Source organism: Syngnathoides biaculeatus, chromosome 2 (assembly GCF_019802595.1).
Source record: "Syngnathoides biaculeatus isolate LvHL_M chromosome 2, ASM1980259v1, whole genome shotgun sequence".
NCBI classification, from domain to species: domain Eukaryota; kingdom Metazoa; phylum Chordata; class Actinopteri; order Syngnathiformes; family Syngnathidae; genus Syngnathoides; species Syngnathoides biaculeatus.
In genome coordinates, this window is record NC_084641.1 from 6,577,139 (window position 1) to 6,649,227 (window position 72,089).

The window sequence follows — 72,089 nt, forward strand, 5'->3', positions numbered from 1 at the left end:
ATTCTTTTATTAATGACAGGAGGCCTTTTGTGGCCAGGCAGCATCGTTTGATGAATCATTATCATCCAGAAAATCAGTACAACTGATCATATGAAGAAGTTGTTTTGTGAAGCCGCTCTGGTGTCCATTGTGAGTTACTGTCATTCCCATTATCGGCAAATGAATCCTGGCATGTCAAAGGGGGGGGTTGACTGGGGGGTTATTTGCTCCAGTTAATGTATATTCATCTGTGGTTGGGCTACGAGCTTGTTCCGCCTGTAATGTGTAGCCACTTTGAAGTGCCCGACGACTGCGTGGCGGCAAGCATCAACCATGTTTACGTCAGTGTCTGTAGTCTGTTGCAGGTCCACTCAGAATGCATACAAATGTCTTTGGTTAGTAAATGCTGGTGACAACCTGTGGGAGAGTAGCATAAACAATACAAACATTTGTCTGACAATAACATCTATTGGGCGCTTCAGGAATTTCAATCCCTCTGCTGCCTTTAATGTCACTGTCTTGTTGCCTCGCCGATAGATGGCTGGGGGACACGATGCCCCATCAGGGCAGCATCTGCAGTCCGCCGACCGACCACTGGCCCTTCCGGCACTACCTGGGCCCTGGCATGGCCAGTAGCCATGATTTGGCAAAAGAGAGTGGGCTGGGGAAGGGAGAGGGGCATCTGCCATTGCTGTGATCCCACGTGTCCCCGGGCTGGACATTACAAATGAGTACAGACAGCTTTTTCATGGCCAACAGTCACATTTGCATGCATGCTTGTTTGAGGAGATTGGGACATCACAGTTTCATGAGGATGAAAATACTGAAGTTTCGTCACCTAGGAGGAGCAAATGCTTTGTGCTTGTTATTTCAACACAACACATTTGTAATGTCTTAAGCCAGCAATGTTCAAGTCCAATTTTAATTTAAAACAAACAAATGCAATATGAACTGTTCTTTCTGGCATTTCCTCATTAAGGCCTTTTTTCCAACAACCAATTTCGTTCAGTTGAGGTAGTGCACAATGTTTCACATTTTTGTTTTAAGAAGTTGGGAAAGTTACCTATACATCCATGCATCCATTTTCTGAGCTGCTTATCCTCACAAGGGTGGCGGGAGTCCTATCGCAGCTGGCAGGAGGCAGGGTACACCCTGAAATGGTTGCCAGCCAATCAGGGTACATGGAGACAGATAACAGTCGCACTCACAATCACACCTCGGGGCAATTTAGAGTCTCCAATTAATGCATGCATTCATGGGAGAAAACCCACGCAAGCACGAGGAGAACATACAAACTCCACACAGGCGGGCCTGGGATTGAACCCTGGAACAAAAAAAAAACAATAGCTGATGGATGGAAGTCAGTTACAGTATTTTCAACATTTTGAAAGCCATGTAAATTGTCAGACAACACGTGATGTAAACCTCCTGCTTTATAAAATCTAATATCCTTAAGTGGGTGAGCACAACTGCCAGTATGCAGTGAATTTTCTTAAAACTGTTGGAGAAATTATCCCGTTGGCTGACAACCAGTTCAAGGTGTACACCGCCTCTCACTCAGAGTTAGCTGGGAAGAGCTCCAGCATGCCTGTGACCCTGGTGAGGATAAGCAGTATGAAAAATTGATGGGTGGCCTGATGGAGACAAACTTTTAACAATCAAGCAATGAATATCTTCTTTGGACAGTTCTGAGATGAATTAATAGTCTTTAAATTTGAGCTACCTACTACCAAATTTTTGAGATGTCACTTTATGGTCAACAGTGAGCATGATGATGCGAAAACAGGATGAAAAGTTACTTTTTTGTAATTAAATGAACTGCTCAAAGGGTTGGGGTATTGAATTTTCTGTATTTTTGATATTAATCTTTTTTCTGCTTTTATCAATGGAAATATTGCTAAGTGTATGAATTATTGCCACAATGATTATTTCATCATCGTATTCTGTATTATATCTTCATCTAATTGTGTAGCCTACAACAGACCTTTATTAGAGTCCTACAATAACAAAACAAACATTGTCTATCAAACAAGTCTCTGGTCTTTAAAACCGATTACTGTATTTACTTTTTTAGTGGGTAGTTAAAGAGTTGCGTACAGTATCGTCAGCATGTGCTAGCGTCTATACTTTGGCCAGCTGCACACACACGCACACACACACACACACACACACACACACACACTCATGCATGGCCACCACCACCGCACCCTGGAGCTAGTGTGGCCGGGGGGTGAGGCACTAAGCAGGTCACATGTTGTCTTTCAGCCATATTTGGGTCAGGCCCGTGGCATTGGATGAAGCTTTATGCTCGCAAACACACAAGCCCAAAAGCCCCCTACAGTCACCCAACCTGCCCCCCACTCACACACACCTAAGCACATGCACAGATAGATGACACACATGGCTACTAGAAGCTTCACAGGGTGTGAAATTTCTAATTTCTACCAACTATGAACCTCAATCAGAATTAATTGAAATTCCCAAAAAGGTGCCAACGTTTGCCAAGCTAAAATCCAACATCCAATTCAATGTCACAGTTAAAATGGTCCAAAGTGTAAATGTATGTTGCACGGAATGTACATATGCTTGATTTAAAGATAATTTGATGAGGCTGTGGAACAAGGTAAAGTTGGAACAAAAGATCAGACTGTGAAGATGTTAAGCCTGTTTTTAAAAAGTCAACTTTCCCCAATTTTGGAAATGTATGCAAAACCAGGAGGCGATGCTCCCCTTCCTTAAAGATGAGGAGACCCACTCATCCATACACACACATTCATCTCACATGATGTGAAATTGGAATTGAACAAAATGCAGAAGTATACAGGAAAATAAAATGTGCTTTTTTTTTATCAGAAAGTCATTAAATGGAGAGGGGGCGGGGGACGAAGCGTACTGTGGCTATGAAATGTGATCAAATTTCAAATACATTTACACTCTTGGCAATTTCTACATTGCCTGGCAAAAGTGTGGTGACAAAACGGATTGTAGGTACGCTAAATGAGATGGCATATTTTATAGGTCACCAAAGGTCATCATGGTAACATCATGGTTCGGTTGACAAAAAAGGAGAACTAATACTTGCAGGTATGAAGAAATTAAACATGCACCTCTGTATGACCTCCGTGCCTCTCTACTTTTTCCTACTGCAGATAAAGCTGCTTCATCTGCATGCGGTGAGAGGGAGGCACTCTGCTGCTGTGAATTTCATCATCGGGAAGTTCAAAAACTTCTCCCCTGCGCCTGCTCTTTGCTTCTCCTTCCCATTCCGCAGCACATTCAAATGTGCAGGTTTGTTTTGGGGATAAAGTTGGCCGCTTTGATCAGGGCTAATTAGACAGCCTCGCCTCTCGTTCACTACCTATCGGGTTGCGCGGGTTATCGTCTTTGCCTGGCACTGGCCGAGGGTGCTGCGATCCTGGAGGAGCCTGCGCAAAGCCGTCTAAGGTGAGGAGTAAGCGTGATGAAAGGGCCACAGCCTTTCAAGCGCAGATCAATATGCTTCCCTCCTTTGCCAATGAGGGATCAAGAGTTTTAAACACAAAGGAGATTTTAGCATAAAGATCCAAACAATGATTCACGAAACCTTTCTCTCTGACAGCATTTTCCTTTTAAAACTACTCTCAAATTGGGCCTAGCACATATATATCTCCAAAATGCAATGCTCCTGTATTGCCACAACTGCTTCAATACCATCTAATGTCAGGCCTTATAATGCATGTAAAGATCACATAGGGACGATATTTTACAATTTTCTCTGCAATTCTGCGACCCTGTTTAGGCGAGTCATTTCTGATGGATTAGACCCAAGCAATCAAGAGCAAGAAGAAGTGAGAGGAAGTTGCAGGAGTATGTTTCCCTCTCCAGTAATTCATTTATGTGTTTAAAAGTCTTTGAGTGCACAGAGTAACTAAGCCTTTGTTGTGCTGTAAAAAAGCTCCGGCAGCTTCTGTGAGGAGACAAGCACTTTGCACAGAGCTACAAAGGCAGCGGCTGGGCCTCGGAAGAAAGGAAAAGTGAATGGCACCGCTGATAAAGTTGAGCAAATTAAGTCATTGACCTGCGGTGGAGATTAATAGCAAACAAGGTGCCCCAGCTTCACAAGTAATGAATATTCTTCAAACGACATGCAGAGGGGGACGGGTGAGTGTGGGGAGAGGGGCTGGGGGGTGGGGGTGGGGGGGGCTCGCAGTAGATAGCGTGGGTTTGATGGGGATGACATTGAAAGTTGCAGAGAACTGAGAATTCTGTCATTTTTCATTTGTATGCAAATTGGCTTGTTACACAAATTAACCCCTGAACCCCAGTGTCAGTCCTCATCTTAGGCAGAAGCTGGCACCCAACCGGGGCCCCTTGGCCACTGTGAACACCCACCAGCACATACCCTCTCAGGTCAGCTATAAACCTAGCAGAGTTACTGCTCTACAGCCCCAGTTACTCTTTTTTTTTTTTTTTTTACTCTTGTCGGAGGGATGATCTCAACTCAAACGCATCTGGGTGATCAGACTGATACCAGCAACATCACTTTGTGATTTTTTTTTTTTTTTAATCTTCTATGGCTTCATCACAAAAACACAATACTATGACTTGAATCCGAAAGAGGCAGCGGTGAAGACTTAAAAACCATCTCTAAGGACAAATGCGCAATTTACTGATCTCAATAGGTCATTGGTTATTGCAAGCAAGGATTTCACAACTCAATATGAAATATCTGTTCTGTGGAAATTCTCGTGTAACTGTTGACATTACATTTGCACCCTTTAAGATGAAGTTGAGGAAAACTTATTTCCACGTATCCACACACACACTCATGCACACGCTGCATCCTGGTGGCAAAAGCAGTGAGTAAATGGGTTTAAACAAACACGCAATCGTGCACATTGAGCGGCCACCGCCGGCTCTGCACTAAGTTTCCCTTCAAAGGAAACCCTCAGGATGGAGAAGTATAATCCACGCTCCTTTGAAGTACACGCTCCGAGTGTCTTTTGGCGAGCCCAATCTCAGCCCTTTGGCTTATTGGAGAGGAGTGGCGCCGCTCGGCCGGCTGGAGGTGGAGAGGCAGCACCTGGTGGTCCGCGCCGCATTGCACACATTTCATGGACTTGGGGAGCCCGGTTACCCGGGAGCATCGCCACCACAGCCGAGATGTAGAAATTGTGACTCGTAAAGACGACTTTAGAGTGGATTTTATAAAACCTGAGGGGAGGGAGGGCCAAGATGGAGTTGAACACGTTTATTTCCTTTAGGTTGGCTTTGTCTACCGTGTGTCATGATTGCTGTTTTTGTTCCATTTTGTTTTGATCGAGTTTAGATTGCCTCCATGTCTTTTTTTCCTGTCTGTTCATGTCTGCCCGTTATGCTTTGTCTACACCTGTTCTTGTCATTACTGGTCCCTAAGTATAAACTAATCAGCTCTTTCTAATGTGTTTCATTGTCTTGTCTGTTTTCGTTTTCTTCCTGGTTTCTGTTCTTTCTGTCTAAGTTAAATGTTCTACGCTGTCTGTCGTTCTGTGGTGGTCACTTCCCGTATGTTTATGTATCCAATTTGTAGCCTCTTTTTTTTTGGGCGGGGGGCTTTGTGAATCTTTTTTTTCCCCCCTTTGCTTTTGCCTTCTTGGCCACTTGGTTCCATCTGCCTTTTTATCTGAACTATACCATGACAACCCCCATCCCACCACCCTCCCCATAATGTGATATTTTAGATGAGATATTTAAACTTCCACTCAATGATGTTTTAATGTTGCAGAGACACTTTTAAATAATGCTTGCAAGTACCAGCCAGAGTGAAGTACTAAAATCAAAAGTAAGATTGCATGTAATGTACAATTCCATATGCTCCTTTGTACCAGAAAAAAAGTTGTAAACCACGAAGTGTGGACAGTGCCTCCCTATTGGTGTACTATTCTTTCAAAAAGATCAGAGAGGTTTTTTTTAAATCTATAAATAAGTCACAGCACCTTCCTTTAGGATAATGTTTTACACTGACCTGATGTCAAACCTGTGGCCAAGTCACGCTCAATTTAAACAAAGAATAAAGCAAGACGGTGCACACAAGTGCATTTGATGCAGCCGGCGGGAGATTAACAGTTTTCTGCAAATGATCCTCACCGACTGGCCAATCTGTTCAGCCAAGGCCTTGAATTCACGCAGACGGCGCCAATAGTGACACCAACTGCTGCGACAGAGAGGGAGAGTGCGCAGGAAGTTCCATGGCAAAGTGCCCGTCACGTGACCCATCTGTGTTTGGTGCTGGTCCAGCCATCTGGGGTTTCTTTCTCCCTCCTCAGCTTCCCCCTGACATAACTCGGTCCATCTTCCACCCGGGAGGTCACAAGTTGTCACTTATGGAAAAGCATAGAGTGAAATAACAGAACCAAATCTGGTTTGGTGGCAGGCCATTTGTACGCTCTGAGAAAAAAAAAAAAAACAACACAAATTAGTTTTTCCTTTCTGATTATGTTTGTGCAATCTTCAATAGTAATCGGATTTCCATACTGTATTCCACACTTTTTGTATGTTTTCAATATTTAATTTTGTGTGTTTTTTATTTTTTATTATTTTGATTTTATTTAATAATACTTTGTATTCCTCGTGTCAGTAACCTTATGAGCTGGACAGCTCTCATGGGATTTTTTACACACTGGCGTATTTGTAACTGTGATCTAGACAGCTTGATGACTGCAGATTGGCTACAATAGAGCATCAAATTTAAATGATTCAAGGGTCTTTGCAATGATTTCATAGCTCATGTTGTGAAGCCTACCTAACTTTGAAACATTTCTGTCAAATGGCGCTAATGCATTTAATTTAATGTTCGCATGCGCCATAATTGCTCTAATGCGCTCTCTCACTGAAGAAAACCTTAGCATTAGGCACAAAATTGAAATTTTGAAGTGAGCGGTAAAAATGACTGTGGGGGCAAAAAAAACCCATTAAATGTAATTTGTTCTGCATGGCAGTATGTGCGCGGAGGGGTGTGGCGAGACACGCTGTTATTAAGTCAGAAAGGTGGTGAGGTAAGCTATGACTTATCCAGATACACTCGCTGAGCAGGTGTACGCGCGCACACACGCGCACACAGACATCCTCTCATCCCTAAATACCAGTTTAATATCCAAAGAGGAGCTGGAGGCAGTGAGATGAGGAGGAGGACAGAGCAAAAGGACTAATGTGAAAAAGGATAGTGAGGAAAAGAAGAAACATGGTTAATCAAGATTTCAATGAGTGGCCTACTTCCTCTCCTGTGCCCTGTGACTTTCGTCTGTGTTATCTTATTATCCCTGGGTAAATAATAAAACTACGATACAATGTTACATGGTAGCAACATTCCAGAGAAACGATGTTACTGAGGAAGTAACGGAAGAAAGGACATGAGAAGATGGCAGTAAGAGGGGAGACAATGTAGGAAGCAGTGGGAGGAATGTGAGAGCCATCAGAAAACGGGAGGTAGAACAGCACGAGGGAAGAATGCGGCGAGGCCCCAGCAGACACAGGAAGATCAAACATTAAGTCCCACTCCTCTGAGGTATCTTAAAGCTGCTTTGTAATTGGAATTTAAAGACGTTCCTTCGGCGAGATGCCATCACGAGACGGAGCAAATGCAAGAAAACCATAAGCTCTGCGGTTGGGTGATGCAGATGCCTCTCGTTTTTGGGGATGTAACCGTGGGCACGACGGCATGCAGCATGTTGCTCAGAGCAGGAACAGATGGGGGACACTCGCCAGGGGGAGGATGAGTTCCGGTCAAAAAGAAGGCGAGAGGAGTAGCGTGACCGCCAACACGTCAGCCACATCCTCATCATCCAATTCCAGCTTTCCTTCCTCTGTGGTGGTTATTGCATTCAAAGGTGTTGCTGGACTGACTTCTTGGTTTTCTGTTGTCACAATCCTGAGGTTTTTGTTATTTCTGTAGATTCTTTGATTTATATATAATATATATATGGGCAACTGAGATACAACAATTAAAAGAAAACTATTTTTTTTAGACTATTTTACTCGCTGTACTTGTGTTAAAGCCTTTTTTTCAATCTCAATGACAATTTACAGGCAGTGGGCATTCTGATTTTTTTTTCAGAAGTGGACAATTCATCTGGTTATTAATCATTTTGTCAGATATTGCTATTCATATGTACAGTATATTGTATGTTTGAGTAAAATGAACATTTGCTTGAAATGATAAAAAACAACAGCGCTCCTAAACTCCACATACGAATCCTGTAAGGTCATTTGAAGGATTTATTTGCAGAAAATGGTCCATGGTCAAAGCTTTTTTTTTTTTTTGGAAAGAGATCCTATATATTTAGGCCAGCAGCACGGTGTGCGACAGGTTAGAGCGTCTGCCTCATGGTTCTGAGGACCCCAATTCAAGTCCTGGCCCCGCTTGTGTGGAGTGTGCATGTTCTCCCGGTGCCTGTGTGGGTTTTCTCCAGGTACTTTGGCTTCCTCTTACATCCCAAAAACATCCATTAATTGGAGACTCTAAATTCTTTGGTGTGATTGCATGTGCAAATGTTTGTTTCTATGTGCTCTGCGATTGGCTGGCAACCAACCAATGTACCTGCCCTTATGTCCAATGATAGCTAGTATAGGTTCCATCACTCCCATAACCCTTGTGAGGACAAGTGGCTCAGAAAATGGATGGATGGATCTGTTTTATATTAATTATATATTCATTCACTTTCTGTTACGCTTATCCTCATTAGGGTCACGGGCAAGCTGAAGTCTATCCCATCCATCTTTCGGTGAGAGGCGTGATAAACCCTGAACTGGTTGCTAGCCATGTGCAGGATACGTAGAAACAAACAACAATACAACACAGCTGTATATACAGTGAAGAAAATAAATATTTGAAAAACCCTCCCATATTCCTAGTTCTCCCACTTAGAAATCATGGAGGGTCTGAAATTTTCATTGTAGGTGCACGTCCACTGTGAAAGAGATAATCTAAAAAGAAAAATCCAGAAATCACAATGTATGATTTTTTTAACAATTTATTTGCATGATACAGTTGCAAATAAGTATTTGAACACCTGTCTATCAGCTAGAATCCTGACCCTCAAAGACCCGTTAGTACGCCTTTAAAAGTCAACCTCCACTCCATCCATTATGCATCTTCCTTATCCTCATAAGGGTCATGAGATAGTTGAAGACTCTCTGACTTTGGGCGAGAAGTCGGGTACAGCATAGACGGTCATCAGTCATTCGCAGGTCACGTATAAACTGACAACCGTTCATAACATTTACTGCTGTGGAGTCAATTACTTTATAAAGCATGTTTTTGGAATGTGGGAGGAAGTTAGAAAGCCCACTCAAGCAAAGGGAGAATATGCAGAGTTCACACAGGAAGCATTGATTCTAACCTCAAACATCAGAACTGTGAGGCAGACCTGCTAAACACTGGGCAACAGTGTTTCCCTATACAGTAAAAACTGTACATTTTTAAAAATGAAATGAAAAAATGAAAACACAAGGAATGTTTGCTCTAAGTTCACAGAGTACGCCTTTGTGTTCATTGCCGATGAATTTGGCATACTTCCAACCTTTTTAAAGTCCAGTTTCTTGGTATTTGATCATCATCCTTTGTAGTGGCTTCTCGCCAAAAAAATAAAAAATAATAAATAAAAAACTCAAACACCTCCCCTTTGGAAATAGCAAACGGTAATTCTGCCTGATTAAGGAGCTGAGTATGACCCAAGATATGACTTCCTCACCCACAGATTTTGTGAGCCATTGTTAAGTGTGGAAAAACACAAAACTGATTGAAGCTTTGAAGCTGATCCACATTCAAGTGGGATAATGGAAAGAAGGTTCAGATGGGTAGATTTTATTTTCTTAAGAATCATTAGGATTCCACAAAGTTTCAAAGAAGTCAAGTCAGGTGTATGATTTCCTTCCTCATCAGTTGCATTATTGAGAAATTTTAAAGTGATTTTTTTTTTTTTTTCCAGTGGCTACAAGAACTAGAAAAACTTTGAGACGGCATTATTGTTAATACTAACAAGCCGTAGCAACGACCAGGATATGTGTTGAAATTGTCAATTTGTTGCGTGGGCGTCAAAACAATAAAAACCAAAACGCTGTACATCTCTGGATCGCTCTTAGCGGGAATACCCACGATGCACTGGGTGGCTCTGGGCAAGGCAGCCTTAAACTAACTTGTTGCACGATTGTGTGGGAGGACTATTTGGATCATGCCCTCAAGTGCCCACGTTACTTTGCTGATGAGATTCACGTGCGATCACACACATAAAGAAAAGTTTTTGCAATATGACTTATGTTATTTTTTTTCCCCTTTTTTAAAATGCAATTTGTTTGTCAGGATAAAGTTGAAGCAAGATGGCGCAAGAGTGTTAAAGCGACACAGTCATAAATCACCTGACTTTTCGTCATCTTTCACACGTTTGCATATTGTCACCAGCATTTTGACAATCAGAACTACAGACAATCAGAACTACCCACACAGACACACGTGCACACACCGTCAGCAGGAGGTGTTAATTACTGAGTGATGTGGGGCCCAAAAAAAGGGGTGATCTCAGAAAAGACACAGAGATATAAGCACACACTTCTATTCTTCCAATTAAGAACAGTGACAGACGCCTTCACTGGCAAAAACATTCTTCCAGTGCTTGACGGAAGAAACCATCACCAACTTTTGAACATCAACAGGAAAATCAGATTCTTAATGTCTTAAGAACCATCAGGGTCACAAAACAACAATTTATTTCTGAAATCACCCTGACTGTAGTTTTATCAAAATAATTACTTTTTTTTTTTCCAAGAAGCATGTCCCTCAACCCTGTGCTCAGATTCAATGTTACCGATGAAAAATATTTAATGTCAGACCTGATAATTTTTGCTGCTCTTAAATATATAGTCTTTCATTAAATTAGAGTTTTAGGTTTGCTCAATGAACTACTACGATTGTCCGAGCAAATTTACGGATGTGATCTCATTGTCTTTAAAATGTGAAGATATGATTAAATTCTGTTGGGCGTGCAGCAAAATTAGCTCAACCAATGGACAACAATCGTTTGTCTGAATCTGTTTTCCACTCCAGGCTACCGCCCAGATGTCACACTGAATACATGACGGTGATGATGATGATGGACATGATGGACAACTTTCAGATTTAAATCGGATTCTTCAATAATCTAAGAATCTACAATGGTGAATGATCTATGAATCTAAAATGATTGATGATGTTTGAAGAAGTCCAGCAGAAAACCATGGAGTCCAAATAACCCCACTACCTATGGGTGACAGGTTAAATATTCCATCATTTTCTTTTTGTCTCCACAATAATCATAATCACTAGGAAATTCTGAATTATTTGGATACGTTAGTCAAAAGAAACATCAAGTACCATTTTATGAGCACTTTGGCTATGCAAACCTTTACCATATGGAACTTCCAAGAACTTCCAGCATCTGTGTGGTCTTCTGGTGACCAAAGAGTATGATTTTGTAGTTAACAGTTATAATACAAAACAGGCAATTCACTCGGTTGATGACTCCATTCACTCCCATAGTGAGTGAGTTGTTGAAAGAAGGTCTTCCAGTTTGTTCCAGTAGGAAAATGGGGTCCAAACAAAGACAGTGTGAACCGGAAATCATATATGGCATTACATATGGGACACATCAAATCATCTTTATGAGTACTGGTTTTCAAAGCCTCAAAGTGTTTGAAGGTACGTGGCGCCGCCGGTATGCAGCAGGCACAATCTTGCTGTCAATCTGGGTTTCATTTTGTTGGTGGGGTACTGTGGGCGGCTAGCAAGAAGAACAGGGGGGAGGATTTGTGGGCGCTACAGGTTTCAGACAGATGGGCCCTGTGTTAGGAGTGCACATGTACACACCACTCTGATCAGGTAAATATGTGGAAAGTTATTGGAGATAGATCTGGCCTGAGGCTATGCGTTTTATCACTGTCTCCCATGTGTCACAGATCCCTCGGCAGCCAACAGGGACCATGCCGCCGAAAGGAAAGGTAATGCGGCAATAATTAATTGAAAGGCTTGCATTCAACTACTGTACGTGATCCTTTCCGCCCCAAACTATTATTTTTTTTTAGTATCTGAATACACACCTACCTGTCATTTGGAACCCACGAAGCTCTCGTGCTCTGCACCTGTGCAATCCATTTTTCACAACGAACCGGGTCTCTTTCAAACTTATGAAGGGTGATTCAATTCTCCCGAGTGTTCAAGCAATGTCCTGCAATGCAAGGATCCGGCATTTTGGATAACACGATGGAACAATGAGCTACCTTCCCGGAGGTAAAACTAATGGAAACAAACGAGTCCACTTGGGGGCGCCGCTCTCCTTTACGTCACTTCCTGCTTTTTCTCAAAAACAAATCCATCGAGAGGATTTTCATGGCGGGAGTTACAAAAAGCTGTATACGTCAAAATCATGTTTTGTGGTGAAAAAACGCATAAGCCCATATTGGCTGACATTTTTTCATTAATAACATACTAAAAATCATCCGTTTCATGACACTTGACCTTTAATGTCTGCAAGCATTAGTTACCTGAAATTTTGAGGAAATTCCCAATTCATCCTTTCTTTTTGGATTACTCTTGAAACTATTATTTCCTGTTGGATGAATTCAATGAGCATGAATCACCCCAAAGCTGTTACTTACTCAAATTTAAGAACAAAATACTGAAGGGCAGGAGAAAGGTTGAAGGGTTGCCAGAGTCTGACTCTGAGTCAGAAATGTCACAACCTATTAGGAACAAATATGTGGATGTGAACAGGCAGCATAACCTGTTGCCAGTTAGATTTAACGTTCATCTGGTTGAATCAAGTCAAGTCCATTTTACATTTGTACAGCACCAATTCATTCCTCCTTTCACTTTCACGGTGGAGGGATTTATGTGTCCGAATGATCCGAAGTGCTAAGTTGTCTGGAGGGTCATGCCCCTGGTAGGGTCAGAAAACAGGTTCTAGGTGACCAGACAAAGCACAGTCCTAAAAACCCCTATGATGATACAATCAATGGAAATAGGTTTCCCTTCCCTGGACGTGGGACAATGGGGCCCCCCTATGGAGCCCGGCCTGGTGTTGGGGCTTGAAGGCGAGTATCTGGTGGCTGGGGCTGCACCCATGGGGTCCACAGGCCAAAAGGGGAACATGGTTCTCCCTTCTCATGGATTCCTCACCTGTGGGAGGGGTTAGCGGTGTTTGGTGCAGTGCAGTATGAGCTAGGCAGTGGCCGAAGGCAGGGACCTTGTCCATTCGATCACTGGTTGCAGAAGCTGCCTCTAGGGAGATGAAATACCACCTCACTGGCAGGAAAGGAGCCCGAGCTGGTTTGTGAGGTTGAAATGTCCCAACTCGATATAGTTGGGCTCACCTCCACACACAGCTTGGGCTTTGATGCCAATCCACTTGAGAATGACATATACCTCTGATCCCTATGACCGCTGAACATGATGAGATGATGACTCCATTGTGGCCAAAGACAGTTTTTATTCACCTGGTTCGTGCTGACAAGTTCTTTCCATGTTGGGCGATAACGTGTGCCCTGCAACTGACTGGCGACCACTTTAGGGAGTTGGCTGGGTGGGATAGGCTCCAGTACTCCCACGACCCTTGTGAGAATAAGATTTTTGGAATATGGATGGATGGATGTGTGATAACGTGAGTAAAAGAGGTAATAATTGTGGAGCACATTGTTTATTCATCTATACGTTTGTCAGCAGGCTTCTTTTATGGACAATAAAGACCAAAATTAATTCGCTTATCTGCATTTTTATCCAGATTAGCAACAAAATGTGAGTTCCTGTGTGGCAGAAAGGCTCACCCCTAATATTATATAGATAGAAACCAGTCAAAGTTTTTAGTGAATTATCTTAAAAATCAAACAACAAAGAGTGACCAAAACAATACTTCCTGCCTTCATGCTTTCATGCTCAGTGGAGGTATCAATGCAACAAAAACAGTGACGAATTTTGGCAGAGTCCTTCTTTTGTGACACAAATAAGGTGAGGAGATTATGTCACAGATGGGAGGCTTTTCATGGCGATAAAACCAAGTCAAGATAGCACGGGTTACTTGGGGATGAATGGAAGAACAATTAAAAGCAAGAACCTTGAGAAACATATGGACAATTTCTAGATGGTGCATTCCACATTCATAGTTGTGTGGTTTTCAAGCCATATGGAAGTGTTAAAGTGTTTGTCACCTTTAATTGACATCACAATGCGCGGGCTGAACTTTAAAAATGTGGTAAACTCGCGTCAGGGTACACGGGGGGAATGCTATGTTCTGTAGTTTCAGATTTTCATAACAGAGAGAAGCATAGCTTGCGGTAATGCGCGAGCTTCTCAAGCCAGAAAGGAGAATATAAGTGATTGCTGTCAGAATTAGAACAGTGAGAGCTGTGAAACAGAATACGTTATCAATACTGACTGGAGTTAGGTAGGATGACTCTCTCTTATGGGCTGAACGTAGGTCTTACTAAAACAACGGCAGCAAAGGAGAGGTGGGATGTAAAACTCTGGTTACGAATAGCTCTCCCTTGGACATTGGTTTTTAAAACAAGGATGTGGGTGGAGACACATGATTGATTAATGACTTACTTTTCCACTTTAAGGCCGCAGCTACTTTATGCTCGACTTCCAGTGGTGTTCATCTAAAATTAATTTATGAGGGAACGCTAAGGTAAGGCGGGATCGGCACTCGCCGGCACACTCAGGAGACAAGGTTGGTGTCAGGAGAGCTGGCGCTGTCTCGTGCGCATGCGCGTCAGCCTTTAGACTTTGAGGCCATCATAAATAATGCACTCTGTCTAAAAAGGAAAGGCTCTCAATTAATGCACAGACAAACTGAAGAAATACAACTTTTGCACACATAAAAATTCTCCTTTTTCCCTCCCACCCTCCATGTGCAAAAGCACTCTACATCACCTCCACAAATTCCGAGAACTGCGTGAAAATCCATTTGTGTGCAGTCTTTGCATCACCAGAGTGCTACATTCTCCTCTGTTATGTATTTTGAAGACACTTTGCATTGATTTTATTAAGATCATTAAAATATATTTAAATATTTAATATATCTAGTTCGCAGTGATCGTTACTTTATGACAATGCATGATGTTTGATTTAAGGAGTAAAGGTGTTTGACTCTTTAACTTTGCCACTGGCAGTTCACAGGGGCATCCTCTCTCTTATTTGCTGTTTACTAGAAATATATGGTGGCATGATGACGCAGCTCTGGAGTGTTGGCCTCACAATTCTGAGGACCGGGGTTCAAATGCTGGCGCTGCTTGTGTGGAGTTTGCATGTTCTCCCCATGGCTGCGTGGATTTTCTCCAGGTACTTTGGTTTCCTTTAACTCTAACTTGCCCCTAGGTGTGATTGTGAGTGCGACTGTTGTCTGTCTCCTTATGCCCTGCGATTGGCTGGCAACCAGTTCAGGGTGTACCCCACCTCCTGCCAGATGACAGCTGGGATTGGATCCAGCATTCCCATGACCCTCGTGAGGATAAGTGGCTCAGAAAATGGATGGATGGATAGAAACATATTGTTTGTTGTGCAATGCTTTAAAATTCTGAACATCTGTAAACTATGCAAATAAAACTAATCACTTGTTTTGTGTTTTTTTTTAAGGTCTGAATTTACTGCATATGACATCAGTGATAAAAATCTTTCATTCAACAACTGACACCTGAACAAGGCATACGCTGAACTACTCCTCTGCGTCGGCGTCCTCTGCTCAACTCAGGTGTGCGTATCTGACTAAGCTACGGGGAGCAAAATAGGAATGCATATTTCATGGAACAAAACCTCAAAGCCAAACCTAGATATTAGCCACTTTAGTAATTAAAAATGTATATTGCACTGTGCTGTCTCGCATGTTGCATTATTAACGCCAGATTCCTCTTCTTCTCAAACTTACATCGGCTCAAAAGGATTTTTAATGCAAAACACTCCCTGAGAATAGCGGCATGCACGTCGCTGGGCTCCTGCGGCTGAATTAGCAGACATGTAGCGGCTGAGAGCAACACTGTGAATTTTTCAAGTTTTTTTTATTTTTTGGCCAATGCCGCCATCCCAGGTGCCTCTTGCATATGTAGGTCTAATTGCAGGATTTTGCGTAATGAGGACCACCACACCTTCATGAAGGATGGAAGTGTCCTGAGACACTTCAATTTTGTACGCTTTACTGCTGAACTCTTATAATACAAAACGTTTGGTTAGAATATTTGTTCTTTACATAACATCAGCTAGAATTGAAATAAAATGAGCTGTACACGTGCACAGTAGGTTGATGTACAAACACACAGCAATCAGTCGTGTGGCACCATCATATTAGTCTCAAGGCGTCTTGCACATAAAGTTTACGCCGCCTAATCTATTACCCCCTAAATGGGATTTTAATTGAATTGGCGTCAGGACGACAAACAACGCTGTCTCTGTTGCAATTAATAAAATCACAGCACAGAATCTATGAGGCTTGATATGAACTTCCATTCACATCAAGTCCATTAATGTAAATGTGAGCAATTCACACAAGATGGCCATTTGTCAAGCGGCCGTGCACAACGCAGTGATGGGCTGATTTTGAAAGGAGAAAAAGATCAGATGATGAAGACCCAAGGGTTGACTCCCTTTCCCCCTCTCATCATCAATAATGATACAAAAATTAAAGACAATCAAGAAAATCCCTGCCCAAAAGTGCACACAGTTTTAAATGATAATGTAATGGGAATAGATTATTGAACAATATTGCAAAGTAACTGCCATTATGCCTTTTACAAAGCACTTGGGTTCTTGTTTGGTGTCTAAATTAGTCCGTCTGCTGTCGGCGCCTGAGTAAATACAGTGAGGTGATTAAAGGGGGGAGGGGGGACGCTTGAAGCACGCCACTAATTAAACGGCTATGCTAATGCTGTCATACTTAGCAGATGGAAGAGGAATCGCTTAAGTGTAATGCACATGTTATGGTATTTTCGACATGACATGGAGGCTCTCGAGGGATCGCCGGCTGCTGCGGAGTTGTGTTTCCTCTCAAAGTACGCACACACTCGCAGGCGAGTACACATCATACACAACGCTAGTGAGTTGCAAACTTGCAAGTGTGTCACCCTAGCAGCCTGTACGCACCCAGTGAAACTTCACATTTGAATGAAATGTGTCAATACCACCGGATGTCACAGTGACTCGCTTTGACAAGTAACCCATGAACACCGCAAAATACTTTTACTACTTTCCATTGCTGCGCTAACTTGTTCGATTTTCACAACCCTTACAGCTTGCTTATGTCCATTTTTGACCACATACTGACAGTAGTTTGTACATCTGTAGTTTTTAAAGATTTTTTTGTTTTGTGGTCGTTTTATGGCATTAAGATGTGTCATTAACATCAGTTCTTGTCATTCATTTCAAATTTCCATTTATTTTAAACCTTCAAATCTGTTTATTTCCAGAATTCCCAGGTTACAAAAAACTGCAAAAGTGAAATTTGCCTTTATTCTCAGTACCACCTTTTTTAATCATATTTTTGATAGCTTGCACTTTTGAAATTAAACTGTAAATCTTCATGTTCAAAGAAAGGATATCGCTACCTCTGAAAGTCAAAACATTTGTACACATGTATCATTTATTTAATACATTGGAGTGCACTAAACCATTAAAAGCTTCTTTCTGAAGTGTACACAACTGGATAAGTTATGTGGAACTGGTCAAAAAGATCCACTGTATTCGTTTATTTTCTATACCGGTTATTTGGATCACAAGTGTGCTGGAGCCTGTTCCTGCTGACCTGAGGCACGTTCTGGACTGGTCACCTGCCAATGGCGGTGTTCAAAAGAAAAAACAATAAAATGAATGTGTTGACTAGAATGAAGCCAATTCCAAAGCAACCTGATTGCTCTTGTGAAAGTTGAGTGGGGGGAACCAGAAAAGTGTTCAAACTCCTTTTTGATGATGGTGTTTGAACGTTATCTATTTAATTAACCTCGGACAGCTAAAAACACATTCAAAGACAGAGTGAAAGTACAGTGACAAGTTCCCATTACTGTTGTTACATTAACATTCCAGCACATAAACTGTCTAAGGATTTCTCACTTGATGCAGAATAAAGCTAATAGGCTAGAAGTCAAGTTAAGAACCTACAGAAAGATCCATAAAGACCCCGACCAGCCTCTCCCCCCAGAGTTCATTATGGACCTTCCCTGCCCAGACAACAGTCCAGCGAGTCTGCCGCCATCACCGATCACTCAGTCCGTCTGTATGTTTCCCTAATTATGAGCTGTGTTTATTCCCTGAAAGACCAACATCCAGCAGAGACGGGAGGTTGTATAATCAAAAGTTTGGCTCTGGAGGCCCAAAAATGTAAGTAAATGAAAACTGAATATTTTGGAACTTCATCTGGGGAGGGACCATTAGTCTCAAAGTTCAGTGTTGTTCTCATGTGTGCCAGTTCTGCATGTTGTTGCTCTTAGATGAAAAAGACTGACAAAGAGACATAGAACAGACAGACATAGACAGATTGGGGGATTTACGGGAAAATTTTAAAGTATATTAAGATTATATGATTTATATTATGATTATATCATTTACCAAAACTTTTATTAACATGACCATACACACACACAAACAAGCAGACATACAACAGTCTGGAAATATGTCTCTTTAATTAGCTTCCTCCCGAGTCAACTAGACTTGTTTTAAGAATTCAAAAAAAAAAGCATTGGCAATTATTTAAGCACACAAACAGTGACAAAAGGTCTGGCTCGCCTTCAAGAAAAGGGCGGGGGGTGGAAATGGAAGGGCATTAGCAAAGTACCACATTTGAAACATTTGGCAGGGGATGTTAACCAAATATGAGCGCGGTGTAATGTTCCTTTAAGATGTCATTTAAACTTATACCTATCATCAGTCGTGGCCCCAGCACGCACCCCGGTACTGATGATCCGACGAGCGCCGCGCAGTGATTAACGGCGCCCCACCCATGCGTTGCTTTCTCTATTTCTGTCAGGCCTAATGGCATTAGATCAGTAATTATAAGATTATTCACAGTTCACGCCGGCCTCACTGTTAACTTTTGAGATATGAGACCATTATCTTCTTCTAATCTTTTTCTCCAAATTACAGCGTAGATTCATATCGCTGCTCTGACGGCTCGTATGTCGTGCTGTCCTCAAACTGCGCTCAGGTTGTTGCTTTTGATCACAGCCAAGTTTTTCTTTCTAGAGCAGCTTTGAAAAGAACTTCTGAGAGTTGCTACCTCAGAGCACATGCCAACATCGGTTGCACTCGGTAAGGATTTCCTCTTCTTGCAGAAAACCATTCACACGGCTGCTTATGCATTTTCATTGTGTTCTTTCGGAATTGACCATGTACTGTCAATCCCCATGAGGGAGCAAGCTCTCCTTGATTAGCACTCTCTAGCAAACTACATTATCATTATCAACCAGATCTCCTATTAGGCTTGTTGTCAGTCACCTGGGTAAAAAAAAGTAAACAACAACAAACTGGCCAGAATGAGAATGTGAGGAAGAAGAAGAACGTGTTTAGAAGAATCCTAAATTGAATAACACTATCGACATGTCTCATGGCACCGGGGAGAGAAAACCGGTAATTAGGTCCAATTTGGACATTTTCACTGAATAGTGTACTTGCTTTTGTTGCCAATGAGTGTTTAAAGATTAAGGGCTCTTAGTTAAGTTTTTTTTTTCAAGGACAGTTAATGTACACTGTTACACAAGCTGTACACTGACTACTTGATGTTAGAGCAAATATTATCTCTTCAGTGTTGCCCCATAAAAGTATCCAATAAAATATTAACAAAAAATGAGCTGTACTTCATTTTAATAGATACTGCTCATATACATTTATTTTATCTGAGACAACTGAGCACTGAAAATTGTGTCCGGACCTGTTCCTTCTTAAATACTGTGACCAGACTCTTCTCCACTTTTCTAAAGGCTCTCTGAAATTGCAGAGGTTAAAGGTCAGCCCTTCTAAGTGTTCAACCTCATCACACAGCAGAGGCAACGTCTCAGGCTCCCTGGTAATTAAACACCAACGGGGTGGAGGGGGGGGGGGGCACTGCGCAGCAGGAAGCCACGGCTTGTTGCTCCCTGGGGTGAGGAAGAGTTGCTGCTAAAATGAGGAGAAGATGAAGGAGGAAAGTGAGGATAGCCTGAAGGTTAAAGACAAGCAGAGAGCTTGGGACTTCAAGTCTCAATGGACCTTATGTCTGGAATCTTTTGGAGCTGCGGTGCCATTCCTCATCTTCAGGTGAGAGGTGCATACCTTTCAACATTTGCACCTGCTCTCAGGTCATTCGTCGCTGTTACTGGGTGATGACGCTTCAAGGACATTAGCAGCCAACTGGCTTTGCACCCACGAACACTCATGCACCACAAATGCAGTATGTAAATTACAGCCAGGGGCCATTTTGCTGATATAGTGTAATCTATACTGGCGTGTAACAATCAAGAGGAAGAGGAAGATCTTGGGTTTTATGTCATTAATCATTGTATTTGTTTATATCCACAATGAATTGAGCACTGATTGTCATAAAAAAAAAAAAAAAAATATATATATATATATATATATATATATATATATATATATATATAATTTATACCTGCACTTTCAATGTACAATATTTATTTTATTTCAGAATTACTGGATTCATCTGTATTTCTAGCTTCAATAAGAACCTTGCAAACTAACTGATTTGCAAAAATGAATGGTTCAACCATATGCTCAACTAATTTTTGCCTTTTCCTAATGACAAATAAATTCAATCACTCACTCAAGCAACTAATCAACCAACCAACCAACCATTAATTCAAACAAATATTAAATTTCGTTGGCACCTTTCATACATAAAACACAAAGCGGAGTGCCTAATAACACAGGTGGTAGAAGACATTTCCCACACTTCCAGTCTCTAAGCCACCCAACACTCTTGTGTTCCAAAATAAAAAAAAGTTAAACAAAATATATCTTTAAAAAAAGGCTGATTTAAAAACAAGCAAGTCAGGTCAAGACAACACATAAATACTTTTCAAAACACTAACTCTAAGGTCAAAATGACAAAAAAAGCATAGACCTGTGTGGTTTAAAATATGGTATATTAGAGGTGTGTCGATCAATAAGCAAGGTTGTGCTTATTTTAATCAGTGGAAGGAGTCATCCAAAGCCAATTAAACTGTGGTAATAATAATAATTCCCCTCTTCCTCCATTTTATGAACCGCTTATCCTCACAAGGGCCGCAACTGGTTCCCAGCCAATTTCAGGGCACAAAGAAAGAAAAAGGTTTGCACCCAACTGAAGTTACTTCCTATTTACTCACCATTCACATTACTTGACTTTTTTTCAATGTGTATGTTTTACTCTTACTCAAGTAATTTTATTGAAGGACTACTTTTTACTTTCACTCAAGTCACATTATTGTCAAGTAACAGTACTCTTACTTGAATACAATATTTTGCAACTCTACCCAATACTACATTTATGTATGTAGCTCTTTTCTAGGCACTCAAAGATGCTTTACAATTTCACCAATTGTTTATTCACTCTTGAGCCAGACCATGTTGGTGGTAAGCTACCTGTGTAGCAATTGCTACTTTAGGGTGGTCTGATGGAAGCATTGTAGGCATTCTGTGCCTTCGGCCCCTTCGAACACCAACAAACATCCAACCACATACATTCGTGGGTTAAGGGTCTTGCCCTGAGACACATTAACAGAAGCACTCGGACAATGATACTATCCCTTGACCCTCGGGTTGCAGGGTGTAATCTTACTGTCCACGCCGTCACGCCCACAATGCCCATGATGTTTAACATTCATAATATTCATGTATTATTGTTTGTGTCTGTTGTCATGTGATGCTTGTGTTATTCATGTGAAATGTGATTTTCCTGTGTTCTGTGAATCATACGGGTCATTTGAAATGGATTTACAGTAGATTAAAAGAAATTTACAATGGATTAAATCAGAATTGAGCATTTGAACATGCAGTGTAAATGTGATCTGCAATTGATTGGTGTCAACACTTATACTGGATAAACTACAAAACTATGAGCAGTGTGCAGTGTAAATGCATTCTGAAATTTTCTTGTTCACAGTTTTTCCCCAGAAGCCATAAAGATGATGTCACATCGAGGATGAGTAAGTCAAACAATATTTAATAATTTTTCCGAATAAATGTGCTGAAAGGTTAATTCATAAGAATGTTAGTGTGCTTAATGACACTTCAAGTGCTTAATATAATTTTCAACATGAATTTATTGAATAGTGGTTACATACAGTTTTACTACGAGAGTAGCAACAGAATTAAATGGCCATGTAGACCTACACTTACACGTGAAGTATTTTCAAGAAGGCATGCTGAAACAAAGGGGACTCAAGCAAAGAACAAGTGAGGTACAGTAACAGTAGAGTAAAGGTAAAGCTTTCAAAGTGCAATCAGCTCAAGGCTAATTAGCTCTCCTGGTAATGAACTCTGTGCAGTTGTTTGTTTGTATAAAATAATCTGGCAGAACTCCGAGTGAGATTGCCAAAAATCAGCTGGCGAAAGTACGGTTGTCTACCATCGTGGACCCCTCCCCCTCAAACACAAGTGCCTGCTTCATAAAACTCGCTTAGCAAGACACTGAGAGAAAATGGACTGTAAAGTTCCGTAGATGGAAATATTAAAAAAGAATTAAGCTAATGGAGATAAAATTAAAAGAAATGAGGCAACAAACATAGCCCACCAAGAACGGCATCACCGTGACAGTCAAGATTTCTAATGACAGACTGTATTGGGGGTTAAATGGCATGCCGTGCTTAAATTTCTTTTAGGAGTAATGATCCAAGGACGCCACTCGCTCCTCTTGGGGAGAGCAGGGGGAGGCGATAATACGAAAAATAGTGCCCTAAAGGGTGCCGTATGAATGTTCCATGTTGACTCTGATGCTGGGTTACCTGGTCGAAGAACAACTAAGCTTCTCAGCATCAGGACCAGGCCAGGTGCCAAATGGAGGAGTTCTCAAATGGTGGCCTCATCAATGTGACAGACAAGTTTGATCACTCTAAAAGGCAATCGTCAGTTAGTATGAACAGAATGTGAAAAGTCAAGTAATGGGTATTTTAGAATTAATTCTCAAATGAGCTAGTGATAAGGAAAATTATGCATCTGTTCACTATAATGCTTTTCTTCCTCAGCTTTATGAGTGAGCTGAAGCCTATTCCAGCTGACTTCACCGTTGACTGGTCATCAGCCAATTGCATGGCATGTTATAGACAAACAACCATTAACCTCCATTCTCACTCCCATTCACACCTGGAGACAATTAAAATGTCTTTAAGCATGCATGTTTTTAGACTCTGGTAAGAAGCTGGGGTATTTGGAGAAAACCCGTCCGAGCACAGGGGGAACGTGCAAACACCACACATGAGGCTCACTGCACAGATTTGAACCCCAAACCTCAGAACTGTGAGACAGATGTGCTACCCGTGAAAGAAAAAAATTAAGAAAAACAACGATATTCTCATATCCTGCAAAAGCCTTCAGAACTTTTGTCTAAAATCACTTGTTACAAATACGAGATCGTAGATTAATCATCAAACAAAATCTTTCCAATGTCAAAGTATGTGGAACAGAAAGTATTACTTGATATATTTGTCAGCTTTGTTGAGGCTTGCCTGGTCACAAAAACGAGGAGCAAAAAGAAGATGAACACAAGATGAGCTTCCCACCGAGGCTGCCCTCTGCAATCTCACTGCTACTTTCCCAGTCTCTCTTAACCAGGCCAGATTTATTACCAAACTTTCTGAAACAGGATTTTGGCGCCACAGTGGAGGATTAGGCCACTCCAGCTTCGGGCTCAAATTGCAATAATTAGGTAGAACATGAAGCCAAAATACATGGAACACATGCACACACACACACACACACACACAAATCAAGGCTCCATTGCAGGCAGATTCTGGGAATGAGAGGAATCCCGAATTACTGCAAGGCCTTTTCAGCGTTCCAGTTAATCTCCTCAAGGAGAAATGCAAGATGACAATGGCGCAGCACCTCCAATAATTGGTTCCAACAGGCTTACCGTATTAAAACCTGAAATGAGTTCTTCCCCTTTTAAGTGTGATCCTTTATTTCAATCCGAGGAAGAAAATTCTGTCTTTGAGAATATTAATAACGCCCAAGCAACATGAAATAAACCCCTGCCTCCCGCTAAAAACTGTGTACCTGGCGCCACGGCAAAGGTCCCACCAAGGACGGACACTTGAAAGCATCACTCTCCTCCTCTTGAGCTTCAGAACCATGTTCAAGAAGACCTTGAGGCACCCTTTGTCATCTACCCTTGAAAAAAAAAACAAATAGAATTCAGGTCTTTTGATTGGCTGTAGTGAGCGGCTCCTTGGTATCGTATCAGCCAGAAGTTGTGACTTAAGGGGAGCCCAGGCACTCCTGCTTCTGCATGGAAATGAGAGCGGCAGGTCTTGAGAGGATGTCTGCTAACTTTGTTCCACATCCAACCTTGTTGCAAAATAGAGAGTGCAGTTAAAAGTTAATGTGCTGTGGCTGCTTTGACTTAACGGCGACAGGAGCTGGCTTGTTATAGCACTCTTGAAAAGTACACCTATCCCGCAGCATTCTCGCGGTGACTGTGGCAACGTTTGAATGTTTTTGATTACATCTTGCACAGAATATAGCACACAGTAGCACTATCCGCTCAACCATCCCCGGGGAAATTTGCAAGGCCGAGACAGAAACAGCAGACGATACATTTCAGTGCCGGAATTTTCCTTTGCAGCTCTGCAGGAGCAAAAAACAAAGTTGCCCCTGTGTTTGGATCCATATGAGAAGGGCTGATGAGAAGCTGGAGGAGGGAACATTAATAAAAACATCAAGCGCGGGCATTTGTTGTTTGCTGTGTGCATCTTTACACAAGCTTGCATCATTACAGTTTGTTTAGTCTGCAGATCAAGCCAAAAACTGTTCTGATCACCAGGCATCTGAAAAGCTTTTAAGCACTTGATGCCGATAAGCCTTCCTGATAGAAGATCCATGCGTGGGCGCGAAGAAGAAACACCAAAACTGACATCTGCTAAACCAACTTTGGAGGCATTGTTGCCAACATAAATTACTGTTTGTTTTAGGGGAATGGGTGTCGTCTTAGCAGCTATGCTTGCAAACATGCAAACTTATTGGGTGTCAAAAATTTATTCTGTAAAAGCTTTGACAAAAATGAAAACATATGACAATTTTTTTATATCCAATAGTAAACTGAAGTTCCACCGTGAGATTGTTTTGATTTGAACATTTCTTCAAATAATCATTCATTCATTTTTCCCAAAGGTCACGTGGATGCTAGGGCCTGTCCCAACTATCTTTGGGCGAGAGACCGTGGATACGCTGGACTGGTCAGTGGCCAATCAGAGGGAACATACACACAAACGATCTTTCGCACTCCGTTTCACACCTATGCAAAAGTCACCACCGTGCCGCCGCCAATACTGTACTATGAAAATGTGCTTTTTGCTCAGTTTCCCTTAAACCTATTTTCCAAATACACTTTACCTTGAAGATGGATGTAGACTCACTAGAGAGTTGAGTCAAGAGCTGACTGCTGTTAACTTTTTAACCAAGTTTGATCGATGGACGCAGAATCAGAATCCGCTTTAATGAGTTTCACAGTAGATAGTTAGTCAATTGACAGAGAACATATTTTTTTAAACTCAAATTTGTCCAGAGGGCACAATCTTCTAGCATTTTGAGGAGTTAGAATGCCCATGAGAATGATAGTCCAGTGCAATGGCTATTGTGTAAAGGGTGTCAAGACTTCAAGGGGTGTATGCAGTTTAAAGGACTAGTTGTGTGATACTCTATAACAGGGGTCACCAACGCGGTGCTCGCGGGCGAATGGTAGCCCGCAATGACCATATAAGGCGCCCGCGAGGTATGTCCTAAAAATACCATAGGCCACAAATTGTTATTATTATTTGTGCTTTAAATTCTGAATCTGACTTGCTTACGTGAATTAAAATTTTAAAATACCTGTAATGTTATTTACTACAATAAATTAAAACAAAAATATTTCATGTACGTGTAATGAACTAAGTCTGAAATTTGCCGCAAACAGGTCACGTAGCCCTTCATACTCAGGTGCTCACGAAGTACCTCTCAGCCTCAAAAAGGTTGCTGAGCCCTACTCTATAATATATATTGCTAATTTGCCCAGCAGAATGAGACAACAAACTCGAGGCAGAACATTGACAACATGATGCAGTGGAATTGTGTGAGTGTTTTAACCCCACTTTTATTTTATTTTTATTCTCAGTTTTTAATTTTTTTATTTCTTTGCTTTGAAATGCTTTTAAACATGTAAAGCACATTGTGTATCAAATGTGCTATACCAATAAATTTGCTACACCCGGTTATCATCATGAAGTGACAATATCAAGGAATGGATGACATTTTAGTTGACGATAGGCATATAAACTGTTACAAAACAAATTATAAACGAAATTTACACTCGAGTAATAAAGTATAGAGGTTAGCGATGTGTGTCAGCTGCAAGTGTTCTCCACAAGCAGCAGGGCGTTTGCCTATTCAATCTAATCCCGACTTTTTCACAAAGTTTTGTTTCGAATGCTCCCACCTGGCAGCTGGCTGCAGCCTTTGTCACCATTTCACTGGGCGCATGAAAATGAAACACTCCAAACACAAGTGCATATTAACGCCCGGAGAGCAATTAAAGGCAACGTGGTGGCACGCTATCCGCTGCTGTGTGCCAGGTAGGGGATGTGACAGACGCCGCAGGGTAATCGGCCATGTTATGTGCAGACAAACACTGGGAATGTAACACGCTCAGGTGCCATCTTCAGCTGTCGCACATCTGAGCTGAGCAAACACGGTAGATGTGATCCTTCCCCGGGGCATGAAAAAGGTCTCCACCTCCCTAAACATCAACCCGCTCAACCAAAAACAGAAAGCTGAAAGTGTGTAAACCTACCGCAGCATCATCAGCAGGCCTCTGCATTTGCAGAACCAGGACAAAAACCCCACTTAGTGGACATAGCGTCGGCAATTATGCTAAATTATCCGCCACCTTTCTTCTTTGGCAATGTAGGTTACTTTTGAAGAGTGTTGCGGAGGAAGGAGCCGCCGTGGATGGGCTGTCATAGCACATCAGCCCATCGCAGGAGCAAGATAATATGTCAGATTAAATATGTATAGGCGAATTAGGGCTATCTCCAGTATCACATCATTTAAATTCAAATCGCTCCTCATTATGATGGTTGAGAAATTACATCATAAAAACACTGTCACATCAGGGTGAAGTTCAAACAAAATCGACCAACCTTCTTCAATTGATCTTTTTTACCTCTCGATTCGGGGAGTGGGAGAGTTACCTATCAACGGAGATTGCCCTTTTCTCCTCTGACATTCTGAAATGTGAACAACTGAAATATAATATAGTGTCAGCCAAGAGCAAAAGATGATGTTCTGTTCAAAGTCTCAAAAGAAAACTACATTGTCATTGTTTGCAGTTCCCATGTTTGCTCCAAGGATGCAAAATTACAGTCTCAGTAAACAGGATCGACTTGAAATAAGTTGTTCGAGAAACAAAGCAGCCAACATCAGGCTATTTTCTAGTTCTAACCAATTCAATCGACTCAGTCCTAAAATGCAGCGGATGGACAGGCGCAATGTCAACAAGAGTCATCATTACAAAGGAGAAAGTGCAGTCACCTAACATTCAAAGAGCCTTTTATGTTTTTGAGAACATTTATCCTCCTCGGTGAAGGTCAAACGACATGTGTAATGGCTTATTAAGAAAGTCGGCAAACAGCCACCATGGGGTTTGGCCATGGCTCCTTAAGGTGAGGTATTAGCCCAGCTTATTTATTTTCATTTCCGTGGATTTTATTTGCTTCTTTCCCCCGTGGAAACACCAGGGTTGATTTCTGCCATGATTCCCTCCTTAATTTTAATACGCTTTCTACACCCCACCTCCTTTGTTCTTCATTTGCAAAATAATGTAAGTTGGTCTCAGACAGGAACACAAGGCGACCACAGGGAGGACTGTAAAGCTAGATCTCTTTTCTCTTTTCCCCACTGCTTTGCAATTAATTGATGTATGGCCATGTGCTTTTTTGATAACAGGAGATTTCTTCCTGAAACAGAACACCCCCTTCCACCTCCCCAAGAAGGAAAAAGGGAGGTTAATTAATGTAAGGGGCTGCGTGTTCACAGAGATTCAGTTTACTGTGCCGCGACTTCCACCCCTCCTTCTCTTCTCCATCACCCCCTTCCCTCCCGAACATCTCAAACCCTGCATCCCCTGCCGCCTTAAGAGCCTTGATTCTTCACTAATGACCTAGTTCTTTTAATGAGCGGCATTAACCCCTGGCTACAGTCACCCAGGTCTTAATTGTCAAGCCAGGCTTAAAGGCGGTCCCTTGCCCATCAGCAGGTAGAGGCGGCTTGCTACATTTGGACGCCTCGTCACTCGGACCCCGGGCCTAAATGACGGAAACATACATTTCATAAATACCTAGGTTGCCGAGGCAACTGAGGGCCAGTATCATCAAGTATGTTACACTTCCTCTTCCTGTGATGACAGTGATGATCACCAAAACGCCCCCACCCATCTCTCATCGCGAGTAGTCAGTCTCCTGGGAGGAGATACACCATACATTATATACCGTACTATATATTTAAACAAAAAATGTGTATCTCCTTAAGAAACCTGCAAACTCATTAGGTCACATTCAGAAAATTTACACACTGAAGAAAAAGAAGCCAAGGAAAGGACCCAGCTTGCCTTCTGCAAGCTGGGTCCTTTCATTTAGACAATGTGATTAAAAATTCCCCTTTATGTTGCACCCAAGAGGTATGTTTTAAAATTCAAACACTATTTACTATTAAGCACAATATAAAATAAATTCAGTAACGAGATATAGAAATATAGACACCCAATTAGCACAAGGATGCTGCGCTTCATGAAACACTAATGGCTTTAATGACGAAAAGTCCAAAATAGATTCATTCACTCCCAAGGCCTGCCCAATGAGCTTTTATTGTAGTACAGTATGTCCCTCAAAAATAAGCTACTGTGATCTGCCGAACATTTAACACTTTTGATTATCAAAATCTTGGAAAATGTAAGCGGTTCAAAAATCAAAAAAGTAATAAACAGGAATTAAAAGCTGCTTATATGCACTTCCTGCAGCTGCTGAGCGAGGCGCTCACTCTTGCTTCTGATTTGTCCCACCAAATTCGTGCTTCTACAGCGGATGCGGCAAAGTGATTCAATCGAAAGAAATACCAGAAAGCAAAGGACAGACAGCAATGGCAGATTATGGTTGACCAAATGTGGGCGTGTGCCGCACCCTCATTGTGTTAGGAAATGAGTCCATTTCCCATTAGGATGCTGCCGCTCAGCCTCTACAGCTGCGAGCATTAGCAGCAATAAAGCTCGCTGTCAATCTACAAGAGGGCGGGGAGCTCGTGTGCCAGAGAGCGCAGGCTTAACACAGAGACCGCGTGTGATTGTTGACGTGCACGCGTGTACTCGTGCACGAGTAAAAAGCCTACGGACTGAGCCTGCTCCACCGGTTGACGTGACAGCCCGTCGGTCAGAGCAGGGGAGGGGAGACCTTGACCCGAGCTGTCCACCCGGCATCCAGCCCCGCAGCACTGGGACCAATATGACAAGGGCAGAGGAAAGGACACACATACACACTTGACTGTGCACGCTTTGCCGTGGTCGGAAAAGCCTCCAAATGGATCTTCTGAGAGCAGGCAGCTGAACACAACTTTAAACCTATTTGATATTGGGACAGAAATGTTTGTGTGGCCCTCATAGCCACTTGACTCATGCAAAGCCACAAAACATCTTCATCACTCTAGCGTCATCCTCAAGGTGTTGGCAGGTCGTTACTTTAAGCAAGCTTTTATTTTAATGGCACTTGGCACGAGAAGGTGACATGCTGCAGGTGTGAAACATCCATATCTGATTACTTTAACATCACCCTTATGTTCTAAATCAACTTTCGTTCCACTTTTTATGTTTTCGAACAATAGAGTCACAGATTGAAATTTAGGACATGAAAATGAGTTCATAAAATCGAGAGTTTGGGTTTCTTTCACTTTGTGATGTGTTTTTAAAACTTTGCATTAACTGTGGTACATGGTGGCTGCATGAGTGGAGATGAGTATGACAAATTCTTTTTGCATCGAAACAAAATTTAACGCTACTCAGGATTGCGGAATTTGGCCTTAATTTGGATCTGGACCACATTTGTGCATATTTGAGCATTTGAAAATTATTCATACGACATTAAAGCGAAGGTTTGCAGGTTTAAAACTGCTAGCAAAATTTGAATGTAGACACACTTCACTAATCCCTCCCCTGCCGTTGAGTCCCCGGCCAAAGTCGCGACCCAAACTGACCTACACAAGGTATGCACTGTAAACAAGCTGACATCAGCATCGCCTCCTACGTTGATAGCACGACTTAGTCATAATAGAGTGTTACTGTTAGACCAGAAAAACTAAAATGTCATTGGTTTGAAGCTATATCTTTTTAAATGTACAATCAATTATAAATTCAAATTGTTAATTAGCCAACCATTTCATAGTGTAGCCTGCCTCCTGCCTGAAGATAGCTGGGGTAGGCCCCAACACTCCTGTGACCCTTGTGAGGATAAGCAGTTTAGATATTGGTTGGATGGACGTTAATTAGCTTACCTGTTGAGCAAAAATGTAGCCAATTCTATTTTGCCCTTGAATCCTCAGCTGCCCAATGTTCCTTGGCACTGCTTCTCTTTGCTCGTCTTAGTGCCCAGTTGTTGGCACAAAAGGGAATGGGCTTTTTTTTTATTTTATTTTTCATGGTGGATATTTCACCATGATTTCAGCAACACACCTGAAGCCCAAGGTAGCAGGCCAGTGTTGTGTCTGTGACCAGCTATCTGTGTGCCTGTGAGTGCATGGCAAATGATTGAGACCTTGTCAGTCACATTGATTGATTGTTGTTCCTCGAGAGTCAAATTAGAGGTACAAGATGGGAGCAGGTTTTTTTTTTCTTTTCTTCAAACTATACCCCCAGCAAATGCCACCACAAATGAGGATATAGGGAGCCATGATTGTGGAATATACTGCTGGGATATTTCAGATATTATATCTTCTTTGTTGAGTTTATGTATCAATTTTTTATGCAGCAGGCATGTTCACTCCTCCCCACTAAAAAAAAAAAAAATCTAATGTAAAAGAACACAAAAGTAAATTGATTAGATGCTCTCTTTTCATGCAGTCTTTGCAAGTTGAGCAAATATTTCTAGGTGATAACATTAACTCACTTCTACAAACAGAGTAAAGCAACTTAAGAAACCTGATAGAATAAGGCTTGACTGTTTGCAGTGCAACATGGGACATAATAATTCCCAGCGGCGAAAAAAGCCTCGCTGTTGTGCTCTCCAGAAGCAATGACACTGTACTTTGTGAGCTTGGTCTTCTAAAAGCAATAAAGGAGAATATCCCGCCTGAATGGGACTCCAAGATCCTTCACGGTAAATTTAAGGAGGGGAGATCCGCAGATGCCTCAGGAGCCACCAAATGCCTTTCCTTAAGCTCTCGAGGAGGGAGAGGGGTAAGGGCGATGTTGGGGAGGAAGGGGAGGATTTCTTTTCATCACACTTTCCTTACTTCCATCCTTTCTTCTGTCCTTGTGATACCTTTTCATTTCTGTTCCATGCAGCAAGTGTCCTCATTACGGCCATAATCGTCATCATCATCATCATCATCATCATCATAGATCCTACAATATTTGTCATCATTTACCCCCCGGTTGTCGGTGCAGGTTACAATCTGTAATCCATGAAAGCTTGGGAATAAGAATGGTCCCTGCGAGTTTTATTTTTCAGATCGTTTCACTTCCTACGCAGCCCAATCATCTCTCTGTCTTCTTGTTTTTTTTTTTTTTTTGTTGTTGTTGTTGCCCTGCAGGGTTTACCGATGCTCCGCGGCCCCAACGTTTATTTCTCCTAATCTCAGCCTCATCTCCAGGCGAGCTGTGACAGATGGTTATAGGCACACAATAGTATTATGACTTTTCCTTTTCCTCACCCCACTGCCTGTATCACTCCCCCATACTGCTTTCCCCCCGTCATCCTCTGTAAAACACACAGTGATCAGATGCCCTGGCCTGAATCCAATGTAGGTAAAGTGGGATTTAAATCCCTCCCCCTGCCTTTGCCTCCTTTAGCTGCCATTACTGCTGTATACACTGCAAAGTAGGATTTATTAACTCGTTGACTATTATTTAAAATACAGTGTTTACAACTTTTCCCAATGCCACCTCTTGTTTTCACTACACACAGACATTTTACAAACAAATGAGCATACAGCATTATAAATACAGTACTCCATATTGATGTAATTTCAGTCCCACCTTCACCCATGTCAGAAGAGACCTGCTGGATGATGCATAACGCTAAATATTGTGGGGGAAATTAACTTGCCTATCCCCATCTACACACCCCACCTTCACTCCTTACCTTTTGAACTACTCCCCAAGGCATTAACTGGGAATTTGACTGATTCCCAGATTCTGAAAATTAGCCTCTTAATGTTGGTTGGGCTGGTCTCACAGGTGCCACCCACAGTGGATGAATTTTCATTTATCACCTAACTATGCATGCCTTTAGCCATTTATGTACACAACGCTGGAGTTTAGATCTTCTTCTTTTCCTTTCAGTCTGTCCCTATTAGGGGTTGCCACGGCGTGTCATCTTTTTCCATCTAAGCCTATCTTGTGCATCTTCCTCTCTAACACCCTCAGTATTCATGTCCTCTCTCACAACATCCATCAACATTTTCTTTGGTCTTCCTCTCGCTCTTTTGCCTGGCAGCTCCATCTTCAGCACCCTTCTACCAATATACTCACTCTCTCGCCTCTGTATATGTCCAAACGATTGAAGTCTGCTCTCCCTAACCTTGTCTCCAAAACCTCCAACTTTGGCTGTCCCTCTAAATGAGCTAATTTCTAATCTTATCCAAACTGCTGACTTCGAGCGAGAACCTCAGCATCTTCATTTCTGCTATCTCAAGTTCTGCTTCCTGTTGTTTCTTCAGTGCCGCTGTCTCTACTCCGTACATCATGGCCGGCCTCACCACTGTTTTATAGACTTTACTCTTCATCCTACTGGAGACTCTTCTGTCATATAGAACACCAGAAACCTTCCACCAACTGTTCTACCCGACTTGGACCAGTTTCTTCACATCCTTACCACACTCTGGAATTGATCTAATATAATCTTACGAAAGTCTCTACGAACAAAAGATTCATCTTACGAAAAGCCTTCCCAGAAACTATTTGTCTCTAGCTACGAAAGAAATTCAGGATACGAAAGGAAAAAAATGGCGCTGGATTCAACCGAACGTAAACATCCTGTACAGTATCTTGGTTTGAAAGTGGCGCGATAGTGTAGCTCTCCCATTGGCCACTGCTGGAGCACTTTCCTGGCGTCACATTGGCTAAGAGACATGATAATCCTTAGTGATGACGCACATCCTGTCTCTTGGTATGTGTGGCGCAATAAAGCAGCTCCGCCTACTGGCTAGCATGTAGTATCTACCTGGCATCACATCCCTGCATTGGCTCGATGCGATGTTATTCTTTACCCGTGATGCACTTCCTGTATGTTAGTCACCGCGCACCCTCGATGACGCCTTTGCGTATTTATTCATCTCCTTTCACCATGGGCTCCAAGAACTTGATGGCCAGTGGTAGGGGTGCTTGGAACGTATTAGGCTATTTACATGTAAAATGCATTTCTACTTACAAAGGTTTCATGTTACGAAACGACTTCGAGAACGGATTAATTTTGTAAGTTGAAGTACCACTGTGTGTGTGTGTATATATATATATACCCTAACCCTATATATATATATATATATATATATATATATATTCTTCTTTTCCTTTCAGCTTGTCCTGTTAGGGGTTGCCACAGCGTGTCATCTTTTTCCATCTTAGCCTATCTCCTGCATCTTCCTCTCTAACCCCAACTGCCCTCATGTCTTCCCTCACCACATCCATAAACCTTCTCTTTGGTCTTCCTCTCGCTCTTTTGCCTGGCAGCTCCATCCTCAGCACCCTTCCACCAATATACTCACTCTCTCGCCTCTGAACATGTCAAAACCATCGAAGTCTGCTCTCTTCAATCTTGTCTCCAAAACATCCAACTTTGGCTGTCCCTCTAATGAGCTCATTTCTAATCCAATCCAACCTGCTCATTCCAAGCAAGAACCTCAACATCTTCATTTTTGCTACCTCCAGTTCTGCTTCCTGTTGTTTTCTTCAGTGCCACCGTCTCTAATCCGTACATCATGGCCGGCCTTACCACTGTTTTGTAAACTTTGACTCTTCTGTCACATAACCCACCAGACACCTTCCACCAGCTGTTCCAACCGTCCTTGACCCTTTTCTTCACTTCCTTACCACACTCACCATTGCTCTGGATTGTTGACCCTAAATATTTGAAGTCCTCCACCCTCGCTATCTCTTCTCCCTCTAGCCTCACTCTTCCCCCTCCACCTTTCTCATTCACGCACATATATTCTGTTTTACTTCGGCTAATCTTCATTCCTCTCCTTTCCAGTGCATGTCTCCATCTTTCTAATTGTTCCTCTGCAAGCTCCCTGCTTGCACTGCATATCACAATATCATCTACGAATATCATGGTCCAAGGGGATTCCAGTCGAACCTCATCTGTCAGCCTATCCATTCCACTGCAAACAGGAAGGGGCTCAGAGCTGATCCCTGATGCAGTCCCACCTCCACCTTAAATTCTTCTGTCAAACCTAAGGCAGTCCTCGCCATTGTTCTGCTGCCATCATACATGGCATGTACTATTTTAACATACTTCTCTGCCACACCAGACTTACGCATGCAGTACCACAGTTGCTCTCTCTAGATCCACAAAGACACAATGTAGCTCCTTCTGACCTTTTCTGTACTTTTCCACTCGCATCCTCAAGGCAAATAATGCATCTGTGGTACTTTTTCTAGGCATGAAACCATACTGTTGCTCGGAGATACTTAATCCTGTCCTGTCCTGAGCCTCCACTACTTTTTCCCATAACTTCATTGTGTGGCTCATCAACTTTATTCCTCTATAATTCCCATACCTCTGAACATCACCTTTATTCTTAAAAATGGGAACTCGTACACTTTTCCTCCATTCTTCAGGCATCTTTTCGCCTATATATATATATATATATATATATATATATATATATATATATATATATATATATATATATATATATGTGTGTGTGTGTGTGTGTGTGTGTGTGTGTGTGTGTGTGTGTGTGTGTGTAATGATGGCTAACATTATGCTGAACAGTAAATCATCTACAAATTGAATTCATAAGGACAAGCGACCATGTAACATGAGACCTTTGTCATTCCTATAGAATGGCAGTTAGAAATAGGGCGGCCTCTTTCTCAAATAACAGTCAATGCCGCTGTACATCAAATTAATTCCTGGATTCTAAGATACACTACTCATCTCTACCTTATCAAGGGTATTTTTATTCACTAATTAAAAAAACACAATGATGGTCCATATTTGTCCCCTCAGGGAGCCTACTGTGCCTTCGTACATCATAAACTTAGCAACCTATGACCATGTCTATGGCTTCCCTGCAACTGATCCAGTGGAAGAAGAAAAAGTGATGATCGAGTCGAGGGGCTGCAGAGGTCGCAGAGTCGGATGTGGGCCTGCCGGGACCCAGAGAGGATTAACACAAGCGCTCTGCTAAGGACATATGGTATTTGTCATCTCCCACTGGGGAGGAGACTCTCCCTTGGCCCCCCCACGTCACCACGTCTCGTTCTAGCTGGCTTTCCCTCCCTCTTTCGCTCTCTTCCTGTCAGGATTTAAAGGCCTGAAGTGCTTTAGTTGTTTACTGTGAATTAAACCGGCCTCTTGTACACACCCACCCGACTTGTACCAGTGCCCCCCCCGCCCCACACGCAATGTTGTAAGTGGGTAAATAGTGAGCAAATATACTCAGTAAATGAGAGGTTGCTCACAACAGCGAGTCCAATCAGTCACAGGGAGATCGTTCATTCTGAATTCATGAGAAGTCTGAAGGGCATGCAGGATGGTGGGTTGGCAAACATTTAACACTGCAAAACTTATAACAGATCTGCCATCTCGATACATTTTTACAGGTGTCAAACTCAACACAAGTCAAATGTGTTCATGTAACATTCATTGCTAAAGCAATTCTTTTCGTTTTGGCAAACCACAGTCCTCTGTAAAACATACAGTGATCAGATGCCCTGGCCTGAATCCAATGTAGTGTACCTAACTTTTTATTGTTACTTTTGTTCATGATTTAGAATTTTACATTCAGTTTGTTGTAAATACAAATATAACAATAAAATTCTGTGCCGATATTGTATATGTTACAATGTGATGAGGTGATCATATGTGAATATTTATGAAGGGAAAACAACTTGTTTTACAACTAACCTAATAGCCTCAGTGTCACCCAGACTGCTTCACTCAAACACGCCTCTAGTGTAATCTTGACCGCTGTCCTTTGGTCCATTAATTCTGAATGCATTAAAAAAATCTGTACTGATAGAGACTTAGAGTACAGTAAATTGTTTGATAACTTGCATGACCATGTCCCTCAATGAGAGCAACACTTTGTTCAGGCGTCCTGTATTGTGCCAAGCGTCATTGCAAGTCATTTGTGAGTTTATTATTGTTCGCAGCTTGATCATCAGTATGTTGTAACAACAGAATAAAAAAAGAAGGCTCTGGTGGGACCTTGCCAAAATAGACCCTCATTCAGAGCAGCTAGCGTGTGAAAATACCACTCCACCTCATATTTCACAGCCAGAACGAGTGGTTTGCCGAGAGGGCCCGGTGATGAATTACACCAAAGCACGTTCCTTATGGGAAATGTGGATGGTGCAGGAGAAAGAAAGGGGAATGAGCTCCAGCGACAAATTGCCTTCACTCTCAGTTAGTCTATGTTGTTTTTTTCTTAGTGTGTTGTCAGGCGTAGGTGGTTGGGGGCTTTATTGTGTTACGTTGAGGTTATTTTGTCTTGTGTTAGACATTTGAAAATCCCTTCAGGTAGTTGAATCTCTGCATCTGGGGCCACCTGACCAGGAATTTGAGTGCCTTGGGAGTAAAAAGAAGCAATGCCAGCCTTTAAAAAAACCCTCTTAGAGGATGATTCGCTCCATCAGCTTTGTCGATACCTGTTAGCAGCAGCAAGCAGACGGGGGGCTGCAGGCCAGATGAGCTACCTACCCTCCTGATTGGAATGTTGCCAGCCAGAATCTTTGGGATGAATTCAACGGGAATCTGTATTCATCGCTTTCCATCCCACAGGCCAGCGTATTAGCAAAAGCCCAAGGCCACGGGGATGACTCTCAATCTAGAGGATGAACCACGGAAAGATGAGTGACCAAGGAACTCATACCCTGTGACATTTGACCTTTGATTTCTCCATCGTTCCATGAAAAAAAAAAAACATTTTTGCCAGAGATTATTTTCTTTCAGCCTGAGTTGCGTCATTCCATGCTTCGCTAGCCGCCATGTTGCATGTTTACCACACACACAGATAAGACGTAGGGATTACCGGACCTGAGCGCATTTGCCTTCGATCTCAATTTACCTCTGAATAAATCCCAAACTCTGAGCATGTAGCAGGCATAATCCAGCCTCCATTCTCTCATTCCAGGCACGGGAAGAAGAGCGAGATTACCAGCGAGGTTTTAACCAGAATAGGTAGCCAACAAAGCGGATGGCGGGAGAGGTGGTCTGATGTACTGAGATGTTTCTGCATCAAGCTTTGTCTTCTGTCAGAGTGATGGAGTACAGAACATTAATAAGTGCAGGGGAGTGGTCTTGGGTATTCCTGCTGATGGTCCAAATTTTCTGTCAACAAGTGCCGGTGTGAACAATAGTGCAGCAAAGTTTGGGCTTTGCACTCCAGAAGATTAGTCCTGTCTCACTCTGGACCAGGAACTCCTTCGAGCATTGTTTGAACCTTGAATTTTCTCTCTGGAGATCAATAAAGGATTATATGCATCACTGTATGAAAATCCAAACAATTTTATTTTTGAAATTACATCTGGATCTGAAAACTTGTGGATGTGGGTTTTAAAGCGATCTACGTTGGTTGATGTTAAGTCTTCGTCAGTAAACTGAGCACTCTTTTTTGCTACTTAGGACACTGGTGGGACAATTTGCTACAAAATCTTCGAAAAATGTAATTAGAGGAATAATGTGATGAGTTTCTGACAATGGGATTGCTGAGATTTTCCTTTAATCTTACTGATGTCTCATCTCTACTTTGGAAATTGTTGTGCACTATTACCCCCTTTTATCTGCTCTTCTCATGCCGTTTACACCAGAGTGGACAGAGAGAAGTCCTGCAGATTCGGCCCATCCAGGGCAGTTAGTGAGTAATTAGAAAAAGGAGCATATAATGCTCTTCTCCTTGAGAGTTTGACCCGATTTGTTTGTGCCGAAGTAATTTCATTATTCCTGTGTGATTCCCAGGAGTGCCGCTTAAACGCACACCAGAGAGTGGATAAGTATTTGGCACGGCATCAGCAAAGGCGAGCAGTTGCACGGCTCAATTTAACTTGCTTTTATGTTGACAAATTCTATTAGGGCACAAAGGTGGCTTAAATTCAGATCACAAAGTGTTGCTGCGCCACCTAAGGAGCCTGAGAGCATGTGGTCACACGTGGGTGGGTTCCGACTTTTTTTTTTTTTGGGGTGTGGAAAATAGTCCATAACGGGGGGTGGGTTGGGATGGGGTTTGGCTGATTGAGTTTTTCTGCTGCCGAAACTCTTATTAAATGGCGAGTGGGGGAGAAACTTTCCACAGTTCGACGGTTTGATCTATGCAACTGACAGGTGAGTTGAGTGATTAACAAATTCATAGATATGGCTCTGGTCATTCTTGGCCATGCCCCCATGGTGCCTCTGATGTAATAGATGGATAGATAGATTTTCGTCCATTTTAACTGACAATTTATGGGCAGAGAAACTCTGTATGGGTGCTATAACGTATGTAAGCTGAATTGTGACATCCCAATCATCCACAGTTCAGAACAATTTGCTGTCAGGCACATATTTGGTAATCTCAGAAAAAGATTTACTTGGTTGTGTAATTTTCAGTTACGATCCAGAGACCAATCTTATTTATCCATCCATTCATTTTCTGAGCCGCTTATCCTCACATAGGTCGCAGGAGTGCTGGAGCTTATTCCAGCTATCTTCGGGCAAGAGCCGGTTGCCAGCCAATCGCAGGTCACATTCACAAACATATATAGGGGCACTTTAGAGTCACCGAGGTTTGAACCCCGGTCCTCAGAACTCCACTGTGACCATCTATTTTTCTACAAGAAATTAACATTTTCCATGCCACATGCCCTGTAAATTTACTTGCAAAGGAGATAATTTGTCGAGAAAAGTCATGCCTAGAAAGCTGTAGTCTTTGTTGATAGCATAGCTTGAGAAGATGACACACACAATGCTGAGGTTGGAAATATTGTGATGTCAACAGAAAACGAAATGAAGAGTTTTTTTCAAAACGAGACATAGGCATTTTTTTCAGATTTACGAAACTTTCGCCAAAATTATCCATTCGGAGCTGGATAATTTTGGCGTGAGTTTCGTAAATCTGAAAAAAATGCCTATATCTCGTTTTGAAAACAAACTCTTCAAATAGAAAACACATTCAATGTCTGGCACCAGGATCTCTGTTCTGGAGCCAAGGATCACTGGGGCCGGCAGGCATTGTGTGTGACAGGATGCATCATGGGATGCCGCACAAAAGAGCAACTCAGCGAGGTACATCCCCATCTGAGGGCAGGGAGTCAGCACAGGTTGTACCTATTAAAACAGCTTAGTAACTCAAGAAGCAGCAATTTAAGCGTGAGGGCGGAGGCAGGATTGAGGAAGAAAGCTCAGCTAATGCTATAACTCTGAGGGCTCCCAAAAGACAGCTTTGAGGATTGGACTGGATGACAGCGAGGCTCGTCATGACAGAGGTGGCTGGGAGTGCTGGTAATGAGAGGACGTGCTCCATGCCAGGCATGATCGTGCACAGATTGCACCCGGAGAAGGGGGAGGCAGCCCCCTTTGTCTATTTAAACAGTGTCATCGGCACCAGTCGGAATGAAGAAAGCCATCCTGAAAGGCATATTTGGCACCGCAGCGCTGCTGTTTTCTCCTCAATTCTTGTGGTCCAAACCCAGCAGATTCTTTGTTGCCCCGCAGATGATGGGAGAGACTGCACCAACCTCGAGTAAATTTTCCCTCCTCTGTGGTTGGCAGCAGCGACCAAACCATGCAGGAAACAGTATCCTATCACTTAAATGGTTAAGTATTTTATGAGTAAAATGCTTCCAAATGTCTCAGAGAAACCTTCCAGACCACACCAAAGACCAAATGAGGTAATATTACATTTCTGAAAAGTCCCCACGATGATACCCTGACTTTGGTGTAATTGCATCAGAAAAAAACACTGCACGAGTCTCGCTGTGTTACATGTCAAGCCATTTGACTTGGTAAAAGCCGAGCTCATTAAGTGTGTGGGAGAGAAAACTTTGCAGTGTTTTGCCGGCCCAGGGCGTCGTGCATGTAGCGGCCAGCACGACGTGCAGTTACACGGTATCAAAAGAAATCATCCTGTGTGCTGTTGGCTCCTGTTTTTCTGCAACACAGGAAAAAGCTTACACATAAAAACATATCAGCCCTGCTCCGCATGTTGCAATCAAAGCAACGCCTCACGGCTTTCAAATGGAAGTGAGCAGGAATTGTTTGTGAAAAAGTGCTGGGAGTAAGAGGGACGGGCCCTCTCCAATTCATTTATTTGAGTCATGATTAAAGATATTTTTTAAAAGTTCAGAATTTTTTTTGTTGCCCTTTCTTTTTCTTCAGTTGATTTGCTTTGCCATTGAATGTTATCGCTTATGAAGTCCACTTTTTTTCCCTTTTAAATGATACCTCATTTGTAACAACGTACTGGTGACATGATCAACATTGAGTCCACTTCAAATTTGTTTAATTTCAGCAGTTTATTATTATTATTATTATTATGGGTTTTTTTTTTAGCTTCCAATAGCCCCATTGCCTGAAATTCAGGTGTCTGTGGAACATGTGGAGAAATATTTTATTGTAATATAGAATATTACAGGTAGAGGTTGCAGGTTAAACACTCATATATTTGGTCATATATCTTAAAACTGTTTGTTGTATGACCTGAAAATAAGGTACTTTTAAAATTATCTTTTGAAAAGACATCCCACTCCAGCCCCAAGAATAACCAATCAGACTGCAAAACTGGAAATGTCACCGTGCAGTGCGTCAATGACTGCTCATGCACACATGCCACAAATTTAGCCTCCTTAGTTAACTGTGGTTAGCAGCAAATGTTTAAAGGGGAAATCCAGTGTATCCATGTCATGTAATATGTACCCTATTTGACAATGTGATGTTAAATCCTCTCTCATTTAATAGTGTTTTGAGGAGATTTTTATCAACAATTACGAATTTTCAGGGGCGCTGCCATTTTCGGGAGTGACATGACCTACGTGCGAAGATGTGACGTGTTACGTGCCGCAACAAAGGCTCGATTACATGGGACACCACTTATGCCCAGTGCCGTTTTCTCGTATTTATCCTCATCTGATTAAGAAATAGCAGTATCGGTTGATCAGGAAGACGGAGGAATACTTCCATACAGATTTGAACATGTGGCTGTAATTAATGTTGAATATTCAGATGGTTCTTCGGGCGGAATGACGCGGAGTCTAACTTGTCGGAGGCCTACGGGCGACATAAGTGCGTAAACAACGGTCCCCGGGAGCTCCAGGCCGGCAGCCGCAGATGGTTCTTCGGACAGGAATGATGTGGAATCTGACGAGCGAGCTCTGGCGGCGGGCCACGAGCCGACCTTCCAGGCGGCAGAGGCCATTAGCCCCGGATGCCGAAGCTCGGATAAAGACCTCCGCAGCCGCGGAACCTGGGCTCGCGGCCTGCCGCTGGAGCTCGCGGCCCCTTGGCTATTGGCTAGTGCATGAGGTTACATTCCAATCTTGCTAGCAGTTTGAAAAGTGAATACTCTGCCTTTAAGTAAAAAGTCCAGATTTGGTCCATGTACAGTAAGTTGAATCAAAGGGTTAGCGTTTGAAGACAACATTGAAAATTCTATTTTGATTTCTGCATATTTACAGGTGGATGGGGCGGCATATCAAGCATGCAAAAAATCAAGCTCATTGTCATTAATGAAAATGTCAATGCAGAGAGATCAGGATGAATTTTGGCAGCAAAGTGTAATTCGCAATATTCTGAGGTGACAGCGCTCGCCCCCACAGACTTTGGTAGTTAAATGAATGGAGTGCCCTGCCAACGGTTGTGACCTCAACTTAACACTTGTGGGATCATCTTGGGCAAGTTGTTAATGCAGGAGTGACCACACAATCACATTGGCTGAAGTGCAGCAACTCCTTGTTGAGGAGTGGAATATCCTCCCACACCAGTGAGTGACCAAAATGAAGAGTAGGTGACAGAATGGTGTTAGTTTCCCTAACAAGATGAATAAAGTATCTATCTATCTATCTATCTATCTATCTATCTATCTATCTATCTATGTTCCTTACAAATCGGGGCTAATTTTAATATATTGGCAAGTAGCATCATTAGGTGAAAAAATTACCAAAGAATTTTTATGACACATTTTGCTTCACCTTTAAATATGCATTATTCCATGAATTTCCCCTTTATATGAGTGCCACCCATGACCTTGAATAGGAAGTATCTTACAGCGTATCAATTGATGCCGTGTGTTTATCCTGCAAGCCCAAAAATCTACACCAACACAAAAAAAGCAACTCTACCTGTGTGCAACATTACTCTTGCAACAAAGTTATTCAAGGTGTTAGCATGCTCACCTAAGACGACAGTTTTTTTTCAAATGTTGATTGAGTGCCAAAAAAGATTTGTTGAAAAAAATAAATAATAGAAACTTCTCATTTTAGATGCTTCTCCCCAGTGATGGAACTCTCACCATGTGTCTCGTGATAATTTTGGTGGTTATAGTGTATGAATCTTGACAAACTGATTTGGAGGCTCTGACCCCCTACCACCCCCCCACCCCCCGCCCCCATCCGCTCTTCCCTCTCCTCAGCAGCCTAATCTTGTGCAGATTAAAACATTGTTATCATGAAACAGGCTTTCCCTGTAAGTAATCCCCTCCTTTTTGAAAGTAGGGGGTAAGAGTCGGGTTGGGGGAAGAGGTGTTATGAGGAATCTCCAGCAAAGAGCCTTTTTTTTTTTGCTTCTTGTTATGTCAGCCCGTATTTTAAACTGTGTTAATCATATACCTTTGTGGACACTTAATTAAAATTACAAAACCAATTTTAATCGCAGGTCCAATTAATATGTAAATATATGCAAATGTGGTGAAACAAGGTGGTGATTAAGTTAAGGACACTATTTCACACCGTCTTAAAGTGTAAAAACAGACCATCTTCACCTTAACCACCATGAACCAGTGTGCTTTGTTTACCGAAAAAGAATACTGTAATTCTAGTTTGAAATCTGCAATATGACGCGCATCATCCCTTAAATAGACTGCAGTCCAAAGTTTCTCAGGCTGGAGGTGAGCGTTGACAATTCTAAATGGGCAGATTCGTCCTTCTAATTAGGCCTTGGAGATATGGTACTTCTTCAAAGTGGCGTCTGCAGGGGGGTCGGGAAGGAGAATGAGCATTGTTGGTGGGGTTGGTGAGGGGGGGAGGGGCAATCAGGTAATAATGAATGGATATTATGGCACTTGGGGCTAAAAGACTAAAGAGTAGGAAGAACAGTGAAGAAGATTAATTCCAGCCTGTGAGAAAGGCCTGTAGTGCCAGCACCGTGGAGGTGATAGCAGGTCTATCTTACTATTTAGATAACTTTAGTAATAAAAAGTGGATCTACAGAGGCTTTAGTCAGCCCTGAGAACACATCTACTCATTTTGTAAGGTTGTTGCACAACCCTGAATGGATGGATTACTTTTCCAAGATGATGGGTTAAACATCGTATTTATTGTCTCTGCTTGTGATGCAAGTTCTTTGTGTAGCCCATGAATGTGCAATCTTTTTTTTTTTTTTTCAGAAAAATGAAAGGATGCAAAGGCCCACGTTAACATACTTCACCTTGAATTTATTTACAGTAACATGCTTAAAACAAAGATATGTTAAATGATTAACGTATTAAGCAGAAATTGACCTTGATACTGAGTGCAGCAAACAAGCGTGTTTGACACTATTTGTGGCTGTACCTAAAATATATGTGACAATATGAATAGAAATTTTATTTCTATTTTAGTTTGAAATAGTCATGGATATCACACTCAGGCAGGTAAACAACACGGGCCGTGTCCATTGTTAATTTAATACACACCGAGGGCCACTAAAAAATTAATCCCGGGCCACAAATGTCCCCGGTCCATGGTTTTGACACCATTGCTATAGCCCTAACGTGTGGGTTCTATTTCTGTGTGTGTGTGTGTTGAACCTGAGTGTGAAAGGTCAGCCTGCCGGGCAAGATTTGGGAAAGTTTGTGTCGTCGGATGTTAGCAACCTGTAATCCCATCTGAGCCGCCAGAATGTACCACATCCGTCCCCTCCCTGGGGCTCCATGGCAGACCTGCGCCCACTTCACACCTCAGCTACATGAGCTTTCCAGGTGATTTACACAAACACACACACCTCAGCGGGACGTCACGGTTGCAGCTGTTAGAAAGGTGACGCGAGCCCCCAAGTGGAGGAAGATGATGAGCAAGAGTGGGCTGCAGCCGAATACTGAAGGGAGAATGCTCCACGAAGCAATATGTTGCCCTCCAAGACAAAACACAATACAATTTTGTGCAAAGGAACACAATTATAATGCAATGGTCGTCAAAAATACAGTCAACCTAATATTCAATGTGAACGTGTGTCAACAATGACGTCCGACTGCTTCTCAAAGGAGTTTTAGACCCGTTCATTGCACTAATGACGGAATCATTTCAGTGGACATTAAGCTAGGATACTCTAGGATACTCGGACTATGAACGGTGTATCCCTATGAGGAAGAAAATAACAGTTGAGATGTCTCAGTTGGCATAATCTTCCCGATAGCACAAACGTAAGCAATGAATGCCACGCATGTGTCGCTTTTAAAGACATTTTTAATAAGATCAAATACTTTCACGGCAATGACTGTCTCAGGCGATGATGTGTCAAAAAACAGACTCCAGACAGAATTATCACCTGCTACAAAATGTGTAGAAAGCCCTCTTTTCTTCTGACAAGTGTTAAAATCTATTTTGCTGCCTTTATAAATTAAATGTAAAATGACAACACTTTTTTTTTTCCTTTGAGGCTACAACACTGTGAGCAATCACACATACCTGCCTTGTCCAAATGTACAAATTTCCACTTCGCTCTCATTCTGCATTCATTTCAGACATGCAACTGGGATGGATTTTATGTGCCTTGAGGTGCATACTAAATGCCTTCACATTGGCATGATTTGGATCTTTTGACAATTAAATTGCACAGAACGTTTTCAGGCGCCGAAGGATGGCAGACGGGGGACTCTGACACCAACCCTTACATGTCCGCAGAGCTATTCGCCAAATAGGCAATTTTAAAATGGAAGGAGGTGGTTTGACTAAGCAATAAAATTGTTGCACTGACACAAGACTGCCGGCGTAAGCCACTGCAGCTGTGCACCCCAATTATTTTCTTTATAAATCAACAGTAATTCCTTTGATAACTTGAGGTTAAATTTGATCAAGTTGCTGACTTGGAAGTTCCCTGAACGAAGAGAAAAAAAAATCATTGATCTAATTCCCTTTATTGGTCATAATCATGAGTCCCCCTTTGGCCTAACTTAATCACAATCACATTGATTTTCCACTGGCCCACACTGGCCAGTGGACTGCCGCGCTGTTAAAAGAGAATCTTGGCAAGTCCGTTCTGACTGGCTGTTACTTCACAAATATTCACTTGTGATTGTTTAAAAAGGTTGGGGAATGACAACTATTTGCAGCTGTGCATATACGCACATTGAAGTGTGATAAAGTGGAACTAATATCAAGCTGTTTTGATGCTTTTTATGAATTGTTCATGTTCATGTGTCTATCGTTGGAGAGACTAGTGGCCAGAAAAGCGTGTACCCTCCCTCTTTCTCAAAGTCAGTTTGGATCGACTCCATAAAGGCCGTGACGGTGAACGGGAGAAGTAGTAGTGGATTAAAGATAGTAGATAAAGGATGGCTGCCTCGTATTAAAACTAAAGTCCAGACTAAAAAACTTAGGGTCCAAAGAAGTCATTTGGCTGGATATTCAGTTATTTGACAGGAAATTATACAACAATAATTGAAATATATGTAGAATAAATATGAAAATATCATTCATGTTCTAACTAATGATAATTGAATAAAATGAGGTTAACCGGTTAGCGAGGTCATCATGGTGTAATGATGTGTCATTCCCACCCATCATCAGGCCCCTCATTAACATGATATCCTTCCCAGGTGAAGCGCATGGGGCAAGTGTAACGTACACAATGAAGGAGTCCAATAAGACAAATAAGACATCATTAGTGCACATTAAAATCCACATTATTGCTTTTACTGCCTTTTCAAAAATCAAACATGGTGGCTGAGTCATGGGTCAGCCCACTAGCTTGTCATGCTGTGGCCAGTGGGAGCTCGTGTGGATGCCGAGGCGGCAGCGGCTATCAGAAACGCTACAGTCCAAGAAATTTTGAGATGCTGCTACTTGACAATGGAGTGACAGGATGAGGCCTTTATCCTAAATCGACCCGGGCTTGCCAGTCATCAAATCATGCTTGAACAGAGCATCTCTGCAGGAAGGCATGTCTTTGAATGCAGACGAGCTCCTATATAGGAGGTAAGTTTAAAGCAGAGAGAAATGCTTATTTAATGTGTTAATCTTGAGAGGTGGGGGTATTCATACTTTGCTATCTTGCATCAAAAAAAAATGCACCTTTTCAATAGAATTCAAAGAAGAAAATCTATGGCTTCCTCCTTGAGAACCTCGAGGGCGCTGACAGAGCCGCAAACAAAAATAATGCAGCTTGTTAAACAAGCCAACTGGGACTTGTTTGGCTCACTTGCAGTGCCAAACAGGAGAAGTACAGTTGCTAAAGGGTCAAAAAGGCTCAATACTGGACTCCTGGAAGGAATCCAAGGACTGCTTCAGGTTCGCACATTAGGGGGCACAAATACCCACGTTAAGCCACAGATTTTTTTTCTGCACAGAGGTGAGATCACAGAATTGAGAAACAATGCTGTTGCATGAAGTCGTGGCAGAACCTCACATCCCTTATTAAGCGTCGCAGTATTTGGAATAATGATATGGGGACTTTATGTTATGTTGCATCAAGGAGGGGAAAAAAAGATCTGCGATCATCATCTTGAAACCTGGTGACTGTTATTGAAGTGGTACCTCTGAATCTTGGATTCCAAAGCAGATGGAAAAAAATAGAGTGGGTTAGCAGAGTTTATTGGAAAAAAAAAAACGGCACAAAAAGTAATGTAAAAACTCGGAACAAAAGGATGACAAATAAACAAGAGAACAGTACAAAACAAAAGTTGAGAAAAAAATAATGGAGCCATTTCAAACACCCCCCTCCCCCAAAAAAAACAAATAATAATAAGACAAATGGGATCTACGGCACACAAAACTAAAACCACTAATCAAGGAAGCATTTAAATTCGACAACTGAAGTTTATGAATCCAAAAAGCACAAGCACCAAACAGCAATATGTGGAAAAGTGGATGACAAGGAACGGCAATGTTTTGGCATCTTCCTTCTACTTCTGCATCACTTAAAAACCCAGCTGATTGTCATTTTTAGCAGGTGTGCACAGGAAGCTCTGCCCAGAAATGGTCACCAAGGAAACAGCGGGATTGCAAACAAAAGAGGCACTAACAACCAGCCAGGGAAAATGGATCATGACAGTGATCAGATTGAAAAATATTCACTTTAGCCACATGAAAACGTGGGCTTTTATCCACAGTGGCTCCTCAATTCTCGCCAGTTTCCTTTCATTGTGTTCTCGCAGAAGGATAAATCGAACCACAGCAGCCAGAACAACCCACTTTTTCCTTGAGAATCACACTGTGTTTTATGTGGGTCAATAAAATAATATAGGTGGTCCCAATAAGAGTACTGGTGTCACCTTTTTTTCTTTTTTTGCAGTGAGATGGTGGGTGGGCCATAATCAGTTGCTTCGTCTATTAGGTCACGCTGATCCAGTTTCATTTCATTTGTGTGTGGCTGGGATTAAAAACAATAATGACATCTTTTCAAGCACAGCCTGCTATTTAAAAGCATTAAATGTGAACGCTTCCACAATTTCTTCAAGTTTATATGGTCAAACATTAACAAGTAGAGACAAATTAGCCAGGTATAATGACTAATGTTTGTAAACATTTTTTGAGAGATTATACCTCAACATCAGCCATTAAAAATATCACCTGTTAATATTTTACTCTAAAAATACAGCTAATTGCTTCTTCTTTGAGGAATGATGAGTCAGTCCAGTTGATGAAATCAACTATCCATCCATCCATTCATTTTCTCAGCTGCTTATCCTCACGAGCGTCATGGGAGTGCCGGAGCCTATCCCAGCTGTCAACGGCCAGGAGGCGGGGTGCACCCTGAACTGGTTGCCAGCCAATCGCAGGGCACATCGAGACAAACAGTCGCACTCACAATCACACTTAGGGGCAATTAATGTTGCATGTTTTTGAGATGTGGGAGGAAACTGGAGTGCCCGGAGAAAACCCACGCAGGCACTAGGAGAACATGCGAACTCCACACAGGCAGGTGCGGGGATTGTGAGCCTCAGAGCTGTGAGGCCAACGCTTTCCAGCTGCGTCACCATGCCGCCTGAAACCAATTACTAAAACATAAAACATAACAACAAAACAAGTACTATATAGAGCACATACAAATTATTGGACAACCACTCAGTGTCATTTTTTTGTTTGTTAGTTTGTTTTTGTGTTTGTAGAAGCTTGTGAAAAGAAATACGAGTTTGAATAATGCTAATTTAATATAATTAATAATTTTAATTTATCCACTTATTATAGAAGATTATTATTTCTCAATTAAGATGTCAAACTATTATTTGTCTGCAATCCGAAATGAAAAAAGTATATATTTTCATGAAATTTTGTTATTCTGGATTAATTTCTGATTTCTCACAGAAGCTCAGTCAAATTTCCATTAAAACATTTGAAATGCCTCAATACTCTTCAAAATGTTAACATACAAAGGACAGACTAAAATAGAAAAAGTCGGCGTTGAAGTACTTCATGGATCTGGATTGTGTCAGAGACAAATATGTTGTGGTGCGGTGGAGAAACGTGTTAACCACGTTTACACGACATACAGTAGATTTACGTATTAATACAAACATGAAACTGACAAAAAGTCCACGCAATCAAAAAAATTGTTTGGCTGACCGCTCATAAAACTGAAAATGCAAAAAAGATGCGAGACTGCCTTTGACAAGTTAAAATACAGAATCTCTCTGCAAAACACATGCACCCTACTTTGATTCAAGAAAGCAAAGTTTCCATAGATACCAAACATGTCACTTTTCTGCAAATACGTTGAGAAAAGATGCACAGGCACATCCAAGAAAATTTCCGCGTGATGTCACACCGCGGCCGCAAAATGCATGATGTCTTGAGACGTTTCACTTGACATCAGCGTCACACTGCTCAGAACTTGTGAGGTGAAACTTTTGGAGTAAAGGGACCACGGATCGGTTCTTGCAGCCTTTACAGTATTTGTGCAGCTGAACTTAATTGCATTATGAGCTGGGAGCATGCTTCTGCCTCAGCGCAGCACCAGAGGTAACTCCTGCAGCGGCAATCTGTGGATCAGTGGGAGAGGCTGGGCTCTCGCTCCCTTGTGATAAATGAGTTTGTATTGTCTGTCAGGCTGGCTTCCTGCCGGCACAGGTCACTGCTTATTAAATTACCACTTGTCAATGTCCTAAATACTGATTGATGGATGAGCATGGCGTACCAAGAGCTCCCATGACTTTGGCTACCCCCTCCGCCACAATTTTCTCAATAGTGAGGGGAGGCCTCCATCACATTGTTATTGATGTGAACTGAACTCGGGATGGTGGACGCCTTCTTGAATTTTTCCGGCAAGTTTTGATTATGTTGAATTTTGTTGCTACATGTTTCACAGTCCCCAAGGTGACCTTTCACGTTTCTAGGAATCAAAAGTCTACCTTGATTGCTTTATACAGTCCAGGTCCACATCGTTCCTTATTTGAAAAATCGAGCCTTCGTTGGCTCTTTTCCACTTATCCCACTCAGCTACAGTGAAGAAAATAAGTATTTGAACACACTGCTATATTGCACAATCTCACACTTAGAAATCATGGAGGGGTCTGAAATGTTTATTGTAGATGCATGTCCACTGTGAGAGAGATAATCTAAAAAGGAAAATCCAGAAATCGCAATGTATGATTTTTTTATTTTTTTTATTCTTTGTGTGATACAGCTGCAAATAAGTATTTGAACACCTGTCTATCTGTTAGAATTCTGACCCTCAAAAACCTTTAAAAGTCCACCTCCACTCCATGTATTATCCTGAATCAGATGCACCTGTATGAGGTCATTAGCTGCATGAAGACACCTGTCCACTCCATACAATCAGTAAGACCCAAACGTGTAACATGGCCAAGACCAAAGTGCTGTCCAAAGACACCAGAGACAAAATTGTACAACTTCACACGGCCGGAAACAGCTAATGAGAAATTTCCAAGCAGCTTGGTGAAAAAAGGTCCACTGTTGGAGCAATAATTAAAAAATGGAAGAAGCTAAATGGAACTCAATCGGAGTGGAGCCCCATGCAAGATATCACCTCGTGGGGTCACAATGATCCTTAGAAAGGTGAGGAATCAGCCCAGGACTTCACGACAGGACTTGGTCAATGACCTGAAAAGAGGTGGGACCACCATTTCCAAGGTGACTGTTGGTAATACACGAAGACATCATGCTTTGAGATCATGCATGACACGGAATGTTCCCCTGCTTGAACCAGCACATGACAAGGCCCATCTAAAGTTTACCAATGACCATTTGGATGATACAGAGAAGTCATGGCAGAAGGATTTGTGGTTAGATGAGACCAAAATGGAACTTTTTGGTCGTAATTCCACAAACCGTGTTTGGAGGAAGACGAATGATGAGTTCCATCCCAAGAACACCATCCCTCCTGTGAAGCATGGGGGTGTTTTTTCTGCACATGGGACAGGACGACTGCACTGTATTAATGAGAAGATGACTGCGGGGAATGTATTGTGAGTTTTTGGTGGACAACCTCTTTCCCTCAGTCAGAGCATTGAAGATGGGTCGTGGCTGGGTCTTTCAACTTGACAATCCATAAGAAGCCCTGGCATGGCCTAGGCAGTCTCCAGACCTAAACCCAATAGAAAATCTTTGGAGGGAGCTGTAAATCCGTGTTTCTCAGCGACAGCCCAGAAACATGTCTGTTCTCGAGAAGATCTGTGTGGAGGAGTGAGCCAAAATCCCTCCTGCAGTGTGTGCAAACCTGGTGAACAACTACAGGAAATGTTAGACGTCTGTAATTGCAAACAAAGGCTGCTGTATCAAATATTAACATTGGTTTTGTCAGGTGTTCAAATACTTATTTGCAGCTCTATCACACAAATAAATCATTAAAAAAATCATACACTGTGATTTCTGGATTTTTTGTATTATATTACAGTGAACATGCCTCTACGATGAAAATTTCAGACTCCTCCATGAGAACTTGCAATATAGTAAGGTGTTCAAATACTTATTTTCCTCACTGTACAACAACCTGGTCATAAACTGGATCAAGAAAGTTCTGCTCAGCGGCCACCAGTTAAATTAGTGAATTGAATAAAGTTCCCATTTCATCCTCCTCTAAGCATCGCTGTGCAGTCTTCCCTAAAATGCCAGGAGAGAGTGCACTCATCTGTGGGTGTGCATGTCTCATGGGTGTGCTCTGGGGTGGGGGGCATTGATGAGTCTGCAGATGATATTTGAATGTGATTGCGATGGAGAGCAGATCGTAAATCACTGCATTGTTCCCATTGTCCCTGCGACCAGTCATCACTTCGCTTATCAAGTTGCCCAAGGAGGTAATATCCAATTAAACAACATTAAGGTGTTCAAACTTCTCTGAGAAAAAAAATGTTTGTAATGATTGCAGTTTTATTCAGCAGCCATGCATTTGAAAACTTGTGGCACTTACGAAACGGCCGTCTGTTTTCTTAGTGGCTGTTAACTATGCCACATTTGTGTCCGACGATAAGGTAAATGAAAGGATGTTACAAAGGGAGGCGGCTTCTCTCAACACTTTCCTCACTCAAAGACCGGACAAACTAGAGCAGTTTGGAAAAAGACCTCAGGCATGCCGAGTGATTGTCAGCCATGCAAATAATCACTTACTTACACTCAGTGAGTTTGCTTTGGATAAGGCAAATTACCATTTGAAAATGAGCTCAAAAACACTCTAGGCAAAAGGCTTGCATCATGATTCTTAGTAATATTATCAAGGATACGTAAGCAGTCGCACACACTCGCACACAGACGCGGACACACACACACGCACACACACACAGACACGGGCAAACATGCAAAGCAGCCTCCCCTCCACCGCCTCTCAACTGGCTGTAGGGACTCAATGCACTCTCACATCTGATTTGCTGTCTTATTGCTGTATCGAGCTCTAAATCATTCTCACCCAATCGTGTGCCACCTCAACTTTATTTCCCGCATCCTGGTAGTTGGAAGAGATGTAAAAAACATTATAGCTATAGTGAGATAAATGGCGCTGGCGACTGGGCAAGGCTAACAGAGATGATGACGCAGTGAAAGAGTTAAATAGGCACCATCAAATGATTCACAAAGTACAAAGAAAGTTAAAGTCACCATAAATAACGCACTAACTTTCATCCAAAAAAAATTGCCAGTGGTTGCTCAATGTCATTATTTCCTCTCACATTGAACATAGTGTACAAGCTAGTACTTTCGTGATGGTTTGTTCAGCAGCTAAGGTTTTAGTACAGAGACGCACAGTTTTCACTTTGAAGGTAATCACAACAAGTAACATTTACAGAGGATAGAAGCTTCATGGAGTCTCGGGCAGGTGATGAGTGTATCAGAGTGAATAGCCAGGTTTAAAAAAAAAGAAAAACGCCTGAACTTTAAGCTCATCTTATCCATTTAGTTGCTGAGTCTATGGTTGAATTCAGCAACTATATGAGGATCTCAGCTGGGATTGGGAGGCAAGCGAAGTTTAAGCTACAGTGTCAAACTAATGCCAGTTTCATTAAATGCTGCACACACACACAAGCAGTGGGTGGTTCTGATCCTGAGCTGCATGCACTGTGCCACTCTCGTTTGGAGGTGGTCCAGTGGACGTGGAGTGGGTTCCCTTGTTTTGGGTGAGAATGACATGCAAAATGTTACTTAGATGTTTAAACGCAGACAATACGGAGTATCCAGATCTGTGATACTGAGGAGATTTACAGGGTGGGTCATATCTTTCCATTTATATAATAAAAATGTATGAATAAATTACGTTTGTATAGCTCTATATATGTACTTTCCAGGTACTCAGACTTTCTCCCTCTTTCCAAAAACACGACTAATTGGTTAACAACAGACTCTTAATCGTTCATACATAGGACTGAGTCTGAATAGTTGTCAGTCCAAAGTGTACAGCAACAACAACAACATAAAATGTACATCGACCAAGCATTGTCATTTTCCATTTAAAATAACATATTGAAGAGATTTGGGTAAAAATATTTTTTTTTATATTCAAGCTTAATTATAGAGACACTCAAAGCACACAAAAAACAGGCAAAGGGAGACATGGCACAACCGTGAGCAGTTTGGAATGGATTTTTACGATGGATAGCAGAGTATTCAACTCTGTTCTCTGAATACAAGGTATCTTCTTATCAACCAACTTGGACATTTTCGTTCCTGCCATGTTTTCCTACTGCAAAGAATGCAAGAACCCTCACTGATTCAGTAGATCATCCACAAGAGTCACATAGAAGTCTGGAAACTGATAGTGATCTCACTGTTTAGGTCACAAAATCATATAACATGGGTCAAACCATCATGGGGAGATTGCATGTAGGGGTAATGGACTCGCCTTGGTGGAGGTTTAGGCTCGTTCTTCTTCTGGACAAACAATGACCATGAATCACTGGGATGACTAGATCAAAACAAGATAAATCTTTATGAGAAAGGACATGCTTGGTTTTCAAAACCAAACCATCTTTCTTGGGTGAATTAAAAAGAAAAAAAAAAGGAAATGAATGTATTGTATTAATCTCCATGTGCTGCCCAGTCATAAACGTTCTGTACGAAGCATATGATAAGCACTACTCTAGATGGACACAGGTAACAACCACAGCTGAAGAAAAAGCAACGAACAAAGGTTAACCTTCTTCTCGATGGTTCTGCTACCTAACTAAAAGTTGAATAGCCGGCTGCACACTGTTCCACAGTGTTCCTGTCAAGGCTTATTACAAGCTTAGCAAGAAAAATGAGATAGTGGTTGACCTATTTCTGAGCACTTTTTTCCATGCCCACTCACACAGTGGGCCCTTCCTCCATGTCCATTCCTTTCTTCAACACAAGTTTGTGGCTTCCTTTTTATTCCTGTGCCCACCGGTCCTTCTAGAGAGGAGGTCAGGTCAGAGGCCACCTGGCTCATCCACGTTGCCGACCGTGAGCAACCTGGCAACAAAGGCTGCCACTGTTGGAGACCTGTCACCCGCTGCCAAACTTTTACCATCGGCCCCTCCCCTTGGAGCCTCTCTGTGAAGAAAACCCCTGCAGCGATGCTTCAATGGGGGCAGTGAGCACTTGAGACTTTGCAGCAGTAAAGTTTGGATGCTGTCACGAGGGGAGTCACACCGGGAACTCACTAGCCACGGGAAGGTGGAAAATAAAAGCAGTGACGTACCTCTGCTTTGCTCTGTGCACAAAGACACTTCTACAGCCGCCATTTTTGGTCACGTCTTTTTCATCATCAGCATCATTTGGCTGTCAGAACTCATTTTGTTAGTGGGCCTAGAAGCTGCTTGATTGGCTGTTTCAAAAACATCTTCAAGCAGCTATAAATGTGAAACAATACGCTATGAAACCGGATGAAAGAGTATTAGTTTCTCGCGCAACTAAAAATTCTGCACGTTGAGTTTTGCAGATAAGACTTGAAGGCCCTTCTCCTCTAAATTACGCACCAAAGCAACGTCGGAGACCAGGGGTTTGGTCTTAAGAAGAAGTTTGTTATTGCACTGCCTTTGACTAAGGTCATACCAAATTAACAGATGAGTGACTGAATAAAAATAGCATGCCATTAATTCATTTTTTTTCTCCTCTCTGCTCATAGATCTTAAAGGTTGACCTGATTTTTAATGCTAAACTACGTGGAGAAATATGGGGAGAGGGTCGGGGGGGTTGGTAGTCGCAGTGTTAAAATTGGAGGAGCAGCACAGATTCTTCCTAAACCAGGTTCCGTGTGGAAATTAAAACCGTGTTTGGTCTTTTGGAAAAACAACTTACACAAAGGTGCAGTTGGGATCTACAGACTTGATGTACAATGAGTGCTAACAACCATAATCAATTTTAAGGTGATAGAACGCATAAACAAACGGGTTGGTGCAAGCCATTTAATTGCCAGCACAGTCGTTAACATGCTTAACTCCCAGCACTGTGTGCAATTCTCAGCATTCAAATAGATCCTAATTATTTCTTGTTGAAGGTCTTAAGATTGTCAACTCTTGTGCTGGCTAACGATAAAACACAGCTCTTTCAAACTTAATCATCAAGTACATCCATTTGGCATGAATGGCTCAGAGGTTAGTGCGCCATTAAGTCTCCCGTCCGTTTTGCTTGAATAGACTGGCATGCACAAAAAGCAGATTACGTCCTCAAATCAAACTCAAACTGATAATCGCACTCCTGAACAGTCAATTATGGAATGTTTACTGTAGCACCATTTGTTTCTGTGTGCTTGATAAAAATGCTAGACCGACTCAAGATTGACAAGGAATTATGGGAAATTGCATAAACACAAATTACAAGCAATTTAACATTTTTTTTGTCTTTTTCCAAAAACGGATGATGAGATATGGGATGTTTAATGAGGAGAGGCGATTATGGGCAGTCCTTACATCATAATATGCAAAATAGACCATCTATGAATCAGTGTCTAATGCACTTCTGCACAGAGCCGGATGCCGATGAAGACCACTGCTGCTTAGTTATGGGGATAATTAGCAAGTTTTTTTTTGTTTTTTTTTTTGTAGAGGAAAACTCAAAGGGGATAAGCAACAACAAAAAACTGGAAAAGATATGCACATATTTCAGAATCCTGCTTTTGGGACAGAGAAATTCATCGTTAAATAAAAATGTAATAAAAATATTTCACTTACTTTCTAGAGTTCACTGTAAGCTCACCTGTTATGGAGGAAGAAAAATTAAGGTTTTATTATATCTCTAAAAGCAGTCAGAAAGTGGAATATTGGTTAAGACGTCTACATCCAAGTTCTGAAGTTCTAGGTTAGGGGAAAAAAAGAAAAGAAAACGTCACACAAGTTTTCCATTCAACTAAATGTCCGCTCAAACACACTTATGAAAGCCAGACGGTTATAGGCGGAAGTTCAGCATCTCAAATCTAACACCAGTAGCATTTGATTTTTGACTGACAGAAGCGAGGAGAATCTTTCTGCCGCGACTGGTATGGCTCACATCGTTTCGCCAAACTAGGACTAAACACGTCATCAAAATCAACTCAATAACAGCACTTTAGCGGAAAATGGCTAAACCTTTGTTCGACTGCCAGTTGGTGTCGTCACTCTGTGGATCCAGCGATTTTGCGTCAGTAAACATGGAAGCCTTCACCATTCTGTCTAACTCCAGAAGTGGTCAGATCCTTTGCCGGCAACATCAGTATGGTATCAGGCCGTTGTCCATGTCTGGATCGACAAACAGTCCCATACGGGCCCACACCATAGCCACCCCCCAGCTCCAAAAAAAAAAAAAAAAAAAAAAAAAAAAAAACAGTTAAAGACAAACAAAGCACTTTTATTTTAAGTTGCAGCAATACAGGCTATACGGTAATGGCGAACCTTACTGACCAATCATATGGGAGCCATCCCTTCAGCCAATCAAATCAGATCTCAGTCAGCGTTCACTGACTGCGGGACTCAGACAGAGATGAGGAGAAAGGGACCAGGGGAAGCGAGAAAGAGACTCGTGTACGAGTGAGAACATGGAGAAATCCCATTGTGAAACAAAACAAAGTTTTAACAAACAAATCCCCTAAAAATTCATCACTTGTTAAAGTGTGTTAAATTAAAATACAGTACATACAATTGTTTCAGAACAACAAGAATAAACTTTTTTTCTCCCTGGGTACATACTTTATTTGATCATGTATAACTTCATCCTTGTATTTACTTGCTCTCATTTTAAAATACACTGCCCTACTTTTAATAAGTAAAAGAGAGAACACAGTTCTCCTCATAAATCCTTCTAGGAAATGTGAACTTATGAGCACAACTCTACATATCAGCTGTTATACATACTCGTTTGGGTCTGTTTTAGTTTGACAATATTAAATGTCATAGGTTTTTGCCTTTGAGTGAGGTATTGATGACAAGCAGATGTCAGGCAAGCGACCTAAACATATGGTGTATCAGAATAAATTGACTTTTGCTTGAAGACATTTTCTATAGAGCTCGTGCATGTGACGTCAACATTTTCACGGCGGCATATTGCCGGTCAAAAAGAGCTGCTCAACAGTGCGGGGGACATTGAACCGGAGCAGAATATTCACAATGCCCAAGACTTGTACTGGTGTTGGTTATCATAATAGATGACACAGTTCTTCAGAGATCTCATTCTATAGAATTCCAGCTAAAAAGACCAGAAAAGATCGATGGATTTTGGCAATTAAACATGATGGACGGTCCCCAACCAAATACACACGACTGTGTAACGATCACTTCATTTCAGGTAGGAATTATTCTTCTCAATCTCAAATTCCCAAGAAGTATTTATAATGCCAAGTTGGCTCATTTGAGAACAATGTAAAACAAACAAAAAAAAACAAATGACAAGGAGTCGTCTCCAACATATACACGGAAGTGTGTTGCGGCCACACGTCAAACTTCAGTAAACCTCTCCCCGACAGACATTTTTTTTTTTTTTTAATATGCATTGTTCCCTAAAGCGTCCAATGCGTATTTAAAAAAAAGAAAATAACACAGAGGTTTACGTAGGTTAACGTGTGGCCGGAACATGCTTCTGTGTACGGGGGCTGAAGCCTATCCCAGCGGTTTATTTTCTTTTTCTAAATACGCATTGGATTCATTTGAGAACAATGCATATTTTCTTTTAACTACGAACATAAAACATTGCAATCTCTTTAAGGAGAGTGCCAAATATTAGCAGAAACCAACTCTTAGCAAACAGGATCAGTCCTTACATCCTGCGAATAGCAAGGGGGCTACTGCACCTTCAAAATGGTACTTGCCAGTGTCTTCCTTTTTCCTAATGAACCATTTTGGAGCAAACTAACTCAACAATCAAATAGACAGCTGATCAAGATGGAACATCAGCTTTGTCAGCCCCTCAAATGAGATGCATTTACAGGTCAGGCGTTACGCATCGAGAACTTATAAAGTGAAAAACACATCAACAAATAACTAAAGACAAAGACAAATTAAAAACACAACAGCAAATAACTAAACAACGGCAAATAACGCAGCACAAAGGCAAATTAAATAACGGAACAGTAAATTTAAAAAAAACAATGATGTTAAGCTCCTGGAAAAGGAAAGAACTGGGCGGGTATAAAACTCACCACCGATTGGATGAGAAGGATGACTTGATCGGACAATTTGGTGAGGGAATTCTTGTCGAAATAAGCGTTACCGGTGATTCAAACGTAGCTGCTCCAATCAAATAATATTTTGACATGGGACATATGTCAAAATATTATTGATTCTGTGGCTCTGTGTTACATATCTACCGCAACACTTCCTGCGCGTTCAACCGCAGTGGGGTTCAAATCCACGCTTTCACCGTGTCATCGATTGGGAGATGAGTGCCTTGGCCGCTAATTCAGCGCCCAGCAGCATTTTGTAAGAACTGGAGTGTCGGGTTTCTGAAGACATCTTAACTTGGTCCCGTTACACGTGCATACGAGGTGATAGTTGATAGATATGCTGAGGACTAAATGACAACATTTAAATTGCTCACTGGCAACTCTATTAAAAGAGGGTTGGGGTGCATGTCTTCCAATAAAGTGAGCCCTCAGTTTGATGTCATTTTGGTGTCTTTTTTTTCATTTGCTGTTGTGTTTTTAATTGTCTGTCGAAGGGTGTTAAAAACAGTTTTGTTTTGTTTTTCTAGAAGGAAAAACAGTTAGTGTCAATATGTGCAGTATTATATGTTTTTCTTTTATGAAGTGACGCTCACTATACAGGCATGGCCCATATATTATGTCATTTAGGACACAGATACTACAGTTTAGTATCCGACAATGTAAAACTGCCTTCAGAAAGACAGCATTGTCTAAGAAATGCATCAAAGAAAGGAACAAACTGCCCAGTGAAATGACTGACATCACAAATTACAAAACATTAATTATTCATTCAAACATTGAGAAAAAAGAAAACAAAGATCTTAAGAAATCCATCCTGTCAGCTATGACTTACTTTGTTGATGTATGTTAACCACATTCTTTTAATACACAGAAAGTAATACATTCCATGTGGGTCTATTTTGAGAACTTTGACTACTTGGCAACTGCACAGGTGTGACTAATGTCATTAATGGAATGTATGTAATCACTGGATAGTGTGACTCTTCTAATCTTTCAACTTAACTTTTCTACTCTTCTTATTTATTTATTTTTCATTTTTTTTCCTTGCCGGCCACACGGACTGCAGATGGAAAGTTAACGAAAAAAGATATAGTCTGGAAGACATCTTCTCTATTCCCAAGTTACTTTTCTCGTACATGGTCCCTGACTAAACGTATGAATGAAAAAACTACATAAATGTGAAACTTTTCGTTTTGACAATGTCATCATTATGTGAAGCTTTTCAAAAGAACGCAAAAAAAGAAAACATTCCTGTTGTGGTGTATCCTTATTCATGTTGCATCTTAGAACAATGGAACTAGCAAACGCCTTTAATGAAAGACATTACTGGCCACAAACAGTGTGGCCAGCGAGCCTCTCTGTCTTTGAAGTTCCCCCCTCTCCCTTAACTTAGCCCACTCTGTTGGCTTTGTCCTTTAATGTGGCGGGCGGGCTGGCCTCCTCAAACCGTCCCAACAATCACGTCAGTCGACGTCTTCAGAGCTGGGACTATTTGCATTTCCTGCTCCGTTTGAGCTTCAATCACACAAAAGGGTCCAGGATTGCTGCACAAGAAAGAGCGGCGGGGTAAAAGCACCCCTCCCTCTCTTCAAAGTAATGTGGTGCCGCAGAACTCAAACCAGATGAATCTTCTGTAGTTTTACCTTCTCCTCTGCCAAAGAAACATCAGGCACATCCTGTTCGCTTCACGAAAGACGGACTGGGGGGAACAATGATGCTTCACTCCACACACGCATTTGATTGTGGTGGGGGTGTGAGGTCGCAAACGTTTATGGTGCGAGTTACCAAATAGCCATCAGGATGCAGATGAATTTTATTCCAAGATGATTGTGAGTCTTGTAACGTTGAGCAGATAACTGCAGGTGGATGCTTTTGCTGTAAAATACACTATACACTTTGAACAAACATATGGTGACGGGTGATAACTTTTTATTACCTCGCACCAAATTATAATCACTCATTAATTCATCCGACATGTCCTACACTAGTGATAAGCAAGACCTCGCTGATTAGTTCATCAGCAAGAGCAATTTTACAAAATAATTGCGATGAAAACTTTTCTGAGACTGACTTCATAAAACAGTACCTTGCTAAACTTGCAATAAACCAGCTTTACACAAAGAAAATTGGCTAGCAACATTTTAAACATGCCTGAAAAGTTATTTGGGAGCTGAAACTATTCTTTTCAACCATCCTCATCACTTTTAAATAGTCAATATGATTTTTTTAGACAATCTTGTGTGAACAACTGCTCTCTGTGACAAATTTGACATCTAAATGTATTCTAGTAAAAAAAAAAAGCAAATATATTTATTCACATTTGATGAACCATATAAATTGGTCAATTGAGCACACTAGTATATCAGTTACACCCAATAAATATCGAATAATATCAACATTGTTTTCACACATACACCAGCCAATCGTTTTTTTCACATTTCAAATTTTCAGAACAACAGGCAAACTCTCACACAGAAAGTCTGTATCCCGAATTCAAACCCTCAACCTTAGTATGTGCTAATCAGTTAGCTGCCGTGCTGTCATAATTGTACAAACTGTACAACAATCTTTTTGAAAACATCTTGAGCCCATGGACGTCGTGAAATTTTGAATTTCCTCCATGGAGATGTTACTGTTTGCCTTAATTATGTGTATGGAAAGGAAATGGAATATGCTACAGCATTGAGGTCAGCTGTCTGAGCTCAGCCCTATGCTTTCACATATTGTATATAAAAGGGAAGGCAGCAAAACCTGCAAACAAGCAACAACTGAAAGTGATACAGTGAAAAGCTGGTAAAGGAACGTTGGTGATGGCCTCAAGACTAATGGCAATAAACAACTGCAACTTGGTATTTCACTCAAGTAGATAATTGGGTTAAATTTCCATACAAATACTTTTGAGCTCTTAAAATTTGAAGTAGACTACAAAAAAAAAAATCCAAAATGGTGAATGTTACATCCTGTGTGAAATCTTTTGAGTCACATTTTGTTTTATTTCAAATCAATCTGATGGTCCCAGGAAAAAAAATAATCCTTAAAACTCTTTCTATGTGCAGATTCTTCTGGCCCCAACTCTTTACAGTATTTGTGTAAGTTTGGGTCCAGGATGGGAACCGCACTTCTAATTTGGGTCTTGAGCCAAAAGTAAGTTTGGGAAACTGTGGTCTACGTAGCGAGCGGAGTGAAACTCCGCCCCCTTTGGCACCAACAGCAGCTTTAAGCAAACGCTATGAATTATTTGCAGCTCCTGCTTGTCCCCACTGCGGTACACATCCAGAGTACTGTGTTTGTACATGTGAGGTGCGAGGGTGTGGTCCGCTAATGAAACCCAGCTGTCGTGAGCTGAACTGAAGAGGAGGCCAACTCTGAGCCACATCGACAAAATACAAATAAAAGGAGGAGTGATTTGCACACGAGACAACTGAACCGAGCCGGGCCGTCCACAATAGAGATGTTCATGTAAACAAGAGCGTTGTGCTAAAACAATACAGCTGCATCTCCGCTTGCTAAGCGGCCATAGTCATCACTCCGTGTTTACTGAAACAGAGCGAGAGCCACAGAGCCTCAAAAACCCAAACCAATCTGGATCCACTAAGTGCGAGGCTGCGATACATCGAAAGCCTGGGCTGGTCTAAGGCCCTCACTACTGTCCAAACGCATCAGTGATTCGTTTCTTCGTGATCAGGAATTGTCATTTTAGCACAATGTTCTGCCCAACTAATGCAAAGTGACAGTTCCTCCTTAATTTCTGAGAGCCTGCAACACTTTTTGCACAGTAACATTTCCAAAACTAATCATTGCTCTTTATGGAAAAAGAGCTTATCATATGCAAAGTGCTCCACATCAATGTCTTCATATTCTCGTTTGAGAAATTCATTGCGCTGAGAACTCCCTCGGGAACGCCAAGTTTCTGCCTCGCTAAAGTTTTTTTTTTTTTCTTAATTCTCTCGCTTTAATTCAAGTTGGCACGTTATTTCTCAGAAATACAGTCGGGCTCGGGGGAGACACACAGACGTGGTCGCACTTGTTAGAGCTGAATAAAGATCAGACAATGGCTGAGGGGAGAGGGGCTGCGGTCTAGTGAGGTATTGACACAGGAGATATTGCCTGAACAAAGTGGAGCCGTGAGAAAAGGGAGCGAGCAAGCGTGAAGGAAGAAAAAAGAGAAAGATTATCTTAATTATCATTCAGGAGCTGCTTAGTGCAGCACCTGTGCATGAATAATGTCATTTATAGGCACATTGAGATGTGCATAATTCCCCCTTAAATCATACACATTAGCAGCATAACAAGGGATGAACAAGTCGGCCTCTCGCAGGCTCGACTCTGAGCTTCATTGTCACCCGCTCACCTCCCTGCTAACAATGTACTTCTTTATTCAAACAGACCGCTCTCCTCTCATTTAACATTTGCTATTCGGACCACAGGGGCTGTGAGGTTACATATCCTGCTTCATATTATCGGACTGGATTTCATTTGCGCGCAGCAATACCTCAATATAGGGCTAATCTAATGCTCGCAGGGCAATAAACTTGTTTTGAAGGGGAAAAAAAGCAGTGGGGTGGTACAGCATGACAAATACTGTAATAAATCATTATTTCATTTTCAGTCATTGGTCACTTTAAATGACTGACTGCTTGGCAAAAGATGATCTCGATGTTAAAGTAAAGACTTGCATTTCCTAAAAAGTTACCTTGTGAATCTTTTTATTCTTGTTTTATGTGACAGTTTTCGCAAAAGGGAAAAAAATGTTGCTAAATTGCCCGGAAGTGTGAATGATTGGGTTGCCCTTCGATTGAGGGGCGATCAGTGGAGGTGGTTGTGCTCTGCCTCTCGCTCAAAGTCAGCTCAGACAGTCCACCAAACTGGGTATAATAAGTGATGATAAATAAAAACAAAAAATGGATGGAAGAATATACCACACATATGCTTAATTACAACTAGTCTAGCAAAACAATAAAGAATGCACAATACCACTCCAACTTTAAATTACTTTAAAATTCCTAAACATGTGAAAACCAGATGTTATTTACCTTGCCACTATACAGCACTACTGTGACATTGTACACCCTGTTAATCTTCTAGTAGGGCCAGTTCCCCTAGTTTTAATCAAAACTTCAAAATGTCTCTACAGAGCAAGTAGTCAATATTTGCTACAATTCTGACTTTTCATCAGCTTACTTTGACAAAACCAGTTCAAAAATGTCCAGTGAGTCACATGATTTGAAGTATCCAAATGCAGATCTGTATCTATGAGGCAATTCGATTCCCACCTATTATTTGGAACCCGGCACCCGTGTTGTGATGGCTCATATTTTCTTTAGCTTCCATAACTTAATTTGATCAACTACAAATGCCTCTTAACGGTGTTGTATTTGCGCCTTCCTGTGCATTTGAACATCTTATTAAGTGTTATTTTTTTCTTGTGGAGTGTTCATTTGTTTTTTTCTATAGAAATTTTATGTGCCAAATGAAAGCACACCGCAACGCCTCCCCACCAACCGCAATCTCTGTTTGGCTCTTGAGCATTTGTAAACTTGGGCGCTTGGCTTTTTATAACTTCTCAGTGCTCATCCGATTGATATCATTATATATTGTCTGTTTCTGAGTTGAGCAAGCTGTCCAGTGATGCTAAACATATATTTTTTTAAATAGGATAAAGATGAACAATGTTATGAATCTAATCTTATTATGAACCTCATCTTATCAACCTAAATTGACTTTACATAGAAACATTGGCCATATATTGATTCTTCTTTTCCTTTCGGCTTGTCCCGTTAGGGGTCGCCACAGCGTGTCATCTTTTGCCATCTTAGCCTATCTCCTGCATCTTCCTCTCTAACCCCAACTGCCCTCATGTCTTCCCTCAGCACATCCATAAACCTTCTCTTCGGTCTTCCTCTCGCTCTTTTGCCTGGGAGCTCCATCCTCAGCATCCTTCTACCAATATACTCACTCTCTCTCCTCTGAACATAGCAGGTGATGGAGTGGAAGAGCTGCCCCTTCGTCTTTAAAAAGTAAAATCTTACAATGAGGGCAGCATCATGCAGTGTCTGGTTAGAGCGTTAGCCCCAGAGTTCTGAGGATGCGGGTTCAAATCCCAGCCGGGGGTTCAAATCCCAGCCCTGCCTGTGTGGAGTTCGCATGGTTTCCCCGTGCATGCGTAGGTTTTCTACAGGCGCTTCAGTTTCCTCCCACATCCCAAAAACATGTGTTAATTGGAGACTCCAAATTGTCCCTAAGTATGAATGTGATTGTGACTGCTGTCTGTCTCCATGTGCCCTGCGATTGGCTTGCAACCAGTTGCCCGATAACAGCTGGGATTTGCTCCAGCAGTCCCGCATATCTCGTGAGGATAAGCAGCTCGGAAAATGGAGGGATGGAACTTACAATTTGCCACCTCCAGTACTAGCACTGAACTACTGAATACTCCTACTATACAATGCGACATTATCACATATTTCAAGAATGAGGTTATTTTTTCAGATGGCATCGCAGTAACCTGAAAAATAGACACCAGAAAGTCAAACGCCACCTGGACCTACCAACAGAAATGTGTAATGCATTTGGTCCATTCCAGGTAAGTTCTGCTAACTCTTTATCAGTGTGGCTGTAATGACAATTCTCACTTTTAACAAGTCATGTGACAACTAAGAAAACATTGGAAGCTTTTGTGTCAGCAGTACAGAAAATGAGACGAACCAGGCATCAAAATAGAAAAAAAAAAAGAAAAATAGTTGTACGCTGCTCTCTCAGCAGTCTGTAATTTTAATTTTAGGTTAAACCAAAGGCAAAGCAAGAGTTTCCATGAATACAGTATACGCAGAGTTAGACTCTCAGAGACTCTGGAACCGTGGTATTATTGCTCCAAGAGAATAAATTTACACAAAGAGTTAAGAACAAGGCGGGTGAGGTTCCAACATCCCACAGTCACAGAAAGTGTTTGTCATCCACTTCAGGTTTTGTGTTGCCCTGTGACGCACACACACACACACACACACACCACACACACACACACACACAGTTGTCTTCCATAGAAAACAAAAGTAGAAACAAGACCGCCATCATAGAAAAATGTCAAATATTTCTGCCCCCAGTACAGACCTTGAAGCAGCCTACGCGGCCCAAAAGTTCACAATAACAATGCGCGACATTGTGGCGCTTCTCTCGAAAGGAGAGATGTCCCGTTTACGACGGGCCCATCTGAATTTCAACTATGCTGGCAAAGATTTGGAGTAGGAGGCAGCTGAGGGAGTGTGCGACTGTCACATTTTATCGAGCAAAGTAATCCGCACAATAATAAGAATTCCTCAACAAGAGCAGAATATCGCTTATACTTTCCATTTCCATTTGACCTTTCCTTCAAAGAAACACTCACATGTGAATTTCCATCCCTCTTGAAAGAAAAGGTACCTTGCCCTTCCTTCCCCATTCTCATGCTCAGCAGCAACATAATAATTCATATCGAGATCATTATTCTTAATCCCTTCGAGCATTCCAGTAATGTTGGATAATTGCAGTGGCGTGACCTCAGGACAAACGCCATTATGAGTCGAAAGGATGACAAGTAATCTAAAGGATGTAATTCCCCCTGAAAATTGGGTGGCTCCTGTAGACAAGGGCCGCCATGTCTGAATTTGGGTATTATTTATCCACTTCCATGTGATATCTTTAAGATAAGCAACATAAATAAATGATTCACATCAATAAATGTTTCATCCGGTAAGATGAGAACTTGCGTGATCACTCTAACAAGTATTTATTTCATGCCGCTCTTCCTGGAAGCCCACCGCTATCGCCTGAGGATAAGTCTTTTAAATCAAACCATCAGAGCTTTACATACCTACAATTTGCATATGAAAAGCTTGATGAGACGTGATTGTCGAATTGAGTAAAACAATTTAATCATCGCGCCACCCTCAACGGAATCCCAAACAGTTTTTGGCCAGAAGAGATGCCACAGATTTTATTAGGTTACTTTTTGACATTTGTTCTGAAGACACTTTTAGACACAATTAGACATGACTTCCACGATTCAGCCTTTAAATCTAGTTTTTAAAAATAGAAGCTTAAACTTCATTGAGAAAAATACATTTCGACTCATATTTTGTAATATTGGAGACGGTGGGGCTTTACCCTGTTGGCGTTAAAAGTGCAATTCAAATGAAATAGAGGATTTAGAAAACATATGTAAAATGTTTCATTTTAGGGAAAATGTATTTTTTTCACAAACCTGCCCCAGGAGGTATGTGTGTGTGTGTCACGCTGATCACCTCTGATAGTCTGCAGCCCCATGGCTACAGATGCCCTGTTTAGGCATAGACAAGAAGACACCCGCTCGTATCATGGTCAAAGACTTCCAGCATCATAGCTCAGAGGCGAGTAGGGCGCGCTACTCTGCCTCAATTAGAACACACACACACAGACGTGAGTTACATTCTTCAGTCCACTGGGCAGCGCGGGGAAATTCTACAGGCTGTAAAGATTGCAAACAAAAACCATTGAGGGGGGGACAAAGTGAAACACTCTCAAGCATCTCTGTTGTCATCTTGGGACCTGCATTCTTCTATTGTGAGTCAACGTGTTGTGACCCACTTTCATATATGTCAAGAACAAGAAAGAAAGTGTGTTGTTTAAAAAACAGTCCTTATATTTTTTATTAAAACATTACACTTACTTATTTGATGACGAAGTAGATTACGATGATTAAAACTTGGACAAAAAAGGGGCTACAGAATTTCACTTAAATGTTGCTACTGATTTCTTCATTTTTTGGAATGTTCTTTACCCAAATATTTCACGAACATCTGTCAAAATAATGATACTTTATAAATAAAATGCAACTTTGACCTGGGTTTATTTAAATATTTCATTGGACATTGGGTCCAATGTCTACTATGTTTTATTTGTTTTCACTAATTGACGGTAAAACAGAAGTCATAATTAACTATCTGCAAGAAATAAAAATATAGTGAAAAAACAGGATAGCATCAACCGAGCATGCCATCTGGTAAAACGCGACCACGTATTGTAATGCAACTGTGTAAAGGAGCACAAAGGAGGCCGTTCGTAACCTTAAAACATTGTATTTCGGTATCATTGTTAACCGAGGACCTGTGCAATTTTGTTACCCATTTGGGTCTAGGAAAAAATACTCCTCTAAAGAATACGAAATAAAATCTAGAAAATAAACAGAATAAAGAAAATGAACCAGGGTACCAAAGGAAATGAGGAAATCAGAGAGAAAAATATAAAATACTGTAGATGGGGAAACAAAACAAATTTACAAGGGATTTAGCAAATGACATAAGAATGGGAAAAGAAACAGGGAACAAAAGGATTAGAAGATAGATGAGAAAAATGAAAATAATGGTAGATAAATGTGGAAATGATAAAAAGGATATGGAAGGAAACTAGAAAATTAAAAAGGAAGTGAGGAACTGAAAAGAGGAAAAAGGAGGCTTGAAAAAGAGGAAAAAGGAGGCTTGAAAAAGAGAAAAAAGGGAGAGGGAAGGAAACAAATCATCTTAAAGCAAAGAGTAGGAAGAAGACCTGAGATGAGAAGAGTTACTGGGAGGAGTTGCAGAGTTTGTTGAGTGGACGCAAAGTGCACGACAGCAAACTTCTCAGCCAACGTCACTGTGACTTCCTCTGATTTGTTCGCCCCGTGGCAACCGGCGTCCTGCATTGGCCCGGGCATTGAAGACGAGAGCTGCCCCGAGTCCATTTGCCTCGCTGCTAACGGGTCACATCACATGCCGGCGTCACTTCCATGTCCACTCACTTCGGACCTGACCCACTTTGCCCAGTCCAACTGTACTGCCATCATCCCGTCCGCCTCGGCCAATAGACCCTGACACGCAGTGATTGGATACACACAGCTAATTAAAGCCTTCATGCGCCATCATCGCCATCAGCAGATTGATGCTCCACCGCATCTCGCAAATGAGGATGGGCCAAGCATTTGTGAAGGATTGGAACTTTTGTGGACAGTTGCCCACAAACTTTGACAAATACAATATATATATATATATATATATATATATATGTATATATATATATATATATATATATACTTTCTCCAACATTCTTAGGATCTTTCCATCTTTCACTATTCATTCACAGCATGAGAAAAATACTGCTGTAAAATATGCTTTAAATGTTATACATTGTATAATGTATAATTTTATATATATATATATATATATATATATATATATATATACATATATATTATATTATATATATATAATATGTAATCATTACTATGCATATTAACAAGCATGCTGTACACTGTTTATATACATCGGAAGTGGGTAGGAATTAAAAGGCTAGCAGGTATGTGTGAACATGAGTTTGAATATAATCTATTCTTTCTGAACACAGCCACATGCTAGTTATAAGAGAAAGTGTGCATCTTTGTGAAGCCAGATTTATTTTCACAAATTTTAATCAAAACGTTGTATAAGCACCCAAAGACCAATTTAAATAGAATGTCTCTTTTTGCGGTGGTGACCTGGCCAAGAAGGCAGTTAAAAGTCAAGTACAAGTCATTCACATTCAAGCTGATTTAATTTGTTGATTTTCACCTCCACTCTGAAAAAGATTGAGTTGTGCAAATTCTAGGTTACATTAGTACAGTGGCCCTGAAGTGCAAAACGCAACAGTAAATAAATGAAAATGACATTGGACAAATATTTGTTTGTTTCTTAAATTTTATAAAAATCTTTTTTGAATTCCATCTTGTTGCTATTATTTTACTTCTTCTTACTATATTGATTTATATATTGATGCAAGTCCCTGTGTGAATATTGCTAATGTGACGATCACACTATGGTGGGCAGGAATCTGGACTGCAAGTCCAAGTTATGCTTTCTTATTACACGTGGCAACTGGCAATTTTTTTTTCTGCTGCAATAGTCATCTCTACGTTTTGAAACCAAGATTTATCTCCGGGAGCGGACAAAAGATTAGCTTAGAATACTCGTTCAGTCGCATACCACCTGGGCTGCCACTGGTCTGCTTGCCAACATGTGCAAACACACTCTGAGGGTGCCATCATCCTTCCTGAGAGTGCATGAGGATATCATCTATCATGTCACCCTGACTTACAGTATGTTATGGTGTTGAACAACCAGAAACCCAAGGTTGCATTACCTTACTAATTTAACCTTGGGTGAACTTGGGTAAAGAGGGTGCTGCCAAATCCAAACATTGTGTTAGTAAGTACCAAAAAATTGCTTTGCAATTATTATTATTATTATTATTATTAATATTATTATTATTATACCTCTCGGTGCCATGAGGAACATTGCAGTTTCTGGATCAGGTGATTGGCCTGCTGCTCAAACCCCAACCTGGAGAACATTTTTTATTCTTTTTCCCCAAAAAGCTTACACCTGGTATTCCAATGCCATCTCCCACCCAAGCAGAATCTGCTTGGCTCCCAAGATCAGGTGTTCTGGGTCTTTTGACTTAGTAATGGTGGCAAACTCAGAAGTCAGTCACAATCTTCAGTGGTTTCTGTTTTGCTGAAAAATCCTGATTTAAATGATGGGTCCAGGAGTGTCGCAAGGAACATCAACTGCAAGGTGTACAGCTTCTTCTGGACTTTCTTGAGGAACTGGCTCCCCATCTTCAATACAATTCTCAGGCCTGACTGTTACTGCAGTATTTTCACTTGATGGAAATTTTGAGGCACACACATTTGTTTTACCAAGAACTCAACAGCAGCGTTGTAGATGGGAGCCAGCATAGAAAAGCACCCTCCAACAATGTTCAACGCATCTGATGTGAAGGGGTTGTCATGTTGTAGCCCAGTTCATGCGGCCCCTACTGGCTCCCTTGTATCATCAAATATGTGCTGTTTCATATGGTCTCCACATCTCTTATTAGCTTCATTTTTTTTCAATCCCCAGATGAAGCTGCATTTGTGGAGTTTTCTCCCATCAGGATACAAATGATTCCGCCATTAAATTACTGCACTAGAAAATACAGACAACTTATGAGTGTTTTTACACATTGGAATAAAGGGAAAGCGCATACCTTAGCATTGGCACTGGCACTAAAGTAGGTTACTCACTTTGGCCTGGATGCCGGAGACCACCGGATGCTTGTCAAGAACCTTCTTCACAATCAGAACTAGTGTGTATATGTACATTGGAGTGTGTGTCTATGTGTATAGAGCAAATATTGTACGGAAGTTGCACCTCTCTCACACAAATTTGGAGCATCGCACATGTCACCTTATTAATGATCCCTCCATCATGTATTTTTAGCAGCACAGCCAAGTAAGTTATGCAATGTAATGTAAGTAAGTTCACATTTCAGAATTCAGGCTAACAGTAGCCACCATTCCCAATCTAGCCTTTTGGTACAACCATCTTAGGGTAATTAGCACATCAATGGAAATTTTTATCTTTACCAGTATTTTAGCCTACCTAAATGGTGGACTGGATCAATCACATTTCAATTCATTTCAGTGGGGAACTTTTGATATGAGGGTAAATGAGCAATGATCTTAGAACTGATTCATCTTTTAAGTCATTTCACCACCACTGTACATGACAGCTTTAACAGAACGTGAACTAATATCTAATAGCATCATGAGCCAAGCACAGGCAAAGCTCGGATGATGCGATGGTGTTTCAGCAGCACATTTGCCATGCTGACTGTCGAAGACACATACGGGTGATTACTTGTAGCCTCACTGGAGGGACAAAAAATATGTTGCTCCTGTCAGAACAATAGGAGTGCATGTTGATTGGTCATTGTGATCCCCCCGCCATCCTCCCCACTGCTCAAATTGTTTAATAATTACCTTTGAGGCTCGGCAGCAGCCAAGTCTCGCAGTCTCATTCAATTCCATATTTCATCTCGTTACATGGCACATCTCCAATGTAAGTGATTCAATCTGCACTTTCAGATGAAAAATGATGGAGTGAAAAATGTTTCTAAACTTTGGGCCTTAGAAGTTGCTTTAGAACCTGGGCGTCCAAAATGTGTATTTTTACAAAAAAAAAAAAAAAAAAAAACACCCACACAATTTGATATCATTGCTAGTTCCCCCCACAACCCCCCTGTGC

The 72,089-nt window shown here is 41.5% G+C and overlaps 1 long non-coding RNA gene across 1 annotated transcript; it reads right to left on the reverse strand.

Moving 5' to 3' along the window:
* Positions 1-5,818: 5,818 nt before the first annotated feature.
* LOC133494224 (uncharacterized) lies at positions 5,819-57,128 on the reverse strand. The gene is made up of 3 exons (XR_009793264.1): positions 56,939-57,128; positions 56,546-56,570; positions 5,819-6,384 (listed from the first exon to the last, which is right to left on the reverse strand). It is a non-coding gene; the product is annotated as an uncharacterized LOC133494224 (long non-coding RNA).
* Between the last annotated feature and the right edge of the window lie 14,961 nt (positions 57,129-72,089).